This window comes from Platalea leucorodia (assembly GCF_965183815.1).
Source record: "Platalea leucorodia genome assembly, chromosome: 3".
NCBI lineage: Eukaryota > Metazoa > Chordata > Aves > Pelecaniformes > Threskiornithidae > Platalea > Platalea leucorodia.
In genome coordinates, this window is record NC_138825.1 from 10,599,296 (window position 1) to 10,671,384 (window position 72,089).

The window sequence follows — 72,089 nt, forward strand, 5'->3', positions numbered from 1 at the left end:
CTCTGGAAAGGCCAGTCAGTGCAACGAACTGCAGCGCCAATGCTGATTTGGAGAGTCCATTCAAGCAGCCTAGCTTCTTGCTACTCTCATGGACCACTGGGTTTTACCGGTCATGGTATTTATCACCAAGGCACTCACTGCCATGAGTGCAGGGCACCAAAGGCATAGGACAGGACAAAATATCTATGTAGGACAAAATACCAAGGATGACTTCTTGAGTTAAGAACTTCTCTGGTACAAGCAAGACTTTCTACAATAAATACAAGGCTCTCGTTCCCTGGTGCTTCCCAGGGAATAAGCACCCTCAAAAAGCAAGAGCAAATTTCACTGCTTTCCACAAACAAACAAACAAAAAAACCCAAACCAGCAGTGAAGCACACCCCTATGATATTTTTTATACCATCTACTCTCTCCCTGAGCGAGAAATGCTGAACATGTTGCTTAATACACTGCTGGGAGGTGCTCAGTTGTGCTGGTGATGAGCATCAAATGCGAATTCATGTGAAACCCAACCCAGAAATTCAGCATTCGGCTTAAGCAGCAGGCTGAGGTAGGGCTCATGTGAAGCAACCATTTGTTTCCTACCTACCAGATTCAGTGCTCGTATGAAGACAATTATTAAATACCCAGTTTCCCTGGGAAAAACAGGAGGAAGGTGATAGCACTTCTCCAAGTGAATAGCCACCCATCTCTCCCCAGGGAGAACAGAAACACATTTTCTTCTTCACTTCCCAGGGAAGGCAGAAATCCCGGCTGCTGTTGCAAGGTTCAAAAATACCCTCGTGTGCTCCACTTCTACAATATGATGGAGCATATGCTCATTATAAAGGCCTAGAACATAAACAGTTCATCCTTTCTATTCCTGCAGTATTTTAATCAAATGTCATCTAATTCTAAACAAATACTCCTTGATATATTTAAAAATCAAGTTCAACAGTTCTTGCACAGTTGATGCAATCACATTAGCCATTCAGAAACGTACTGACAAAAGGGAACGTTATTACTGGAAAGACACTGTGCCTTCCAGCACCATACAATGGCAAGGATTTCATATCTAAAATGACCTAGTCCTGCAAACACTGGGTTTGGCAGTGATGTATTTAGACAAAAATCAAAACTTACAAGGGGAAGAAAAAAAAAAAAAAAAAAAGGATTAATCAAACCATGCATTGCTTCATTAGTAAGATGTGATCTTTCTTCTATCGCACCAGATCTATCAAATCACAGATTTTGCAGTTAATCATTTGGATTGCACATCTCCAGGAAGCCAAGGAATCAATTTACGGTCGCCTTTGTCCATTTCTTCTTCTGCCCCACTCCCCACACTTTTCTGATGTGGTTTTATTACCTGTCCCCTCAGACAAATCTCTTCCCCGCTGCTGTGAGTCTTCCATTCTGCAGCCTCCATTCCCCAGAATGGCTTTCATTTCTCTCCCTGAATGCTCAACTTTCCCTTCTATTCTTTTCATCTTTGCCTATGTCTCTTAACTCAAAGCAATAAAGAAGAACAGATTTGAGATTTAACAACTGTCAGGATGCCTTTGATAGGAGAGCGTGTACACAAAATGAGCCTGCATTGTGCTAAGGAAGGAAGATCCACAAAACAGCGTTAATATTTGTACTGGTATCAACAGGTGAATTAAAGCTTTGCAACATACAGGGCAATATCATTCCATCATTGCCATGGTTAGTAAATGAAACTGAACTTGGATGCTTTAGGAATGAGCATTGTTGCTGGCCTGGATATAATTTCAAATCAGGTCCAGTCTATTTTCATTCTCAAAGATTTCCTAAATGCTCATTTAAAATATGCGTTTCCAATTCGTGTGTTCATTTATAATATACATACTTTTCTTCAAGTAGATCTAAGTAGTTTGTAAAATGGCCCTTCCATCACAGTGGCAAAGAGTGGCACACCAAATATTATGCAGAGAACTAAGTTGCTTCAGGGAAAAATTCCATACAAAAAAATATATATATTCTTCACCATGAGAACTATTACACATTGAAATCGGTTGCCCAGAGAGGTGGTGGAACATCCCTCGCTGGAAACAGTCGAGACTCAGTTTGACAGGGCCCTGGAAAAGCTAATCCAAGGAGTTCTGACCTTTCAACAGGAGGTTGGACCAGATGATCGACAGAACTCCCTTCCAACATCTTTGTCACGCAGTATTCCACTTCTGCTGTGGAGCTGCAGCACACTTCCTGAGGCACACACAAAATGGCATTAAGGTATTAGAGCCAAGTATCATAGAAGAGCCAGGGTTTAAACTGACAATGAGAAAGACCTTCTACTAACGGCAGTATCTAACTGCCATCATTCACACCTCCCGTACAGCCCAGCTGCCTGCTACTTCATAACACTCTACACTGGTCTTCGTATATTTTCATAACAAAATGATTTTCGAAGAGCCATCTGGGAAAGAAAAAAAACCCCACAACAAACATGCACCAGTTGGATGTCTCTCCAACAAGAATATCTCCTCTGTCCCACCTAACACTTAAAAAGACATATTTACAGGAAATCACTGTTTACTAGTTTATATGCATCCCAGAAGGATCCTAGAGAACACCTACAAAGGCTTCAAAGGATCACAGCAAGACACATCAGGTAGTGTACTGTGCCAAAGAGACGCTTCTGAGGAGGCTGGAGATGCCGAGTTTTTCCTTGTGTGTGTCAGACCCCTCAGAACATCTGTTGATCCGGCAGAACACTTATTTTGGTATTTCACATTGGTTATATGGGTTTTATAATAGCTGTTCCTCAAAAGCAGCAGTATATGGTCATGTGAAATTACACTGTGTCTGAAACAACAAATTGCCATGCTTCATTTTCTAATTAGTCATCCCCTTCTTTTCTCTCCTCCCTGCCTCCCCAAAACCCTTACATACGATATATTAAATAATCTGAGATCACCAGTAGTATCAAACATTGCAATTACAAAACTTTGTTTTACCTTGAACCAGTTGGTACCTCTCCCAATATTCAATACTGCATGGAAAAACACTTAACTTTCGTGATGCCCCAATACAATTGCCTCTGCTAGGCAAGAGCGTTCATAGCACACAACCTCTAACACACTCTGTATCTGTGCTTCGATCTGGTTCTTGTTTGTACGTAGGTTACTGGATTTTACTGCAGTTGGGTACTTTCTGAGCACAGAAAGTATTTATATGTGAGGGATGAGTAAAGGAAACTACACAATGTGGTAATTAGTTCTCACGCTTTGAAAACAGAGTTCTAAATAAAGTGAAGGAGAAGGGAAATTTTTTAAATGAAGGGAAGAGAAAAAGAACCATTTGATTTCAGATACGGTACAGCATTCAGTGCTAGCATCTGCATCAAAACCCTGTGAACCATTTTCCCCTCTACCTTCTTCATTGGTATTGGTATTGCTGCTGGTGGTGAATATAGCAAGAACCTTGCCTCATTTGTTGCTTGTGAGAAGAAATGGACAGGACAAATGACCCGATAATGATTGAGAAGGCTTGTCTAATTAGACAAGACAGGAGATGGATGTCCTTGGGTATTTCTTTAGTGAGGAAATCATAGATAAGGCGGAGGAAAGTGAAAATGCAGACCAACACCTTCCAAAGCAATTGCCTAACAGGCTGAAGGAGAGTTTAGGAAGCTAAGTAACTGATGCCATGTTCAAGAGAGTATGGGCACAGCAATCTCCCACTGAAGTGCTTTGACTTTTTCCAAGTGCCCACCCCCACAAGGCAGGGCTGCACACTTTGGAAAACTTACCCACCGCACAAAGTGCTGTGGATTTACTAGGAATGAGCACAAGGATGTTTACAGCACAAGATTACAAGCCAGCATTACATTTGCTAGGAAAAAAAAAAAAAAAAAAAAAATACAACCTCATACAAAACCTGTATTTACAAAATGTGATTTTATGATTTCTCATGTAAACGTGTTTTCAAACACCACAAGCAGAACTCCACTGCAGCACCCTAAACCCAGGCTGCTGGTCCATGGGACCGAGGCCCTGAGCAGTCTGCAGGGCAAGAGGTGACTGAGAAGATCGTTTAAGCATGTCAGCTCTGCCTTGGGAATCTCAGGTCCATTTTCAGGTCCATACCATTCCAAAGGTAGGAAGTACAAAAAAAATCCTTCTATAATAAAGTGGCAGCAGAAAAACGCATTGATAATTAAAAAGGAGATGCAGAACTATAGCCTGATCTTGCAACATGTATCACAGACTATATTGCTGATTTGGACACTAAAACCCAGTACACGTTTCTTTTTTTATACAGTTTTGTTTTATTTATTTATCCTTACTCCTACCGTGCCGTTGGCCCTATTTTCTGCTGGTGTTACTTCCTGGGTGGAGACACCAAGTCTGTATTAAAATAGCAGGGTAACTATTCCACTTAACTATACACGTTCAGGGCCTTTTAGGCACTAGGGACATTTATTCCAAATACAAATCTATCAGTATATATTAACATCCTCTACTTTCAGAAACATCCTATTTAATTCTCAATCTAAGCCTAGCTTAGATTGAAATTTGGTTTTTAAGGAGACCAAACAGAGCAACATCAATTATTACTACCCTCAGTGAAACACGATAGAGGAAACCTACTCCATGTCTATTAGCTTGATCTCTTCTGTTTTAAGATGATGCATAGCTTTACCTATCTGGATGGTTTTTCACATAATGCTAGAAACATGTTGCAGAGAAAGCAACACCTTATGCTTTTTATCTGCGTTCCAGTCCTGTAGCCAGGTCTAATTATAGGGAATATGGACAAGCAATAAGCAATGAACACCTGGTCTCTGGGGAGAGTATTAACAGCAGCAAGATCGTATCGACAGTAACTTGGGAGGCATGAGGAGAGCAAATCGAGGAAGGCTCACGCGTCTGGAAGCCTCTTCTTCAGGCAACCTTCTCCCTTGCCATCAGTCATTACCCAAGCCAAAGGTCAGCAGCTCGCTGCTTGTTTGAGGCAGACTTCAAACACCTCATGAAAAGGCTCAGAGCTGGGAGCAGGATTAGAGCGAGACGGGCATTACGGAGAGGCAGCTCCCGCCACCCCGAGGCTCCTGCTTCTGAACTCCAGGGAGCTGCTGCTTTCCCCAAAAGCAAGACACTGCAGTGGGGCCCAGGGTACCGCTCGCAGCAGCACTCCTCTCGTTGAAGCACTATCTCCTGGCCTGCCCTGAGGTCCCAGCTGCAGGCTTCATCTCAAAACAGAGAAAAACACAGCCTGTTGCAATGCCCTTCCAAAGTCTACACATCTCTGGACTGTGGGACCTCATTACAACACATCTGTACAAGCTATAAAAAAAATGTTTCTGAGCAGTCCCTTTCCCAGACTGAAACAGGACATCAAGGTCTGAAGACTGAACGAATGCAGTGCGTGACCCAGACAGGAGAAGCAGGAAAATTTCATTTACCAAGGCTATTTCCCCCACTTCTGAGAGTCCCACCTCTTCTTCTGGTTAGTATCTGGCATCACAGGTCACGTGCACCCTTCACAGGCCTGGAAAGGGCGCCGACTGTGCTTGCTCAACATAAACAGAACCAATTCAATTTTGCAGCCCACATTTAAAATCCTTAATAAAAAAAAAAAAAAGGAGCCTGTTCCCTCCAAGAAAGGCAGGAGTGCCTCACAGCCTGGTTTGAAGGAACAGAGGGATTTTCTTTTTGATTATGCTAATTTGGCAATCATTTAGTCCTTTGTTTTGACCAAAAAAAAAAAAAAAAAACAACACACCACCAACAAAAAAACCACAAGACATTTTTGGAATTTCAGTCCTGAAGTAGCAGGGCACTGATTTGTGTGGGGCTGGCAGGAGTCAGCCTATGCTAGGTTGGAGAGGACACATTTTACAATGTGCACAGACACAGTGAAATTTCAGCCTTCCAAAAGTCAGCAGCAAAATTCTCATTGACTACACTGAGGCTAGAACATCAGCCAGCTTCTATTCCACAACCAAAGGTTTATTACATCAATTATTTTCTACTGGTTTTTTTTTTTCAGTCTAAATTTATAGATGACGTTCTATACCAAATTATGCAAGCTTCCAGAGCTGAACTACACCTGTTTATCTGATAAGAGCCACCATATTTAAGCAATAAGAAATTTGCTAAGAGAAACAAATGCCTTGGGCTTTACTTTGGTTCAAGAAACTCAACCAAAAATCACATGCCTCTGTTTTCCCCCTTTTTGCCCGAGTCTAAAGCCATTCAACAGGACTGTTAATAACCCTTCCTTCTCTCACCCACACCCCTTGACAGGGTGGCTGCACAATCTTCTTTCATCCTCTTTTTCTCCAGGGTAGCTGCAGGAATCAGACCATATGTAATAGTTGCCAGTGCTCACTTATACACATAGGTATAGATCTGCTAGGTTCCTAGACAAGAAATGAATACAAACTTGTTTTTTTTAAATATTTTGGACAACTGGAAAGAAAGTGTGTTAAAATGCCAAGGAATCCTTGTGATTCTCTAATGCTTATACCACGAATACTGTGCTTTTCCAATAGATGCATCTTGTTTATAAATGCTGTTGTTAAAGATGGGCATGCATCAAATCCTATTAATATTCTTAACGCAATGGTTACTGCAACATTTCTTTAACAAAGATGTTTTTAAAATTATTTGCAGATCCCTCTTCCCTGATCAGAATTTTACACACTGCTTTTACGTCGGCAACTCAGATGAAAACTGAAACCTGAGGAAGATTCACCAAACCTCAAGCAGGCAAAAGAAGGAAAAATATTTCCCAAAACTGTGATTCTGGTGAAGCTGTTCAACCATCTAACCTTTGCTTCTTTCCGCTTATTCGACCTGAACAGGTCAGGTTTTTGGCGCACAGCTCCGCGGCCAAGGTGGCTTCAGTACTCCCTAAAGCCAGAGGGTTGGGACAGCCCTCTACACAAGTTGACCAATTTAGGATCTGCGCTCAGCAGAACCTGCAACACACAAAAGGCAGGAATTCACCCAGGCGCTAGGCACGCACGGACTGTTTTCTCCAACGATATGAATTGTCTGTCCTTCTTATTGCTCTGCATCCAAAATTTCTGCTTGATTTTCTTTTTTTCCAGAGAAAATGATGCCACAACACAGTTCCAATCGATCGTTGACATAGTATCGGATTCCTTGCAGTAAAAAGTACTGGCTTAACGTCTCGTATATGCTTTCTCCAAGAAGCCTATGGTAGCACGCCTTGCCTCAGCAAACCATCAATTTAAATGATTGGGAAAAAAACAACACATAATAAGTGACAGATTTTTCAAATCAGATAAAGATGGGAACCAGATTATCTGTCTGTGGGTGATAGATTGCAGCAATAATAAATTCACTTTAAGACACTGGATCAATTTTTAATCAAGCCAAGAATTATTATTGCAGAAAGATAAAATGACCCATGAGGAGATGCCTTAATTTTCCACCAATCAAATTATAGCCTTTCTAAATAAGATGTAATGAGATCCATGGAATATCCAGGTTACACAGCCTACCTAATTACCCATGTTCCCTGTCATGTTGTGATATAGTAGTGGTAAACTGACCTCTGAATTTGCCAAGATGAAAAGGTAATTAGTTTTTCCACAAGGCTGTAGTGAAAACAACAGCAATGACACATGTCACCTCCTTCCACCAAGTCACAATCTCAGAGGTGTTTGTTCTTAAAATATACAGGATATGACCTACTGGGTAATAAACTACAGTCATTAAGCGAAGCATACATCTGACAGAAAAACAACCACTATCTCCAAGCTGAGAATACAAGGTCTGAAGGTAAAGCAAATCAACCCATATTCCACATGAAACTTTATCAGCATATTACCACAGAGGGGCTCAGGAGATGGCAGAGTGTCTTCTAATTAAAAAAGTCACAGAGCCATATATAAAGGGAGCTTTCCTGAGCCACCGGCACCACAAGTATAATTTTCTTTCCTATTGTCCTTAACTACATAGGTGCTTTTTTCTGCAACTGGCAGCATGGCCTCTTTGGAAAGCATTCCTGAACACATCCCGAGAACCTGAAGGTGCACTGAGGTCAAACTCAAGAAATTGTCATCATCATCATCAAGAGCTGGTAATGATTTCAGACAGAAGGTCCCAGGTTCATGCACACTCAGTAAGACTAATCATCTCTCCACCCCAGTCTTTGGAGCTAGGATTAAGGACCACATTTGCAACAACTTTTGGGGCCTGATACCTTCACCAAAGCTGTTAGTGAGAACTGAGACTGAATTTTCTCTGGCCACCTCAGAAAGCAGGAAGTCCCCAAGATGATTTGTCCCCGTCTGTGTGCCCTTTCCTTTGGGCACCACTGCAGCTTAGAGATACAATGACAGACATAATTGGCTCATGCAAAGAAAGCCATCATAAAATTAATGAACTACAACAATTCATTCCATCTGCTGCCTCTTTCTTGCTAATTTATTAATAACAATTACACAAAAAAATGGTATGGATTATAAATCTCAATTTCTCTTCTTTACCTGAAAACTTAGTCTGAGAGTCTTAAAAAAATGATCTCATATTATACCAAATAGATTTATGGCTTATTACTAGTAATGTGGCAGTACCCAATTGACCGTAAAAGCTAACTATTTAAAAGTAACTCAAATTACCCCTTCTGAGCAAATTGGATATTTGGTTTACATAGTTTGCACTGCTTTTATGACAAGTGCCCCCCTTTGGCCACCAACCCATCATATTGCTCCGCTTGGGTCTTCTTCAGCCCGTCATAGACATCACATGGTGCGACAGCCTTGCAAGCCACAAGCCCAACGATCAGTACACGATTTTTCCTGCAATGGCAAAAATGAAGCGATACATGCAGAATAGGAAATACAGAACAGGTTTTTTCAGAGGTTCAGATTAATTCTACTCCTGCATAAGGCTGTCAGGCACAGACTTTAGAGGAATAAAGTTACACGAAGACCAAGTATTGCAGAACACCTCTTTCCTCCCGTGAGTGAACACGGAGGTAGAAGTCAATGAACAGATGCCATCAGCGTTCACGCTAGGGGATAGCATGAACTTCACGAAAGCCTGTCAAGCTCTCCTGCTGGGCATCCCACAAATGCGAGTGCCCTTGCGCTAAGCAGGAGTCCACCACTGCTGCCTCTCCATTTTGTGCTGAACCATGTGAAAAACCCTGCAAAGCCCCTGGCAGGGCGAGTTAGGACGTGCAGTAAAGCCTGGCTCCATTGTATTGGGGCAGAACTCCCATTTCATTCAGCTGGATTACAGCTTTCCCCAACGTCTGATCCACACAGCGACACTGCAGGAATATAACTGCTTAGCTTACTTTTTTTACTTACTTTTCCAGTATGTCCCCTACTATTAATGCAGTTCTATTGATACAAAAAACATGATACATAGAAACGTCATCCCTTTTACTGCAGAAAAATATCTGTATCAATACAACGTATCTGTGCACCAACGTAAAGATCCTGTGCAGTAGGCAAATTATGTGGCTTTTGCGGTACCAGGCATTAAAGCAGTCAAACGTGAAGGGAGTTACACACCCTAGACTGATTTGCAAACACTACAGAAAGTTTGTTTTAAGCGGGATCACTGTGTATTACCTAATACATGATGAGGTAATGCTAAAATACTAAAAAAACCCTCAACACTTTTTCCAGTAGAGATTACAGATGCTAGGTGGGGGAGCCTATTACCCAGGAGCTAAAGAGTATCAGAGGGCTATCTGTGAAGATAGTTTGACTTTGCATCAATGTTCCTATTTAAATGTTTTGATCAAAACACATCAGTAAATTAAACGCAAAGGCTATATGTTGATTAGAACAAAAGATACATTACATTAAGATTAAAGTCTTAGTATTAAGTAAAATATCTAAGCACTAATTTCTAGTTCTGTAATATTTCCACCAATACTATTATCTCCATTTAATTAGGACATAAAAGTAAGTAAAGTTAATTTAAAAGGAAATTTCAAACAGTGTTCCCATTTGATTTTCTAGTAAATTAACACTTTAAAACCTCTAATGGGCATCTTCAAAAGAAAGTGTTATTAACAAAATATGTGATAATGAACATAATTAAAACTCTCTAAAATATACATTTTTTTAATGGCAATTGTTCTGTTAAAAAACATGCAAGAGGAGTGAATCAAAAATCCCACTCCCCTCATAACGCAGACGTGTGTTAGATAGCATAAACATCGGACAATTCCTCATGGATATCCACTAACCTAGAAATTACGAGCATTAACTCCTAACATGATTACTTTTTGTGGAACTGGATTAACTTTTACACATTCCCTTACCCCCAAAAGGAGCTCAGTAAATGGCTCCGAGTCCTCCAGTATCTCAAATTATGCAGTTATTAATTTAAAGTAGGAGTATTTTCTCTGATCTTATCCCAAACATACCCTAGTCTCCTCTTATTCCCCGTGTTTTCTAACACCTATTCTGGCACACCAAAAATCATCAGACTATCTCACACATAAAATCAAACTGGCAAAATAGGACAATTCTTACCCTGCCTGCAGTGTCTGAATGAAAAGATGTGATTTTTCAACAATTATGACATCAAGCTCCATGACAAGCAAATATTTTGGTCATCCTCAGGCTGTGTGGATGATGCCCCTCCCACCTGGGGAAACCATCGCACCTTTCAGGGGACAAGCCTGATGACCTCAAGTAGATCTTTTATGCCTTCTGTACTCTGAGAGATTGATACCTTCCAGTCAGCTGGGATAAAAGCATGAAAAAGTTTAGCTACTTATCTGAGCTGTTCAAACCTCTCGAGCTTGCCCAGGGAGTTAGATATCTGACGAGAGGGCCTGTGCTTCCTGCTCCCAATCCGCCCAGAATTACCTCATGAACAGGCTCTCACATAATTTCAGACAGGATGCAGCAATGTCCCTTCATATGTTAAGCTCAACACCAGGTGCAACAGCACTGCTGATAACAGGGAATAAAGGCAACTTTCTTCACATCTGGCTTCCTCCCATGTTTTTGGAGGGCGTGGAAGAGGGAGGAAAATATATGAACCTACCCCATTCATATTTGCCTATTTTATATTCACTCCACGGAAGGGCTCAGATATACATGACATTTTTAATGAGCAAGACTAGTTAGACCAACATCAGAGCATCACATGGGTCAGCTTCTCCCTGAGGGACAGGGAGCCAGGATCTGAGGGGGATCCCATGGCTGGGGCCTCACCAGCAAAGGCCCAGCCCCACCATACCTGAGCGAGGTGAGCAGGGCAGTCCCAGGATCGCAGCCAGGGCCATCCAAGAGCTGGTGGTGATTAGGCAGGTCCAAGGTCAGGCTGGGAGCACAAGTCAGAGCGAGGATCAGACCCGCTGAGGGTAACCAGGTCAGACACAGCCCAGTGATCACCAGGGAGGTCCACGGTGCCAAGACAGCTCAAAGTCCAAGCTGGCAAGTCAGCCTGTAGGTCAGGATCTGGGATCAGAGAGGGGCATGGCTGTGACCAAGCTGGAGACCAGCACTTCTCCAACAAAGTTCAGGCAGGGACTGAGCTTAAATAATGCACCTGGGCTACAGGTGTGGTGGAGGCCCCAGGTGAAGCTGATAAGGGCCATTAAGGCCTACTAGTACATTCAGGGCCCTGGCAACCAAAATGCAACTTCTTCTGAGACTATAGTGATGAGTTTCCCACAATAATCATTTACTCAGTCCCAGAGGACAAAGCCACTTCCCTGCCCCTCTATCCCAAATTCATTTATGTAGAGTGCTCATGTGCAAGTTTCTGCATCCCCTGCCTCACACTGCTGTTCAAGAAAGCTCAGCTCTATTGAGCTCCTGAGAAAAAAAAAGGTTTCTGGTGGTGCCCAGCCTCACAAGCATGCTGAGTGCTCCTGGCCTGCACAAACCCGTGCGGGCAGCCGGTCAGGTGCAGAAGGCAGCATTTGATTCAGTGGGGCTCTTGTTAAATGGCAGCCTTAGGTCCTCTGCTGAGGGATGCTGATGAGCACATGGCAGTGGTCCTGCTCGTGCTGAGGCATTACTTCTGGGGAAGCGGGAGTCCTGCAGGGCTAAAGTAGTTTTCACAATCAAGTAAGGAAGGGGGACATGAGAGAGTTAAAAAACCAATCTTGTTTCTCCAAAGAAAAAACAACTCATTTGCTTCAAGAGCAAGAACTGGCTGAGTATTTGGCTTATTTGCTATTTCACTAGAGCTTTGCCAGCCACAGCTAATAGATATTACCACCTGAATCATGCACTGATTTACTAAGTAACAGTCGTGACACTCTAGTAGTGTAACCTTATAATATGGCAAATATTTGCCACCATCTGCAGTAAATTCAAAGCATCTGCTGTAACTTTTTTTGATGAAAGTAAAGTAGCATACCCCACTGTAAATTCTTTTGATATTGTTATTACAATATTCTGCGATAAATAAAACAAATGCACAAATACAGCTCAGGCTAACAAAATAAATCAGCAGAGCTTAGCAACTGCTTTAATTATTATTAGAAGCACTTTGGCATTTTTCTTACCTGTCACCTTACACAAACATTTTACTCACCATGGAGAGCAAAGCTTTTCCTACTCTTTGAATATCTAAGAAAAGTTTTTTGAAAAAAAGCTCAATTTTTCTTTCAACCTGAGCTAGAATTTTTCAAAATAACTCAGAAGTTACTCAGTCTCTTCTTTCACTGAAATCTACACAGCTTCTCCCATTGCCTGGATAGGTAGCAGCCAGAATGACGTGATTTACAAAAATTCCAGCTCTAGGTATCAATGCTGTGTTTATCACCACGTTATCCAGGAAACTATCACTCTTGCACTAAGCGTAAGAGTTTCTCTCTGTCCAGCCACTAACGGCAGTTTGGCTGATTGTGGGAAAGCCAGCAAATCTTGCTTTTTTGCTCTGTGGATGGACAAATTCCCGGGCATTTTTATCTCTTGTGGAAGGGGTTCAGTTACAGCCAACTGGCCTTCATCCAGGTACTGATCTTTCCCAGGCAAGGCAGAAAGCTGGAGATGGAGTCAATTGCCTCTGGTATAAAGACGATGTGCAACAGCATGTTGCTAGAGTCCCAGTTGTCACACAAACTCCACCAGCTGTTTATGAAAGATGCTGAGCACAAAAAAAAAAAAAAAAAAAAAAAGAAGACGAACAAAATTACTCATTACAACTGTTCCAGAGTTGTTTTTTCTGAAAGGAATGAAGAGCACCATCTCAAAACCTTTTTACAACTCTACCGTAAAAAGGCAGGTTCAAAACCAGCAGGGGTAATAATGTCAAAGGAGTTGACCCAGCCACAGGACCATAAATGTTAGCCAATATCCAAGAAAAGACTAGACCACTCATGACCATAAATGTCATTATTTTTGATTACATCATTCCAGAATCAGGATTCAAGACACCTGCAATAACCAGATGATGTAGGAGTTAGCTATTTATTAGCTTTTCAGCTAAAAAAGATAAAAGCACTACACTATTTTCAGAGAGTGGGCTACATGGACATAGGAATTTCACCCTTAAAGATGGTATTGGAGGCCTTGAAGCAGGCGTTGGGCCCAGACAGTACATCCTGCTCTTATTAAAGCTGTTTCAGGGACTAACCTTTTTCATGACTAGTAACCACCTTCTAGCTTCCAGACTAAATGTATTATATGTCTGTTCACCTTCCTTTGGGCATTTAAACCCGTATTTTGAAGTTCTTCCAGGTTTCTTTCATGGTGGTTTTTTAGCTCTCGCTTCATACATAGCATTTTCCTACCTTTTACTCATAATTTTAGGGCAATTTGATTCCCTTTCAGCTTTGCTTTCACTAGGCTAAATAAACCATACTCCCACAGGAGATAAACCCTGGGTATCCTTGGAACCCTTCTCCAAATTCATCTTCTTGAACGTGGTTGGCTAGAATTAGTTCGTGGGGGTAATCTACAGAGGGTCCTTTCTGTCATCCAAGAACACCATTTAGAGAGATACTTCACATTTTTCAATCATCCCATAGCAAATAATACATTCCAGTCTCCCTCCTACTTATCTACTTCTAAATTATGAGTTTACAATGGATATAGGATATTTGAGAGTGTAACTTTACATTTTTCACTAGTACATTTAATTCCTTTTCTTTCACTTACTTTCTCACGGTTATCTTAATTTTCCCATGGGAGATTTAAGGCCTCCTCTGTATTGCCAGTGCATCTCATTTTTCCCTATCAATACAAGCATGCTCCAATTTTCATGCCAGCATCATTAAAGAAAAATCTTCAACCAAATCCAGTGCCAAAACTCATTCATGCGACCTTCCTTTAGTAACTTGCTTTCAGCATGGTAGTATCTCTTTTAGTATAACTGCTTTCTCTTTTACCAGTTCCGACCCACATTACGGTTCTAGTAACTCCCTCCTTAACAATTTAAATTAAGAATTGCCTATGTAACACTGTAGAGACCTCTGAAGATGCAATATAGCAGATCTAATTAATTTCTTTTGTTTGAAAAATTAGTTATCTTATAAAGAGAAGTTGATCCAAAGAGAATGACATTAAATACTTCTGGTAAAGCTATATTTCTCTTTTTCTGACCTTCTTTCTTATCTAAATATCCTTTGTTTGTGTATTACTGAGTTTGGAATTTGGGATACTGAGAACCATCTCTTATCAAACAAAAAAAGCCACTATGTAAATATGTGTATGTCCCCAGCTCCTGCTCACCTCAATGTTTAATCATGAGCTGCTCATCTTCAGCCACTCCTCTTGAGCCAACCAATAGTTTTTTGAGATAGCATGACACTATGAAATTCCTGGAGTCTAGAACATGCTCCTGAAGTACAAGGTGCTCTCAGAAATAATTTGCCATTACTGAGTAATCGGGATTTGCAGGAAGGCATTCTGCGCTGCCAGCAAGATTTACAGCTCAAACTGCTATTGAGGGATGTGATTCAGTGGCTCGTATCAGGTCAATGATGCAAAGTGTTCAGGTCCACTCCACAACTGGGCCTACAGGACTTTTGCACCAAAACCTTTCTACTCATGTTTCTTCATCTCTCATGTTTCAGTTTCCCTTATTTTTTCCTCATCTGTCGCAGTCTGCCCTCAGATCACAAAGACAACTGAAAGCTGGGGACTTTTACAACATAAAGCTTCCGAGCCTGCCGCATGTCTACAGGGACCACAGCAACAACCACCCTGAGCATTTGTTAAATTACCAAGAATTCACTCTCATAAAAGTGATGGGTCCTCAGCTTTTGGAAGCGCTAAACTTTACGGCTATGTAAAAGAAAAGCCAAAGCTTCGGTAAAGCTTCCTAAACAGAAAGACAAACACTGAACTGTACTATTTTCTCTTCCAAATTTCATCTGTCTCTAAAGCCCAAACTTCTTCAAACTATTTTCATTACATTGTTATCTTTAGATATTTAATTAATTTGCACCAAAGTCCCCAGTATTTTCATTCCTTAGCATCCTGCTCAGTGTGGCCCCAGAGTAAAGAATACATATTCACACTCTTAGAAGCTAGAGATCTTACCATATTTAACAAGAAGCATCTCTGACAGTAACTGGAGTTTTGTATCAAGGTAAATAAATGGTAAGATCATAAGAACATACTCTAGTGGCCACATGCATCGTGCAAACACCAACATCAGAGAGCAAATTTAACATACAGTCTCAGTGGATATGAATTTTCTGTAAACAAACAACCTGAAGAAAGCCTCACTTCTGTCATCCGTTATTCCCACTGAAGAAAATTGAATATTCTGTTTCATAGGTTTCCTACCAGGTGGCTTCATTATTTACCACTAGCCTTCTTCTTCTCGTCATGTGTGCAATACTGTAATATCCTCAATGACAATGGATCAACTTTCTTTCCTCAATAGTAGTATTCAATGCAAATTATCCAAATTATTCAATATGCTAGAATGATGGCACTTTACAAGGGTACATTGGAAGACCTGTTCCCCACATTGCTTGAAACAACAGCTCACTTCTATCAAGATACAAAGCGCTCCCCTCACAGTATTTATTCCCACCAGTACAGGGCACAGAGTGGAGCAGCAGACAAGGACGGGGACAGTCACAGTGAGATACCCGAGGCTCCACTTCTCCCAGTCACTGAGCATGTGAGGAACCTTGGGCAAGTCACTGACTCTCTCTGAACACTGGCTGTCCCTCTGTAATACAGAGATAACAGTGCTTCCTCCCGTCAAACAAAGTGCTGGAGGCACAAAAATTCCTAGACTGAGAGGTGTAAAATCTCTTGATGATGAGGTAAGTGCCTTGAGCAAATAGCGGCTGGATAACTCAGACTGAAGTCTGAGCACTGTGTTGAAAGAGTTAAGTTCAGAGCAGAGAAAGCAAAGAAAGGCACGAAGGGCTCCCTTCTACACACCTAGAAATCAGTGGCTTCAGCAGATACAGGACTGGCCTCTAAATGCTGAAGGTGTGCTAAGGTGTCTGCTAAAAAGGAGGAAATACTTATTCTGACCTGGAAAAAAAGAAAGGCAAATGCCATGGCTTTGAAATAAAAGAGCAAAAAGAAAGAATAGGCTCAGAAGGGTTTATAAATCCTCTTAGGCAGCCTCTCAATATTCCCTTTCCTATAACTTTCAAGCAGGGCTTTAGCAAATGATAATTTCAAGGAGGATGGTCAAACACTATGATGACAGCCATTTCTGGCTTCATCCTGATTAGAATGGCAGTCAAGTTTGATGGGGTTAACTCATCAGGTCCAAACAGACCTCAGTATAAATGTAGCCTCATTGTAGTACCTCTACTTAGGAACAACCTTAGTTTGCTTTAAGCTTATTCAGTTGTAGTTTTGCTGGATACCCAGGAAAACAAAGTAAAAATAGATTTATAGTGACACCAAGAAAAGAGCTAGGTTTGGGTCAGGGTGCAAGATTCAGACGACCCTCCTAGTCAAGATGAAACCTCTAAAAACTTTTAAAAAAGACAACTTTGCTATCAAATATTCTAGTGCAAGCCAAGGAAATGAAACATTTTTGAAGGACTGAACCAGCAGGGCAAAAGCTAGTACTGGGGACAGTCCCTTTGTAGAGCTCTGGGATATAAAAGGGTCAAAAGTGCTCCTCAATGGAAAAGGACAATTGTGAAGGCGAAGAACAAGCTGGAATTGTTCGAGCTGTTCCACCTTGTTGTAGGGGGCTGAGACAATCCCCAGGCAGCTGTCAGTAATGAAACAGTGTGAAGACAGATCACAGCTACATTTACCACCTTCCCTCCTCAGACCTTTAACACTGCATGCCTAACCCCAAGCCTCCTCCTCCGCAGCACCGCCACTAACTTGCAGCCATCCACCCCATGCTTGTAAGATTCCAACAGCTTCCCAGCTGGAGAATGCTCTTTCCCTCCAACTACATAGCAGAGTTTGCAGTAGCCGCATTATCATTTGCTTACCATAGTCGCAAAGCCCACTCAACCTTTTCACAGCCCTGTCGCAAAGACGGGAGACACTCTTGTATGACCACATGCGACAATGCCCCAGGCTGTATTTCCCCCTTCAAGCACCCACCACAGAACCACTGCAGACCGATGGCCAGCCCTTGTAGCCTCCAGGTATTCGCAGCAGGGCAAGCATTTCTGTTTATTAACTCAACATTTAAGAGGTGCATGATGGAGAAGGGGGGAGAGTAATCAAATCATTTGAAATGCTAGAGTCCTGCCAAGTTGTCCATGCTGTGCTGTACCCTACTACATTAGTTATAAGTTGCTACCATCTGCAGTTGATTAAGCAAAAAGGGAGGCGAGACTTCCACTTTTCTGCTCAGCTGTATTCATTTTGTTGATTCACATGCTCTCTCACCCCTTCGCCACTGGTTTGCTGCATGGCATTTGACACGGAGGTCCTTCCCCTGCACTGACGCAAGAACCATCTCCCTCAGAATCAGCACGCACAAGAGGCCCTGCTCCTGATCATCAGTAAGGACAGAGCAGGACCACTTGTCCACTTCCACCCTGATCTACCTGCTTGCATCTGCTCAGGGTGGTATAGTCTCTTATGATATGCTTCCTGGAGCTTAAGAAAATGAAGACACTCTCAACGTGTGGAAGGAAGTCAAGTGTGAAAGTCTGTCCCTATCTGCTCCCCTCCATTTTAAGATCCTATCCCCTTACAATCCCAATAGGAAGTTGGAGTCTCTAAACTCCAGTTTACCCAGAATGAAAAATAAGAATCAGGAATCCCTAGTTCCTTTTGCAAATGTCGCAAGATTTCTGCAAAGCTGACTAACACCTCTGTTCAGCTGGCCTGACACTTACCTTTGAGGTTATACTGCCATTGTTACTGGTGATGTCCAAGGGCCTTCCATATAATACCACCAGAAAAGCCACGGGTGAACGTCTCTGCATCTTGGGCCATGACAGGAGTGTACCAGATGTACATTTTAGGAAGCAGAGCATGTATCAGCCTCCTCATAGAGCCTTGTCAGAATATCTGATTAACGGTGACGTGCTGGAAATCCTAAGCAAAAAACACGGCCCCTCATAACTGTTCTACCAGATCAAAGCCATGTGGCCACAGATACTCAGCACCAAATGAGTTTCTGAAGCTCTTTTGCCACCCTGAGTGTTTCAAACCAAAAAGATTTCAGGCTAACAGGAAGTTTGGGAGTCATGTTTTCATAGCCCCTGAAGTTTAAGAGACAAAAGATTCACCTTAGACTGCAATGATTTGAAAAACCCTAAATCTACAATGGACACCATATTTAAATTACTTGGGATAGAAGGAAGAACAGGCTTTCCACTCCTGCTCCATGACCCACAGGTTAATGGACTAATACAGTGAAACAATAGGTTATAATAGGAGTCTCAATACCATTAAAATTATAAAACTAATGATGATCTGTTTCAGATGAAGCCACTGATGAAAATAAAGCATTAAATATTTTTCCCCATTTATTTAAGTACATTGAAGATTTCAGCCATGTAAAAGTATGATTTTACATGTATGCACTTGCATGCATGCAGACAAATCTATGTAAAGAGATCCATTTAAAGTCACTAAAATCTTACACTACCAGATTTCACTTACTCATACCAAGGAATTATACTAATTTCTACACCAAGAGGATTACTTTTGAAGCAGCTTAATATAGGTATCTAACAGAAGAAAACACTTGCTGAAACAAACTGTGGTATGCTACAGAGAGGGAAAAAAAACCACAGATGTGCTTTGGAGTAGAGAAAGCAACAAAAACATCCACCAGCTATCTTCCCTCCCATTCAGAGCTCCTTAAGGAAAAACAGGTTAAACCTATAGTCTGCATTTCAGTTCACTTTTTGGAAAAAACCATGAAAGAGGGATCAGAGATCCTCAGGGTCACAGTGCAAAACTTCCAAGTCACTGTCAACCCTCCAACAAGCCACAGGCTAGCACAAAGCTAAGACCTGATAATTCCGATTCACTCCCCGTAAGGGCGTGCAGGAGCACATCAGTTGTAAGCCCCCTGTCCAAGGACCTGGGTGGGTGGGTGCTCTAAAAGCACCAGTGCTCCACAGGATCAGGTCAGGAGTGGACAGGCAAGGATTTGTTGTGTAATTATCTCCCAGTGGGGAAGAGAGACCAGCATGAGATACAAGAATAAAATTAACTCCGGCCATAGGGGAGTAAGAGGAGGAAAAAGACTGAATAAGTAAATGACACACTACTGAGAAATACTATTTGTCTCCCATCTTAGCAGACTTCAGTAAAGCCAGCAACACAACTGTGTGCAATTGGTCATTTCCAACTAGGCTTCCTACCTTGTTTTGGAAATAAGCTTTAATTAAAGTGTGGGAAGTCGGTGGTGTTACCTCCCACAGATCCTCACGATCCTCTCATGAGTCCTATTTTACCTCTAAAATGAAATGATGTGAAGAATTTTCCCTATGACAAGACATATTGCAGTCTGTCTTGCCGTTGCGCTTTGAATACATTTCTCCAGTATCTTAACACCGCAAAACGTGAAACAGTCTGATCCGAAAGGACAGATTTGAAAAGAGGGAAGGAGACCAGGTTTCAGCTGGAATTTATATTTAGGAAGATACCTACTGTTGAGGTGAAACAAACACAAGAAGCACAGCATTTCAAAGGTTTTCATCACTCTGCCCATTCATTGTCATACCCTCTGCTGTTAAGAGTCTACCCATACGCAAGAAAACCAGGTGACCCACAAACACAATGGCCCCTTCACCTTTACCACTGCATGGAACCAGCATCGAGGGGAGCCACAAACCACTTCAGGATTAGAGAAGTTGCAAGGCAGGTCCAACACAGAAGTACCTGTTCCAAAGGCTTATTTCCTGCAGTTCACATTATAACTGACCTTCAATAATTGACATTAATGATTTGTATGACAGTAAGACTGAGGGATCAGCTGGAGAGCCATGGGGCCTGACATCCGTTGTAAAGGGAAAAAAGAGCTTGCAATCTAAGTAACAGAGCAGGAGAAAAGGATTTACCTCCACGTTGCAGATGGAGAAGCACACCACAGCCAGAATGAAGTGACTTGTTGAAGAGGAACTAAACCAGGAACTGAACACACATTTCTCACATCTTAGTCCATTCCCTAAACCATAGCTGATCGTTTCCCACACAGCCTTGGAAGACTTTCACTACTAAGTTCCTTTGAGGTTGCTGCACTTTGGCCTCATCCCACACGGCCCTGTGTGCTTTCCACTTCCCTTCATCCGAGCTGGCTGTAACCAATGCTCTTTCCGTGGCCTCTCTGAAGCACTCTGTGGACAGGCATCTGTTATCCTGTCAAAGAAACAGGGCCCTAAAGTCCAGCTACTTTCTGCTCCCCACACCGATGCTGACAGCCCTGATGTCCCATTAGTGGAGAAACGCTCTTTCCCAACCTCACGGATGCTCTGGCTGAACAGCTGTCCTCCCCAGGAATGTGCAGTCGAAGCGAGTTAGACACGCTCATTTGTAATGGCTGCAAAAGCCACGTGCCTCTTCACTTTATCTAGAGACTCAGGCAAAACAATTCACACTCATATATATTCCTGTGCCCCTACCACTTTTCAGGCTTAGGTCAAAGTCGTCTTAGTAGTTCAAGAAGCTTCTTCCCTTATATACGTTGTCTTCTCTGACTTGTACAGTCTCTCTCTGTCTCCCTCTCTCCAGCCGGCTCCCTTCTTGCTTAGCCAGTCCTGCAGTTACACCAAACCTGTTACCAAAGCATACCCCTCCATTCCTCCGTCCTGCCCGCAATCTCTTCATCTCTGCAAGTGCCTCCGAGATCCCCTCCACTTCTCCCACAACCTTTGAAGCTTAAAACGCATCATTAGCACTCAATGTCTTTGCTCTGCTTCTGGGGAAGTTTCACAGCTCCAAACACCTTCTCCGCCAGCAGACTCAGCTGGATTGATTTCCCTTGCCTTCAACTCTCCCACTGTCCACAAGGGATCCCACTTGAACGAAAGCCAGAACCCCTGCTCGGGGAGCTGCATTAGCCATATGCTGTTAGGCCTCTGCGTTTTGCTCAAAGCGCGGTATTCAGCCATGCACTGAGACTTCAGAGTCACGGTCAGAATTAATAAGGTACGTAGGGACACCTTCTCCCTTCTCACCTTTGATTATCACACCTACATTATGTGTGTTTATGCAGCTATTTTCTTGATGCCGACTGAGATATACGCAGTCTAATAACACTGCAGTATATTATTTTTCAGTATTTGTTTTCAGGCTGGAAAAATGCCATAAAAACTGTGAAGAAAATTGAGAACAGACCCTTTCAGCTGGTGTAAATCTAGATACCTCCATTGATTTTGGTGGATTTATGCCAATTTCAACAAAATGAAGATGCAACCCTTAAAATATCAAGTCATATGTTTTGCACATCTTCTATATTCCTAATAAATTATTTGACATGATTTTCATTTCATTAAAACTTGAGCAACAAGATATTTTTGTATGGAAGGAAATTAATGGAGATCTTACTAATCCTGGACAAGTTTCTTTGCATTTGACGCTGGTGCAATACTTGGAAATTCGAGTGGAAAAATAGTATGGTCCTGTTCAAGTATCTGCCCCACCAACCTGAGCTTTACCCAAAAAACGGGTAGATGAGGTCACACGCTAAGGATTTCACACTATGTTTATTAAATTACTATGTGCTGATTCCCTGCCTTGCTTTTTAAATGTAAGGTGACAAAGATCACTGTAATCTACATTTAATGAAACATCATATCTCCTGTGTATTCTCATTGATCGTATCTTTTCTTATCATTTTTAAGAGAATATTGTGCTTTTGAAATGACAGAGGCTCCTTTCCTTGAAGAAACTCTTGCTGTCTGCCACTGATCTTCTTGTTATATGCTTTGAGAGTCTGCTCCATTTGTAATTAGAGTCAAACTATCAGGGACTTTTTGAACCACAAAATAGCTGTCCAGCAGCAAAATGTAGTCAACACAATGCACCTTGCACTGCCTTCTTTGTAAGTGTCAGACTGCTGGGATTGGTGTTTTGCTGGAGATTCACTTTGAGAACAGTAAGGAAAAAAATTAATAAAGTGAATTATTTCTTTTAAAAAAGAAGGGGGGTAGGGAGGGGGAATTACTGAAAGAATAAGCTTTGTGAGAACCTGACAAAAACTGGCCAGAATTGCAGGCAAGCTGAACCACCCCAGGCAGCACTCCTGAGTAATGCAAGTATATTTATTGCAAGCAGGTTTTCCAAATACTGACCAGAGGATCCCTATTCAAGCCAGGCTTTTGCCCAAGTCCTTTGCTGAACAGGGGCAGCACTAAGATGTCCTGAAGCCTTCCTCTTTAGTAGGAAGATTCTCTTGAATCAGGAGAATCCTGAATTCTGAATCTTCTGCTTTAGAATCCTGATTCTGAATTCAGAATCTCCCAAATTAGAATTGTTGACATTAAACTCTTTTGTACGCCACCACTGCTCCTTTTGCAAATACATTAATTGTATTTGGTTACTTATTTCAGAAATATATTGATATTTCTTCAAAGTTTTGGAAACAGGAACAGATGCTGCAAATTCCCTAATGTACTTTGTATGTCAGAATTTTATCAGGCCCAGAGAAACTGCTGAATTGGGATCTAGCGCTTTGACAAGTATTATTTAATGCTGTGGTCGGAGGAGATGATGTTTGCAACGTTATCCTGAGAGAGGGTCAGGTTCTAAGAGGACTGACAGACTGCACTTCATTTGTTAGAGCAACCCCACAGTATCCAGTGGACGTTACCATTTTGCATCTGTTGAGTGAAACGGACTGGCGGTATCACTCATTTCATTTCCTAAGGAATCAGTCTGTCTCAGCTCAGAAAAGTACCAGATGTCATCTAGAGCCTTTTTGGAACTTTCTCAACTCTTTCCTCCTTTTTGAGTTTTCAGTGGTCTCCCCTGTACAGGTCTGAGTAACTCCTTCCTTTCTTTACACGGCTCAGCCTCCAGGAGGGAGCTACGCCTTAGTCATGGCTGGGTGGACAGAAAGGCCCCAGATCTGTGGTTCCAGCCTACCTATGTTTGACAGCAGCTTGAAAGCACAAAGGTTTCCGTTAAAGTCAACGTTACAGCAAACATCTATATGTCATTATATTTATATAGGTGAAGATCTTAGACACCTGGCTGGCTGCATCTTTTAGTACACAACTCAGCACTATCATCTGGCCAAAGAAATAAAGGTCCTGATTTGTTTTTCAGGGTACAAAAGAGGGAGAGCCTTCAGCCAGTCCTGCTCACTCCAGCCTTCAATCTCCCTGGAGAAGTGCAAGACTAACTTAAAATCATCACTGTATTTGTTTGGAGCTCTTTATTTGCTTTCCATTTTTTTTTGTGCTTACTAGTAAGCAGTCACTTTCCTTCAGGTTTCCTGCACTTCACCCCTAAATCAATGGGAACCAAAATCCTCCCCGCCCCCCTTTTATTTTTAATAAAGGGGGCATCCAAAACCAAACAACATCACACTTGACTCCAGGAGCTAGGGCTTTATTGAAAACATCAAATAGAAGATTTTGCAGCCCTTTTTATCATTAGCCAAATACAATCAGCCTAAAAAGTGACCTTAGCAGTCATCAAAACAGTAGGAGGTCTTCCTTTCTACACATAAACAAAGAGGCACTAAGGACCATTGAAATAAAATCTCTCATCTCGATGAAGAATCATTGACCTTGTTCACTGTTTTTAGGAGGGAAATACAGCAAGAACAAGGTGTCCAGCTATGTCACTTCTGGTATTTGCCAAGCACTCGGGATCAGGCGGTCCAGATGAAGCACAGATTAGAGTAGCTAAACATGAATTTCACTCTACACCGTTGTTTCAGGCTTTGAGGAACAGCAAGTAGCAAGACAAAAGGTTTTGAGTCTAAACCCAAAAATGTACTCTGGAATTTCAGTCCAGGTGGAAGTAACATTTATGATGCCTACACTAGTCTCTCCATAATGTCCCCTAGGGCTCTCAACTAGCAAATGCCTGCACCTCCTCAGACCTGCCATTTGGTCCTGAGTTCTCCCAGTGAAAGCCTTCATGACCAGTGCTTTACTCTACCTTCCCCCAACCAGGGGGAAAACAGCAGCAACCACCCCAAGTCTATTTTCTACACTTTATTTTTGGCTTGTAAGCCAGTTTCTTCTGGAAGGCTTATGTAGGTGTTGCCAGGAGTTTGAGCATCGGGTCCCTCTAGGCTGATGCCTACAGAGGCAGAAAAGAAAAGGATTAGCCCCAGGGCTGGCTGGACAGGAGAGATCTTTCATTCACTGTAACAAGCCCCAGGCAAACAATCTGTGCTTCTGGATCTAGCAATGGAGCCTTCCCCTGCAGCACACTATGGTGCTCCCATATGAAGGGCCCAAATGCAACAGCAACCTTTTGCTTCTCTTTTCCTGAGAGTACCAGGTACTACAAAGACCTTTGCCTCTGCACTGTACTTATACCTGACCTTTCAGAAAGGATCCAGTCCATACCTTTGACAAGTAAAGTTTTTAATTATAATGCAAAGCCCGCACAGAGATTCTCAATCCGAAATAATTTCAAAATTGTAAGTATACACAATGCCTGTAACATTTAAACGTCCACACCCATATCCTCACCCAGAAGACTCTTGAAGCATTTTTCCCAAGGTAGGTAGGTTTTGGATTTTTTTTTTTCTTTTTCTTGGTACCCACATCTTGTCAGAGATATGAAATGAAATATTGGTGTCTTCCATTTGTGAGCTGATTACAGCTAATGGACTCGTCATAATCGTAGGATTTTTTTCTTCTTTTTTACTTCATATTATCCAATCATGGAATGCAGCAGCACAAAATACAGTCTTTATTCTTTATTTCATTCAATATAGTAAGTATTCTGAGTAGCCCTTACTGACAATCTGATTTCTTACAAAGGAGTATTTGCAAGGTGAAAGATGGATATTCTGTGAAATATTTTACTTGTCATCAGTTTTGTGTTCCTATATCTCAGACTGAGACATCCTCTGACAGATAAGTTCAGTCATCAGAGCAAAGAGTAGCAATGCCTTTCTCAAAGGCTAGACCACACTGCTCCCGTGTGGTTTCTGCGGAAAATAGAATGGGCTGAAACAACACTGTTCTACAGAGAAACTCTTGGGCCCCTGCTTGTATCAATCAGGAACTTCGTATGTTTCTTAGATGGCACTATGCATTCTCTTGACACTTGACAAAATAAAAATGACAGTAGCAAATTTCAAGCAGAGATTTTTTTAATCCACTGTAATATCGGTGCCAGTACAAAGTTCCCCTGACTAGGGAGGCATTCAACTGCCCAACGCTTGGCAATTAGCACGTGGCTTACCGTTTCACACCAGAAGTAAAGAAAGAAAGAAAGAGTTCTGCACCCGCTGAGTAGATCTCCTCAGACACTAAAATCAGAGGGCTGGTCTGCTTCGCACACGCGGGAGAGAGCGCCGCATTACACCTGCTGCGGTGAGGCAGCACCAGTTTCCACGAGAAATGCTGCACATCGGCACCTGGAGACATAGTCTGTGTCAGGAAGCATTTGCCATTTGGCTGTTCTCACACATCACAGACAGCAGGCACAATTCCTGCATGGATTCAATCCCAAATGCTCCAAACATTTTTAGTAAGAGTGCCAATATTTCCCTCCTGAGAGAGAAGTCTGAGAAGTCAAAGGCAAATAGCACCCCAGCAGAAAGCACTTCCAGGATCAGGTCCTTAATTTGCAAAAGTATTTAATCCATAATACACATTTACATCAACTGAGGTGACAGATACAATATAAGGTATTATGGAATCAGAACCATTAATGCCAACTACAACAGAAAAATGACTGGAAAAATAATTGTATGGTGGATAGACTTTTTCTTTGAGCATGTGTTAAGACCAATAGCATTTCCTGTATATACATGACATTTAATTCCTTTGAGTTTTGCACAGCTAATTTTACGTTAATTCAGTGGATTCTTTTCAGAATTATCTAAATTGTTCTCTCTCATTCTCAAACTATATCTGCAAACAGATGGTGAAAATAGCTGTTATTTTTCAGAGTAAGAGTATTTTCTAATCTATTCTATCAGAAGGGCCCGCCTTCCTTAAAGTCAAACTCAAAAGCTATTTGCCCTTACCTGGTGAACATGCAGACAGGAGGGGTGAGACAGGTGGAGAGAGAGAGACCTAAAAGCAAAATAATTCCATATAGAAACAAGCTTTAGAGAAGAAACCTCAAACAAAACCCCAAAAGCTAACTCTGCCCAGCTGCCCCCCTTCCCCTTTCTATGGAAAACTGACAGCTCGTACAAATACGGCAGACAAGTTCAGCATAGAGACGGCGAGAGGGAACAGAAATTCCTATTGGATTGTGGAAGCAATAGCTATCCCAGAGCCTGTTACTGTATCATCTCAGATTGCTTGCAGGCCTCATTTCAATTAAAAAAGATATTTGTGAATCAGACAGAAATGAGGTATCTCAGAACTGAATCAGAGGATCTGTCAACATACCGGAGAGTTTACTTCTAACACGTACCAGGTCTTAACCACACGCACACAGAGGACAGAGCATAATGAACACAGACTTAAGAGTTCAAATGGTTCATAGGCCCTCAAAAGGGATGAATGGCTCTGAAGGAGACGTTATGGTGCATCAAGCAAATCCTCCTTAGTTCACACAATTATTGACCCGAGACATCACAATTATTCCTTCAGAGCCATTAAGGGTCAAATGTGTTAATCCCATTGCCACCACAGATTATTTGTTATACAGTTTAGCGAGTAGGATAAGGAGGATGTTACATGGGAACTGCACACACTCATCATATGGAGACTACCTCCTTTCCCTGTGCCAAATTATTTTCTTGGTACCCAGGGGCTTACACTAGTGATAAGACGGTGAGGGGCAGAGCAGGGAGTCAGAGCAGCAGGGAGAGGTATGCAGCCACCAGTAGGCAACGTGTCCCCTTGGGAGAACACAGCTGCTCTCCTCCCCTGGTTCAGCTGCGCGCTAACTGGCATGGAGCTGGAAGAGTCGTTTTCCTTCTGAGCACACTATGCTCATGAAGCACATAGGAACAGCTGCACCCCCTCATTCCCTCTGGTACCGGGAACTGCTGTCACCAAACTTCCCACCTGAATTCAGGGAAGTGTTTTTGTATCCTCCTACATCTGCAAAAGCCAGTGGCAAGCAGAGGTTTAAGTGGAGGTAAGCCAACTACCTGCCAGCTGTACCAGCTAAGGGAAGGCAACTCCCCTGGCATACTCTGCAACCCTTATTACAGCACTGCCGAGGAGCCAAGTCCACAAGAGCTAGCACATAACTGCAAGACATTTCCATGTGTCTGTCAGACCTCCTGGATGAACGCACAAATCTCAGCTGCCTACTCTAAACAGCTTTGCCTACATTTTTCCTCAAGAAAGGGACACTTGCACCCTCTTTTGTGGGCAGCACCTTAAGGAAGTGGCTTGTACCAACTCAAAGAGCAAAACTGATGGTGAAGAAACCAAGACTTCATCAGCCTTTTGCTGATGAAAAGCTGCTGATGTGTAACAGCTGTGACAGATCAACAGAAGTCAGCATTTCTGAAGTTACTCCTTTCTACCCTACACTAAAATTGACATAACTTGTCAAGTCAAACTTATTTAATCTCAACACTGGAATTCTTTGCCTTCCCTAAAAAAAGAGAGGAGAGCAAGGATGGCCATGGTAGGAATTGTTTGGAATGCCTAAAAATAATTTAAAACTATTCTTTAGGTCTGTCAAGTTCACCCATGATAAATGATCTGCTGAAAAGGTAAGCTGAAACTAAACAACTTTAGGCTACGCTGGGCTGGTGATTTTTGACTGAATTTGCCATGACGTTCCTCCTGAAAATAACAGCACCAAGTGAACTCCAAAGTAGGTCTTCTCCTCAGTGGAGATAAACGGGAACTGTGCCTAACCCCACAATCCACTGGCTGTGGAACAGCTCTGCTGTTAGATACAATATGCAAAATATTTGAGACAGTAAAAGAAAGGATCCTTTAACACAGTAACTGTTTGCCCAAGAGCACTCCAAAACACCACATAACTCACTCTATCGTGACTGCAGTCTTCTGCATTATTCCTGTGGAACACAGATAACACTTTTAATCATGGAATAAGCAGAGAGGAGAGATATAGATAGATATATATATATATAAAAATAAAAATAGCACACAACACAAGGATTCATTGCATCATCTCTCACTACAGAAGACTACCCTGCGGTTCCCGCTTTGCTCTGCTACTTGTAAGCTATATAATTGCTCGTCCCATGACAATACTATTTCTTTTGCCTCCACTCACACTGTACATTACTCTGTTCTGCAGGATATACACATATATACTAATATATTATTAATATGATAACACAGGGCCTCATTTTCTTGCAATTTTTTTTAATACTGAGTCGGTAACAGCTGCACTGCAGCTTCTGTTAAACTGTTTTCAGTAGCAGAAAACTTCCAGAGGGGCAGGAGAAGACAAAAAAAAAAAGTATATTTATTTGGGGCTTAAATTGGCCTCCAAAATGTCATCAAAATATTGCTTAAAAGATGCATTTTTGCAAAGCGTGGGAAAACTCTTCAGTGATGTTTGGGTTATTCACTTGGGGGGAAGAAAGCATATTTTGGCTATATACACACCTCAAACTGCACGCAAACTGAACATTTATAACTTCCCTTATAGATATCTGAATGTTACAGAGACTGGGAGGCAAATGAAGAGAGAAATACAGGAAGACAATAATTCTGGCACACACCAGACAAAATTTTACATTTGCTCTTCCCTTAGAGATGTGCAGAACTTCAGCAAGTGAGCACTGCAAGCTCGTAAGTAGGATATCTGGCCTGCAAAGTCAAATTTTATAGTGGCACTGAAGCATTTCACAGCTCCTAAATAGTGTAAATCCAGAGAAACTGGATTCTTTGTTTTCAGGTCTTTTTGAAAGGCAATGAAGTCCAGATTCAGCAAAGTACTTGAACAGGTTCTTAAATGTTAAGCCAGAGTGTTATCTCAACTAACATGTATGCAAGAAGTTAGAAGATTCAAGCTAGACATGTCTTGAAAGTATTTTTTGAATCGATATCACTCATCTGACTGAAAGCAGATGTGAAAAATTAGTAAATACTAATGTGGGGGCTATCATCCATTTTCCTCCTCTTTCCTCAAACCCACAAATCCACAACCGTACTCGACCATGTTGCGCAAACAAGGATTTTTCTACTCACTTGTTTTTATGAACAAGAAATTCAAAGTAATCTTTTTCTTATAACTGCTCTCCTGTGATGGGAAGAAAACTCTTGTTATGCTTTTATCTTGAATTCAGTAAGTCCAGTGAGAGGTGGTTGTTTACACTTGGCCAAGTGTTTTCACATTTGTGCCAATTTTAAAACCACAGATTTCTTCTTCGCAGTGATTATTGCTGCTGAGATGATGACCACGTTCTGTGTTCTTCTCATCTACTTAGAAGTATAGCTAAGCTTTCTACCAAAAAATTTCCTTTTAAACCTACAAGTAAGACAACATCTTTCACATACAACCCAAACTGAACATAAACAAAGGTGCTTCCTAAAGGTCTTACTTTGTGGCTACCATTATTCACAATAAATGTTTTCAGTTTACCCGAGATACCAAAAATAAAAAAAAAAAAATCACATCTGTATATTCAAAAGCTAGTCAGAATCTCATGTTACTACTCATAATTTATTCTGAATCAGTCCCAGGTACGTGCTGTTGGAAATGCTCAATAAAGATCGAGACTATGGACATGATTTGTTGCCACTTACACCACTACAAGAGAGGCATATTTTATAAAAATGGAAGAAGGGAAAGATTTGGCCCAGAACTTCAGATGCATTTTTAGTTGGAGGAATTACAGCGGGGACAGGGCAAGCAGAAAGGGCTGCTGTATGCCTCCCATACCATACTTCCTCTTGGGTAACCTTGAGCTGTCACCCCATTTTTCCCTTCCCTCCACCTTCCAACTATTTCAGGTTCTGGCACACGGGCTGATTCACACTGATGCCTGGATCTCACCTTAGCATCACTGTTAATACCAACCACAACAGCTGAAGTACCCAGCAGGTATGTAGGCACCAGGGCAGCAGGTATGCCAGCAAATGCAGAACTTAAAGCATGTGAGCAGCCCCCTTTACTTCAAAGGGGAGTGGTCTGATGGAACAGGGCTATGAGGGCCATAGCTGTCTTCAGGATACAGGTAAAACTACGACACACATATATAAAAATTACTTTACTAGTGTAAAGGATCCCTCAGGCATCTTTCAGTCACTTTTCATTACTAGAAAGTTTCTCACTGCTCTCATCTATGTAACTGTTTCTTTGTCATGAACCTTTATTATGATATAGCTAGTTCAATGCTGTTGGTCACTGAAATCAGCTGTTGGGTGTTTATTGATTAAAAAATGCTGGAGAGTAAGTTCCCTTTTCAGACGCTAACATCTAACCTCGTCACTAGCATTATACATCCTCATTCCTGCCCATCTCATTCATATTCATTACAGGACACTAAACTGCCGCCACAATGATACAGAAGTTGCAAGACTCCCCTCTTCAGAGCTTCGATAGCACAAGAAGTCTTCCCTTTAGTTTTGTCAGATATTACGGGCAGGCTGGTGAAACTGTTCCCCCAGGGCACTCGCTTCTCTGGGGTGAGCATCAAATAGCTCGATTTGAGAGCCTTTGCTGCTTTCTCAGCTGATCAGGAATTTGAAACAACACGTGCAGCTCTAATAACCTACTTCATCTTCCCTTTTAGTCTTCGAGGAGTCTCGGCAAAAAAGAACAATTTGCCAGGAAAGCAGAAATTGAACTGTGTCTCTAGAAAGTAATTCCACAGAAGGACTTCTGCTGCATGCAAAAGTCTGCACAGAAAATCACTGCGTACAAAGCATCATGAGAGGAAGGCCTTAGAATAAATGTTTCTTTATAAAGGGTCCACAAAGAAGAAAGCGGGCTACTCAAGTAATCTCTGCATCAAGAGATTTTTTTGCATGAAGGTCATTGGGCACCACAGCTTCTTCTCACCCCTTTTGCAGACCAGCCTAAGTGGTTTTAATCGCTCTTTTCTCCCTACCACAGGCCATAAAGGTTTCCACTGCAAGTTCTGAGACTTGAGTCTCACTCTGAGCTGCACAAAACAGATGCTGAACTGACAAGTTCACTGAAAATTCTAACAAATATCTGTGAAACGCACCCATAAATAAAGTCCGTCAACACTTGCTGTTCTACACTGATTGCCAACATCTCTCTATTCTCAAAAAAAATACCTCCTACAGCTACTTTCAGTTGCCTGGAGTACTAGATGTTTAAATAGAAGTTAAAAAATACAATTTCCAATGTGGATTAATGATCTTTGCTCACCGTTAAAGAGCTGAAGTCCATCAAACAGATCTGAAACATCAAGTCAAAGTCAGTTCCTATCTGTACATAGAACTGCTGGGCTTCAATGGACTTCAAATGGCCACCCATTCTGCCTCAAGTGATTTATGACAGCTGCTTCATCATGCAGTTTTGTACACAGTAGTCAGTAGTGCATTTCCAGGTTTTCTTAAATCCTGGGCAGAGGATAACTCTTGCATTATTTCTTGTTTCTAAATGTCTGAAAATGAGCAGCATTCAAAAACTAACTCAGGTAATCATACATCAAAGGAAGAACACATTCAGCTGTAATAATCACTGCTTGAGCAAAAATCAAGCATCTAGAACAGAATATATATCCCATTTCAGAGCATTCTTTCTTTACTTTTTTTTATTTTTTTAAAAGAAAATAAGCAAGAGTTTTAAGGAACAGCAGTATTCACTTAGTTATGCACAGCTAGCAGGTTGTAAAACACTAGGGGAAAGCAAACATACACCCTCAAATGTCAGTTCATGTCTCAAAACAGGTATCAAGTGTTCTGGCACCAAGTTACAGACAGATACACCAATACTGAGTTATCACCCCAAAGAGTAATATTTCACTAGAGGTGAGTAACTCAGCAGTGCAAGACTACTTTTACCCAACTATCACACATTTAATGGTACTTGTGTTACTAATCACCTGAAGAACTTACCCCAAGGTTTTTAATGAAGTGCAGTAAGCACCCAAGATGAGATTAACACAACAGTAGTAGCAAAGAGAAAAGGGTAAAGATATCTTTGAAGAGGATTAATACACATGGGTCCAGCTGGCAAACTCCATCCCAAAGACCCAGCCAAGTATTAGGCCACCAAGTCGTAAGAAAATGCTGCTGTTTGATCATATCCTCCTTCCCTCGGCAAATAAACACCAGAATAATCTAGAATTTACATTTTCTCTGTCTGTGGGCTCATCACAAATAGTACAGTCCATCCCCCTCCTGTTACCAAAGCTGTAAAGAGCTAAACACTTGCAAAATCACTTATGACAGCAGGTCCGTATGGAAAGAGATCATTTCTGCCAACCAGCTCTTTAAAAACATGAAGAACTTTAAATTGGGCTAAGGCCATGCCTCCGTTGGCTGGACTTCGACTATCAGCCTGAGCAGCCACGCTGTTTCAGATACTCATCAGTATAAGGAGAAATATGTTTTATAGTATAATCCCACTTTCTAAACTCAACCACAAAACGGCTAAAGTTAAAAAACACAGTCCCAGTTCAGCTGCTGATAGATAAATAGGTCCTTTCAGGTTAATAAGTCTCACTCGATTGCCCCAATATTACTTATAAAGCCAAACTGAGCACTAGCACAAGCGAATGAAACTGCTACGGATCACACTGTTCCCAGCCCTTAACCAGAAGCTCAGAGGCCAAAATCCCCATCTCCAGCAAGAGAGGCATGTAGCCACTTCCGATTCAAATTCTTGTCCTCCCATTTGATAAAGCACAGCACATCATTACAGCCATCTTTTCAATGAAAGAGAACATTTATTTTAGACATGCAAAACTAGGCAACTTAATTATGACCCTTCTGATGAGACAGTTCCTAGGTTTTCTATCAACATGTTCCCAGGCCCATTCCCAGGGGAATTCAGTGGTAACATGAAGAGCATGACCGTTTATTTGGCTTAAGGAACACATTAATTTATCTGGCTTATAGAATTTAAACATCTGACGAATGACAGTGTGGTTGATTTTATTCATCAGCTAATTGCTTTGCCACCTGGAGCTGCAGCTTTATATATTCAGCTTATAAAAGATCTGAAAAGGATCTCAATTATTCTTTAATTTGTTCCTTGAATATAAAGTAGGAAAATCTGGCTTAATCAAACATTGTCTCAATTCTATTGGGATATGTCTAGTTACCTTATAACAAGGTAAGCTTTCATTTAATCATATGATATGATAATTCCCCACTTTCAAGCCAAGTATCCTCTTAGTTACAATCAATTTTCCACTGAAAAAATAAACATTGTCTCTTTACTGAAATCCCTGTAGAGGAAAATAGTCCTTTTAATGCAAGTTGCTGTTAGTACAACCACCCTAGGAATTTTTGTGTTGGAATTCATTAAACCCCCTCATTTGGCACTGATGGGTAAATTGTGATATCCTGAGTTTTTAGAAATGACTCTTCATACACAGGGTGATTATTGGCGTAGTTGGAAAAGTCTGATAATGAGCATTTGGGCAGAACGGTGGGATCAGTAAAATCTGGGGGTTATCTTTTATTTTACTATATAATACAATTTTATTTTATATGGCATCCTCTGTGAAAATTGACTGCCCAATAGTCTTTATACTTATTTTGACAGCAAATAACAAAGGGGAAAGAAGATGTATCAAGCACAAAGTAGATTTCCTCCAAAGATTCTGTGTTTAAAAATTCTGTGTTTCCATAGGAAGACAGTACTAAAAAAAAGATATAACTGGGTCATGGAGTCCTGCATAGTCACATAACAGATATTTACCCACAACTGCACACCCCAACACTAGAGCACTTTCACCCTTTATCAGAGAAAGCCTAGATCTACAATGAGCTATAGAAAGAGTGCAGGAGAGATCAAGAGTATCCCGAGTCCCTAGGCGAGTGTTGTAGTACACAGTTTGCTGCCTGGAAATAGCAGGTTAAATTAAGAAGTTTAAGATACCACCACATTGAATGTGAAGCAAATGTAAGCGTGTGTTGGCATAGTAATAATTGAGAGGAAAAAGCAAAAAGGGAAAAAAAACATGCAGAGAAATCCCAATGAATTTGAACCGACGGAAAACCCTTTCTTTAACCCAAACCTGCTGCATGGTACAGTCATGAGCCCTGAGCCAGACGTATCACTTAAAACTGAGGAGTCCAATGAATGTTTCTTTCCTGGCTGAAAGACATCCTTCTGATGAAAATGGCATGACGGGCACTGGAGAAATAATTAAATAAGGAGGCAACGTGAAGAGAAGCAGCAAAACAAGTTAGAAGCAGAACTATTTGTACTAAGTCCTGAAACACTGTGCAGCCAGAGGTAGGAAGGGATAACTGAACCTGCTAGTGCTTCTACAGACAGAACAACTCATCTTGTAGCCAGAGCACTGAGGACCTGTAACCCCTGGCCACAGAAAAGGCAGTGGCAATAGCAGTACAGAAGGAGGAGAGTTTGAATGAGAGAGTGAAGCAGCTGACACAGCCCCATCTGGGTCACTGTGGAATGGTTTGGCGAGATAAACGTGCTTATATGAGGAACATGCTTATATGAGTTCTCAGATGAGGAAAAAAAATCACCCAATAAAGGAAGCAAGTGAGGAACTACCTAATGATATCTATTTTGCATCTCTGGCTTTGGTAACATATGGTCCAGCTCCAATTGCCTTTCTTCATTTGCATGGGAAGCTCCTCATTTTGCATATCTGGAATTTCATAGCACCCTAATGTGCACTAATGGCATTAACAATAATGATTTGGGGTATTAACATTATGCTTCGTATTAATTGTTTTCAACGAATTCTTCAAATTGTACTTCAATTTGAGCAATTTGAGCAACTGAGTTGCATTAAGGGGCAGCAGACACTGGTAAGGGATTTGGAGGAGAGGACTAACTTCCCCTGAAATTAATTTCTCCAGAAATTCCGATTCTTACTCTCTGTGGAAGACTTTACATGCAGCTGGAAAGCCACAGTATACAGCATGAATACAAACACACAACAGCACTTTGAATTCAAAGGCCATTGACTTGAGTAAATACTCTATGAGATACTTGGGATTCTTGTCATAAAATGAGACAAGTGTTTCTCTATCCAAATTTTATACTCTGGATTCATGAGGCAGAGCGGAAGCTTTCAGCAAAGGAGCCTGGCATTTGGCAATCCTTCCTTGAGATCTCCCTGGAGCTCTCTTCTATGGGAATGTCAACTTTGTTCCCCTCTAGCATCTGATACACATATGAGGTTGAAGCAACAGCTGACTGCTCAATTAGCTTTGTTCATTGAATTCAGGCAACAATGCCTAATTTTTTAGCACTGAAAAATCTTTTAATCAGTCTCACTATTGCTTCAAAGAAAGCTGGATCTTGGATGCGTTCAAGCCATTGTGAATTTCCAGTCTGTTTACTTGGAGAGGATTCTGTAAAGTGTGCATATTTCTAAGAAAACAAAAAAAATATTTCCAAAGCTAACACCCAGACACATTTTCTGCCTTACAAATATCAAAGACCCAAATATGTTTCCTCAATGCAACCTGTGGTTTATGTGTTATGCAAGCCATAAACCAACCCAGAATATGGTAAAGTCTGAATTCAAACAGGTTGAATAGCCACAAGCAGAATTTAGACCTAGACAGTCTGCGAAGACTGTATTTCAGGGCAATATTTGAATAATAACAAAATTCTAGTGTGGGCATACCACCAGCTAAATATTCATTCTTGCTTCCTAATGAACTTGCATTTTCTGCCAAGTGAAATAATGCAATGCGATCTACAAAGCATCACAGAGCATAGAAAATGATAAGGTCTATCCTGACTTTTATACAGTGCAAGCATAAGAACAGAGAGCGCTTTCAGTTTTGCAAGAGTATAAAAGCACTACGTCCAAGAGAATGACTCCTGGCAGAAATCAGAAATACCTACCATATACTTACAACTGGAGTCACTATAAAGAATAGAAACAGAGCATCCTCTGCGACAGCTTTTAGATCATCTACTAGCACTCGCCCCACACTTCAAAAAAACTGCCAGAAGCCGATCCTGATAGCCATAGCTATGTCATTAGGTTCATATGTATGTATATATTTAGTAAACACAGTTATTTGGAACCCGTGTGCCCTTTTGGTCTATTCCCATTCTCTGGTTATGAAAATAGCAAGAGACAACAGTAGCCCCATTAGATTTTGGCTAGCATTAGAGAGGCTGTCCTGGCCAACAACGAGAGTGTACTTCGTTCTCCCAAACATATGGCAGCGATCAAGTGGAGCAGTCAATTAGAGCTGTTCAGTACTCTCCCAACTTAATCTTTTTTCAATGAATAATCTTTTGTTTTCCTAAAGAAATACCTATCCATGAAAAACACATGTTTCATGGGGACTTGGGACAGCATTTCCCTTATTAAAAAAGCTATTATTTTCATCTTCTAGCCTGTGTTCCTCTTTTTTTTCCTCCTCCTTCATCTCTTTTGCCTCCAACAACTAATAGGGAAAGTAAAGGAGTCCCATCCTCCTCAATTTTTAGAAACTGAAAAGCCTTGGAAGAGTTTCATTAAAGAAAAAAAAAAAAAAAAGAAAGGGGGGGGGTGAGACAGATTTAAAAGAAAAATAACTTGCAGAACAGATCAGATCTTTTTCCCAACTTTCCAAGCTCCAAGCATTGCCAGAACAAGCAATATTTCCCAGGCTCAAATTAAACACCATTGCCAATGGTCACCTCCTCTCACATTGATCTCCTTGCCAGCTTGCAGCCAGATGAGCCTTAGAGATCCTGACAGCACTGGCAAGCAATACAGTGATCTGAAAGCCCATGTAGTTTGAGCATTTCTTTAAAAACGATCACTCCACATAAAAGTAGAAACTTAGTAGAGGAATGTAACTGCTGCTCCCCTTGCTTTGGCTCTTCTGAGTGAATAAATTGTACTCTTAAGCACATCACTTAATTTTAGTACAGCCAAATAATATTATTAGTCTAATAGTCAGGGGTAATAATAAACTAAATGTATGAGAAAGACCTCATCAGTTTTCATTTAAGCTCAGTCGAGTTCCTGTCTTTTCACCTTCTCATCACACAGAAGACAGGAGAAAAAATAAGGAGGGAGGAAGAAAAAAAAAAAAACTGGGAAAGCAACATCCACATTTTCCCTGCCAACTTCCTACCACAGCATGCAGGGACAGCTTTCCTACCAGCATTGGCACGTAACTTTAATTCATTACAGGGCAGCCTCATTAAAATGGATATGCCCTGAATGGACACCACAGCTAGAAATTACTCACGAATTCAGGTATACAGAGCTCAGCACCAGATTCAGCTGGGCCGATTAGATGAATGTATAATTCTGTCAGCTGCCCCTCATTTGATGGATGCTATTATTTCAAGCCCTAACAAAGCTGTCTTCCACAAGAACTTAGTACCTTCCCACTTTTACTGAGGAACAGATTTATCCCTGAAATAAAGAAACAAAAAGATGTTATATAAATAGTTATTTCCAGTACAGGAACACAGTCCAGTGCATTCAAAATCTCTTGAAAAAGCAAATGTTTATTTTATGTCTTCCTCACTGTGGATCTTTGTCAGAAATCTTGTCGCCCCTTGACAACATAAGGCTGAAGACTTCTGAGGGAACATAATCTAAAAATTACCTGCACTGTGGAGAGAAGAAACTCAAGAAATACTAATATTAAGACAGCCATCTGAGGAAAAGCAATAGATGGCACAGAGTTGGAAAGGAAATATTATCGCATGCATATAAGCCAAGCCAATATTTTTGTAGCAGACAATATCCCAGCAGAAAGCACAAAGCTGTTAGTCCTCACGCTACATATCTCAGATCCAGGATCATTACATTAATTTGTGGGTATGATATTATGAGGATAGCTATTAATTAAAAGGAGGAACAGAGAAGTGGTCAGGGAACTAAGGAGGCTGTCTTCAAGAAAGCTGGAAAATGGCATGCCTTCAGCTTGGATAGACAACCACTGGGAAACTCCTAACATGCCACTTATCTTTAAAGGCTAGAAATCCCAGAGACAGAGAACTTGTTATTACAGTCACTGAGCAAGAGGAGGTACACAACCATGGACAGCTGAGAGGAAGAGCGTTAACGAGCTTCAAGCAGACTGGAGCTTTCACCGCTCTCCTGTGAACTGGTCGAAGAGGATTGTGTCAATGGAGCACATGGAGAAGAGACTCGGTGTGCTGCAATATAGCATTTAGGATGCCCTCAGGGAGAATTAACAAAAATGAAAGCCACATCCACGCTGAAGTTAAAATAAGACTACAACCTGCACAGGCTACAAATGGATAAAATGGATAAAAATAAATCCATGTCTGATTTATTCTTAACAACAAACCACATTTTTAAGACAGCTGAAATAGGGTAGAATTCTACCCCAAGCTTAAAAATGCAAGAAGAGCTTTTGTTTTTGTTGGGCACTTGCAATATAAGCCAAGGAAAGAGTCGTGACCAATTCTTAAACAATAACCTCAAAGATGGGATACTGCCACATGCTGGAAGTGTTCAAATAGCTTCCTTTACATGAGGTGATCTGCAGTTCAGCCTCCCACCTCCCAAAACAAAGCCATCAGTCTTCTGGGGTACCTCCACCTCTCCTGTTGACCATGTTCCATTTTGCAGGCCCTGCTTGAATACTCAAAGATCAAAAAAAAAAAAAAACTTTAAACTCCAGCATTTACAGAAGACTACTGAAAGGCTGGATACTTGGTTTCACCTCTTTTTCAGTCCTCTCAGAGAGGACATCTCTATGAAAGAATGCCAACTCCTTTCCACCATGGCCCAAGCTCACTTGGATTTCATCCCATGAACATGAGTAACAAAAGCTATCATTTCAGCAGTCCACGCAGGCCTACCGTTGGCAGATAGAGCTCCCCAAGATCTGTATCTTGCCCTAACTACACTTGGACTTGTACCCACACTATCTTTAACCGTGCTTTGTTTACTAGTACTGTATCCCCTTTCCAAATACTCAGATTAAAATACTTTCGGGCATGAGATTAGTCAGCTGTGTAGCTCCCTACCACAGTTAGCAGCAACAGTCATAGTGCTTGAAGCTTTTAATATAAGACTGGACAATGCTGAAAAGCTCCTGTAGGGAAAAATTGTGCCTCTAGGAAAGACAAGTATGTTGAACATCCCTCAAATGCATTTGCTGAAGGTGGTTGTTGTGAGACCTTAACATTCTTTCATTTCAAGAATGAATTTTACACAGATCCTCTGGTTTCCTCAGTTGTGGATCTACTCTTCAAATTATCTGTTGATTAAACCAGGATGAGAACTATTATTTCTTCTTAATCTCTTTACATACACACACACAGCATTATGAGAAATGTCATGTTTCAGCCCTTTCCTTAATTTCTACAGATTTTAACCAAAGCAAGAAGGCGTAATTTTCCTCCAGCACATGGGGATAAAATAATCTAAAGTGGTCACACTTAAGTTAATGGAATTGTACCCATATGAAACTGGTAAAGGTAAACTGTGCCCTGAATCAGATCTTCAAGCTTAAATGAGCTAGCAAAAATCTTGTGCGAATCTGAGTATATGGAATGTATGAAATAGCTGCCTCATCAAATCAGGACACTATGTAGAGATAACATGATACTACAACCATGTACTTGGCTACAACAATATAGGCAGCACTGTAATTACAATAATGACCTCCCAGAGCTATTGTGTCTTTAATTAAGTCTTTAAAAGTAGGCATTTGCCACTTAATCCTAACACACTGTAGCTATTGCAACGTATCATCTACATTTTCACAAAGAATTACTGTGTCATATTTCTGTCAGGAAGATGAAAGGGAATATTTTAGTTCAAGTGGCATTTACAGAATGAAACTGTATGAAGTAAGAGGCCCATAGATGTCCTTTTAACAGCACTTCAGACCAAGTAAATGCTTCTGTTCCCTTTCTTTCTCCTACTACTCTGCTTCCTCCCAGCATAAACTGGGAGAAAGCAGGCAGGAGGGGCTACACAGAGCCAATATCACACCTGATTACACGGATGATAAAGCTGTGACAACAGATTTTAACCAGAATACAGTGCACAGCAGCAGCGCCACAAACTTACAGTCTTCAAGTTTCACTTAACTCTTTACCACTCATCACAAACAAACCAACAAATTGTCCTTATTGGTGCCCAGCAACCCTCACCACGCTGCCTTTGGATGGGAGAGCTTTCCTGAGATCCCTTTCCATTCTGAAGTGTTTTGAGCTAAATCAATATTCAGTGCAAATGGGTATAGTCATGATATTTTCAACATCATTAACAAACTGTTATTTAGGGGTATTTTTCTAATAGTTGTTCTTCAAAAGCAAGGAATTCTTTCCAAAAATATGTGTATGTGTATGCAGAAGAGTTCCTGTCTGTTGTCTGAATGGCACCACTGTTAACTCAAACATAGAGACTCTGAGTAGCTCTGTCAGTTCTACTTTACTTTAACAGACTCGCAGGCACCAGAGATGAGAACAATTTTCTGCTTGTTTATTTGAGGGATTCTTATTCTAACTATGGAAACCTGACTCGGCCCAATTTCCACATCTTTTCAGTGTCTTCTTTGATATAAGTATTTTCACTCTGCTTTACTACTCGCCTCCATCAACTCAAATACCACATCCAAACAGTCTGATGAATGAGAAGAATTAAATCAAAACTAAAAACTATGGAAGTAGTAGGGGAATTCAAAAGTGATCAGTCTCTTGTGTGTTTCTATATCATCACAAAAAACTCTTGACACTTTCTTGACATTGCAGACCAGGGAAGAAACAAACACAAGACAATCTTAACTTTTCCCTATAAACAAGGCAGGGGCTTTTAGTCAGTCAGCACTGGTTTAACTCAAGTGCTCTTATTGCTGTAGTCTTTCCCAAAGCACCCGCATCCCAGTATCCTACCAGACTGATGTCTTCTCTGAGCCTTCTATTATTTCTCCAAGTGAGTGTATTCAGATACTTCCCTGTCGGGTCTGTAAAATACTGAAAATAACACGTTGCTTGCATTAATATGCTACTTGAATGGCTCCAGAAAAAAAAACAGCACTAAAAATCTTCTCCCTTGTCATCAGAAACACCAACATATCTTCTGTAAAGTCCTATTTTATTATTGTCTTTCTGACCTTTGTCATGCTTGTTCTTTCCTTTTACAAGACTTTTCACGAGCCTGGAAAATACACACCGTTCACATCACAAGATAGATGTCAACAGTCGCCTGAAGCCTCTTCCTTTCTCTTTTCCTTTTCTTTCCTACCATTTGCTGGAGTGTTAAGATAGTATTACCTTCCCAAACTGAGATCAGTAGTAATCCCCAGTTTCTAGAGCATGAGAGAAACTGATGTTGAGTGGTTCATTTTCTGCCACTTCAGGTGTAAGTAATACTACTATATCAGGTACACAGATGCAACCTCTTAGCAAACTCTAATCACCTGCCCACACACCATGCAAGTCTAGTGAGGTCATCAAGGCTGACACTGACTGGGAAAAAAAATTTCAACAAAGTTATTTTGTATTATAACAGCCACTGCTTTATTCATACTACAAACCAAATTTAGCACACTCAAGTGGAAAGACTTATTGATAAATACCTGCCACATTATGGACAAACTACCTGGAGAAACATAGTTAAAGGAAAGATATTTGAAGTGATTGAAAAGAAGCACTCTCTTTGCAAGCAAGTAATTCGAGCTCTTCTAACACATCAGGAACAGTCTACAGGATTGGCCTATAACCAGCACTGCCTGGTGGGTACCACACAAAAAAAAAAAGTTGTTTATAAAAAAACTGCATTCCTATGAGTAATAATGTAAAAAAGGTCTTTTCTCTTGTGACCAAATTGAGGATGAGAAGGAAAATGACAATACTTTTTTTTTCTTAATTCTTTAGATTTCAGCTAAGCAAAGGAAAACAAAGATTAAAATATAGCTTCCGGTATTTCTGCTCAGTACAAGATTTTATGGCTCATTGAAACTTATTCCATTTCATTTTTTGATTAACCCCTTCTTATGGGCAGCTAATTGTGAAATTAAAATACTTTTTCAAAAGATTCAAAAGCTCAAAGGAAAAATACTCTAACTCTCCCTAAATGGAAGGTTTCAACATTTCAGAATGCTTTTCCTTGTGTTTCTGCTTTTAAAGAATAATCCACCATCCCTGTGAGGATACAGCAATGTGACAGACACAAATTACTTCCCTAAGGTGAGAGAAAGGAGCTCAGCCTTAATGAACCAGCCCTCTTGCCAACACTTTTGCATACCACCCTTAACCAGACCCTTCTCTCCTGGCTTGATGTGAAAAGGTCACTGGCCTTTTATCTGGAGAAGATAGCCCCTGTAAAGTCCAACCATCTTTTCGTTTCATTTGACACCAGTACAACAGCCTCTGCTCTGCTGTTACAAGACAAGCACCTCTGAATGCCTGATCACATCTCTCTACTACAACTTGACAGGCTCATAGTGTGAAGGATGTGTTAGAGTTCATTCCATTTGGAAAAGAACATCTTTAACTGCTGAAATCATATCTCTCTCTCTCTAGAAGATGTGCTAAGTAATTTTAAGTTCTTCTTGACAATTAGAATCACATCCCAAGACTGATTTCAGCAAGCTTTAGATCAAGCACACATTTACCAAATGAGACTGACTGGGTTTGATTTCTTCAAGGAATTTAGGTTGAGTTCGTAAATGCTACAATAGTCTCAGGTAGCAGCACAGCGTGACCTACAAACTCTCATGCTTTCACACCTTAAGCAGGATGGGTTTCCTCACTCTCATATAATTGCCTCCTTTTTAAAACTGATTGCATCACACATATTTCATTAATAAAATTCTTATTTCTACACAAGATTTTTTTTTTTTTTTTTTAATTCCACTAGGCTGAATCATTCTCTCAGGTACTACTTCTGGTTGAGCTCTGAAACACTTTATTTTAAAGTCATCCCAGAAATGTGAAACAGGTATCTTTACAGAGTTTTCTGAAATTCTCTTCTCTCACAGTGTATGCATCCCAACAAATAACCTTATATTCCCTAGAAAAAGGAGGAGTCAATGAACTATTATTTTTAAAGACCTTTTTCTCTTATTTTGCACAGAAATCCCTTTCATGCACTGAAAATTAGGCCAGCTTTAGGCACTTTAGGCATGCCAAATATCAACAGGGATTCAGTAGGTCAAACCTTTCTAACCACAGAAGCATCTGTCTCTTAAAGACAAAAGTAAAGCAATAGTCCGAATTAAGTGTATGACTAGTAACAAGAAATGAACACAGACATTCAGGTTCAAGCTCAGCATCTACAAAAAAGAAGCTTTAAGAAAAGGCAGAAAAACCTGTGGACAGGCAGGTCTGAGGAGCAGACCGAAGGGGATGGAATAATAGTCTGCCAAAGCAAACAAGGCTGTTGCCAACAGGAAGGGGCTAATCTGTCCTCCTACTCCGTGGCAAATAGGTCAAGAAGTTATATGCTTAGCTCGCCGCAGAGAAGATTCAAGGATAGACAGTAAATGTAGAGAGTCTGAAGCCTTCTAACGGTTAGGCAACTGAAGCCTGGGAACAGATTGCCGCAGCCTGGAACAGCAGAGGCTCTGCCAGCGGTGGCCTTCGAGGACGCTGCTTTCTTTAGAGCAGCACCAGCAGAGCTGATCCTGCCTCAGGGGAGAACAGCATATACAGCATCTGGATTCTTCCCAACTACTTAAGGTGGGAGCAGGATCCCACCTGCCAGAGATTTTTGCTACTGATTTTTAAATGCATAAGGATTTCTTTCTTTTTGTAAACCTTCTATTGATGAGTAAATATGGCCTAAGGTGCATTTCTGCTGAAGAGAATGCAAAACCTGTGGTTACAATGCCTTGTGAAAGCTATGCAGCTCACCAGTGACAGCAGAAAAGGTGGGGAATGGTTCCCCACCCCCAGCAATCCTATGTTGTACATTGTTATACACAGAACGGCTCTTGTTGAGTCTGAAGTGAGCCAACTGGAAAGCAGACAGAAGCAGGTACTGATATTACACCAGAACATATTGTCACTGCTAGAGCCAACTTACCGTCACCAAAGCTGCCAATTATTCCCAAGTCACTGATATATTATTTTTTTTAATCCCAGAGAATTATCTTCTCCTGGAGGCTTTTTCACACCCATGACTCTGAAGTATCCCTGGTGGCATGTTGGCTAATTAAGAGCAAAATCCATCTCTTGATGAAATAACACTGCCACTGAAAAAGATTTCTACAGTTAGAAAAAAATGCTTAATCAGGCTAGAAGGAGCAGCATCCTAACACTTGCACTAAGCACAGGAAAGAGATCTATAGCTAGCAATTAACAATGATGAAAAGGACAGTGATTTAAAGCATATTGCCATGACATTTTTATCAAACTAAACGAGTTTGCTAGGCCCAGCGGCTGCATATGCTTATTGTCATTTAATGTTTGGATAGCAACACATCAGGCACTGAGTATCAGGAGGTGCCGAATTTAATAAGTCATTTTGACACTGGTGTGAAACGAGCAAATCAGCATTCTGAGGAATGTGTTCACACTCTGAGCAGACAGGCAGACATCCTAAGCATGTGAGGTGACACCAATCAACAAAAAAAAGGGGAGGCGGGAAAGAGAGGGAGAGAGATGAAAGCCAGGAGAAGAAACAGGCAGCAATACTCCGATGAAAAACTAGTTCTGTCCTGTCTGCTGGTTTGGCTGGTTGGTGTCAACAAGGCAGATTTCTTCTCACTAAGGCTGAGATACATTGCATATCTTCGATGGCATAAATCTCATGTATTATTTAAGCCCTACATGGATTATCTTAAATGAACTAAAATTAATGTCATGGAAACCTTTCAGGACTTTTTATTGCTTTAGCAGAAATGCAAAATTCCTGCCACGTGCACAGTTAATCAGAACTTGGTTTTTAGCACAACAAGTCTGGCTCTGCACACGTACTTTGAGAGCCTCTCAGACCCATTTCTCCCCGAAGCCCAGAGGAGTTGTACCTGTGTGAGCAAACTAAGGCTCTGGCTTTTCATGACTTTCAAAGAACTGGCAGCAGTTTTGATCCGAGCTCCTCTGCCCTCTGCAGATTGGCTGCTCGCTCCATCCCTCGCCTTCCAAACCTCTTTATATTCTCTTTACCTCAGGGTATGTCTATAGTGCAGAGGTACCCGAGTTCGCTATACAACTCACCAGCTCAGGTGCTGCTGTAGATGAGACTGTGTGGAGCTCAGTGCAGACTGATTTACCCCTGCTGTCACTAATTCATTTAAAACTTGTTTAAGTATGTCTACCTGACAGACTCACTCCCCACATTCATCCTTACCACCACGTCCCTGTCCTCACCCCTTCACTTCCAAATATTCCATGTTTCATCACCAATCTTCTCAGTGGGCTGATCCCCTTCTAAATTAGGTCCCTTTTCCTCCCCTGCCAAAACATTGGTACGAATTCAAAAATCCTCTTGCATTTTGAGATTTATCTCAAACTGTGCCTTAAGTACAGGGCTCACAAATTCTATTTCCCCCAGTGCTGAATGCCTAAAAATGCAAAGTCTCAGAAGAAAAATGTCATCTGCTTGTCTTGCAGAGCGTCAGTAGGTACATTAGGATATGATAAAACAACTGTTACGATGAAGAAAAATGAGGCACTTAGGAACATAACATAGAGTAGGAGCAGCATTAGGGACATGAGGTGGAAAGGGAGGAAGAAGAGAGATGAAAGCATCCTCTTCGTATGCGCTGTAGATGTCCCATCAACAAAAGTGAGAATAAGTCTACTTTCCTCACATACATTGTTTGGACTTACTCCCCTCTCAATTTGGACTTGCACTCTTCCCCACAAAAGATCAAAAGTTTGAGCTATCTGTCAGGTAAATACATCAACAAAGCAAGAAAGGAGAAATGAGATACCATTGATATAGAACGAAGTAATTCTACCAACATGCATAACCCTCATTTGATGGGATATCCACTAAAAAATAAGGACAGTTACTATTTTGCTGGGCTGATGGGAGGTCTCAAGAGAATAGTGTCAGGTTTGCAACACCAAATAGAAAACAGGCTGAGATGATCTCCTTACTTGTCACAGGAACTCCCCATCCCCAGACACTGCTGCACCTGGTCCAGTCACAGATTACATCAAAAAGCTGGTAGCTATCTGTGTCTCCCTGATACCCCCCAAAACCAGTGACCAAAACAAACACTGTCTTCAGTACAGCTTCAGCAATGAAGCAGAACACAAAACATTTTGGCCACAAGGCTCCTGCAAGAGACGATAGTACTTCATGCTTTGGGGAGATTCAGGAGATAGCACCTTCCACCTTAGCAGGGAAAAATGCTTGCCAAATTTCCCCAGCCCTCACACACAAGTGGGGCACAGGCTGGGGGGCATTTTACAGGCTCCAGGGGTTGGAATTCAGTGGGATCTCTCTGGCAGCACATGACGACTCTGGGTTATTAAAGTGTGTTATATTGTTAAACTTTTCAATAAGGACTGAAACAAGAGCAAGAGGGGCTCTGAGACCACAAAAATCCTAGTAAGAGAAAGAGCTGTATACAGTGCTGGACATGGAGCAAGGGACATGCAGCTGTGAAAGGCCGAGGGAGCAGGAGGAGGACTAGTGAGCATGCAGACTTGCAAGTGGATCAGAGCCATCCAGCCAGAACGTGCTGGGAGAAGACAGGGGGAGCACTGGTGCTCTGCCAGGTATGATACTCTTCTCAAGGCCCAGAGTACATCCCCCTTCTAGGATTTAGTTAGCTAAGCTAAAGAGTTTAGCTGGCTGAGTCCAAGGTCAGCTCCTTCACTGATAAGAGCCATTGTGAAGAAAACCAGAGGCAAGGACCTGCCGCTCATTTCCCTTGGGAACTGCTTTTGAGCTGAGGCTTTACCACTGGCCCCCACCTTCAGTAACTGTCAGGGAGCCGTGAGGGCTGGCTGCTCTGCAAGGGAAGGGAAGCGAAGCCAGGATCAGAGCAGAAAAATAAAGCAGGCACAAGCACTGACCTCACCAACATGGAGATGGGATGGAAATCGGCAGGTCCAGGTCAAGATCAGGGTCAGACACAGTCCAGTGATCACCCAGCGAGTCTGCAGTGATGGGGCAGGTCTGATGTCAAGCCAGAAAGCCCAGTCAGCAGGTCCAGGTCAGGGTCAGAGTTGTGGCAGTATGAGACCATCGCAGATACAGCTGCTGCAAGGCTGCGATGGAGCACGGGTGGGGGCCAGCAGTAAAGCCCCAGCTTAAAAGCAGTTCCCAAAGGAAAGGAGGGGCAGGCCATCACTTCTAGCTTACTTCACAACACCTCTTATCAGTGAAGGAATAGACCTTGGATTCTGCCAGCTAAACTCTCTAACCTAGCCAGCTAAACGCCTGGAAGGGGTCTGTGCCCTGGGCCTGACAGCTCCGGTTCCTCAGGCCCCACATCAGTCATCTCTCACTGCTACTCACAGGAAAGAGAATGATATAGAAAAGAGGGTTTGATGGACCAAGTTGTCCACTCCATTACTACTCATTGTAAACTCTAGCAAGACTGAGGTAGAAAAAATTGCTGAAGGCAAAACCAGTGCCTGTTACAGCAAGGTTCAAAGGCCACCTATCAGCTGAGGAAAGTAAGTTCTCAGCCCTCTGAAATTCAGTCTCTTCTCTGTGACCATGGGTTGCAAATATATTTTTACTTTCTTTAGTGTTCAGAAGCCAGCTTATCTACATCCTAAGTACGTGCAAAGAGAGGAGCTAGAGCAAAAGGCAGAGAGGGAGGACTTCTAAGACCTACAGATCCTCCATCCTTGTTTAACTTGGGGGGCAGGGAGGAGGGGAGAGAACTAACTATGGACTCAAATCGAACATCGCTTTGTTCTTTCAGCCTTCATGGAAAAGGTATATCCAAACATCACACAAAAGCTGCTCTCTCTGTCTTCAGGCTGCAGCAGTTTATACAGCCCAATTTAAAATGCCTTGCTTCCCCTGGCATGTGTAAAAGGTGCAATAAAATTTTTACTAGCTGAAATTATAATAGACTTTTCCCTCTTTGGTCTTTCTTCCCACACTCTCTCCTAAGACCTCACAGTTCAGTGTGTGGGCAGCACAGCCTTTTCCCATTCAGTTGCTACATTGCAACATTAATACTAGGCAGCAAAGGCATATCAGCCTAAGATGAAAAGGCGGCTTTCCGAGTCCTTCATCCTTAGTTAGTATCTTTTCCTTCCATGTAGTTACACTGGCACTAACTCAATGCCTAAGGGGGCAGTGCAAGTCTGGCTGTCTGATGCAAAGATGGTGCTAATGCAGCTTCTTGGTTAGCTGCCAGATGCACCATGAACAGTGTAGAGTCCTCATGTCCCTGAAGAAGAGTAAGAGCTTTTCCTCCCTGTTCTCTGACCAAGCAGCTCATGAGCATGCACAATGCTGCACAGCATGAAATCCTACACTGTCCCTAAGCCTGCATCACCAGAGGTACGATTAGGTCATGTTGTGAGTAAATGTTTGAAAAGAGACCTAAGACAACTTAAGTGAGGACCTTCCACTTGGGAATGAACATGAATGCACAAATATATCCCTTTGTTTCCAGCTTAAAGTGAAATAGCAGTGATACGAGAAACACTTTCCAAAAGAGTTGCGGAGTCTGCAAATGCCTCTACTTTGTTCTGTGTGCAGTAACCCATTTTGCGCCTGCTTTTTAAAAGACCAACTGCTCTCTACTCATACATAGCTTGTTGTTATGTTGCCTCATTCCAGTTGGGTTGCACCTGCTAAGTATGCTCTAAATCAGGGACACTACCCAGAGAGTAACGTACTGTTCAAGCTAAATAGGAACAGCACATCTTAGGCCCCAAGGGAGATTTACTCTCTGCATCTTCAAGCTCAAACAGCTCTAACTTGTCATTCTTTCATTTTGAGGTGGAGAAACCAGAATATTAAATCCCAGCAGGAGATGCCCAAGCGTGTCTGATATTTTTGCCTTTTTTTTCTTCCCCTTAGCCTACCATAAAAATCACAGTTTCTCAGGGCGGGGGGGGGACGGACGGGGGCGGGGACGGACGACACAACAAAAACCAACCAATCTCACATGACCCATATGTTGAAACCAGTGACAAGTGAGCCACATGCTGGATTTTATTTTACTAAAGCAGGTACCACAGATGGAACAGAAAGTGGTTTCCATTTTAAATAAGAATGGCTCAAAATCAGTAACAAAGCCACTGAATTACGCAGCCCACATATATAACTCTCTGCATGCATCAGGTATTATATAGTTGAGAGCAAGTAAAAAGGTGGCAGATGGACAAGCTTATGGTCTCCTGTTCATTTTCCAGTCAAGCTATAAAGATAGCTGCTTGGTTTCCCTCCCAGATTGGCAGCTTTTGGAGTGACAAGCTACAGTGTGGCCATATATGACACAACAAGATTTTGCCCATTTCTAAGGAAGGACAAGCTCTAAAGGTGATGTGAGCTGTGAAACACTCACTATTTCATGTTCCTGCTGCAAGAAGCCTGCAGACGTTACTTAAAGCTTCCAGGACACTACAGAGACAAGAAAGGTCAATTTAGAAGCATCAACAGGTTAAGTCTAAAAACAGAAAAAACACCCTCTTGAGTGCCTCCTGACTCCAAGTAAACATCTGGCCCAGGGGACAGCACTGTTATCAGCTGCTGCTTTGAACTCCACAGGCAATTTCACTGCTTGGACATGAGCTGAGGAACTATACTGGCTAGCAGAGCAGAGCCAATACTGGGAGACTGGAGACCTCCTCCAAGAAATGGAAATTAGATGATGGAACTGGCATCATCATGAAAGTCATGAAAGATGAGAAGCAAAAGGAAAACACAACCTAAGTAATAATACAAAAGATTTTTGTATTCTCTTCCTCCAGGTCTTACTAACAAAAATAATTTTGTTTTCTGAAGCCCATGTCTGTACGTTAGTAATGCACAATCTTTTACAGCATCCATTGGAGGTAAGAACATAGCACTGCTGCTTCCTACTGAAACAGGCTGGGAACTGCCCTGTATTCTTGAATTTTTCTGCTGGTCTTTGCTCTTTCTTTTAAAATATCTTTCTTTCCATGGGCATTAGGTATAGACATTTCATGCTGGCTGAGGAAGCTATATGATGGGAAATTACATTTTAATGATTAGCGCACAAAACAAAAACCCCAAATGGCAACAGAAAGGCTGGATTAGCTAGAACTCTGAGGGAGAAACTCAATGTCCCACACAGCTGCTTTCTGGGTCCTAAAAAAGGATCCAAGATAAAGTTGTACTAATTATACCCGGGTGTAGAACGAGAGCTGGTTTTCATTCCTTTTCAATCTAAACCAAAGGACTGGTTTCCAGCCTAGATTAATTTGTGCAGAGGGCCTTTAAGGGGTGTGGCTTTAATTTGCATCTGGCTTCAGTTTCGGGGTTCCTAGCAGTGGCACTTCTCTGAACTCTTATCAAATTAATTGATCACTCATGGGTAATGCAATTGGGCACTCATGCGCAAATTAATTGGGCATGCAAGCGTGAAGCAATTGGGTGCTCATGCATGAATCGATTGGGCACCCATGCATGAATTAACTGGGCATGCAAGCGTGAGCTAATTGGGTGCTCACGTGTGAGCTGATTGGGCACTCATGCATGAGCAAGTTGGGCACTTCTGTGTGAACGCAGTAAACCCTGCAATTTATGCCCAATACATTCTACCCTCTGCCTCTGTGAAAAACACACAGGAACTGTTTCAACATCAATCCATTATAAACTCTACTTTCAACATCATCACTATCTTAATATACACCAATTATAAGCTCCCCTCTTACTCCTGTGGACCAGGCAGTAGGGATGAACACTGCACCATGCACACTTTGACCAGCGCAGCGCTGCAAGCTGCTCCTTCTGACCAAGGGCCTCCCTTTTGCACTGAGCACTTGTTAACACCCCTTTTCACAGGCCCTTACTCTAAAATGCACACTCACAGCTCAACTCCCCAGCTCTGCCAAGGGCTCCCGGGCTCTCTGGAGACCTGCTTGGAGCGCACAATTAGCCTCTCTGCACCCCACAGCACAGAAGCACGCAGCTCTCCTGGACTTTCCCAGCCTCACAGACTACAGGGAAGGTGCTCTGGGATCCCTCATGTGGAGACAGCCCTGGCTGCTGGCCACTGGGGCAAGGGCTTGAAGCAGAACCCATGCCATCTCTTCCCAGTCACCCTCCCATCCCTCAGGACCTTGCTCCGGTAGCCTTGAACTCTCCATTTCCCACCTGCTTAAACACTGTCTGCACCTACCCCCTCCAAACATGATGGACCCACCACAACACCCCAAATTCCCAATATCGGAATCAATACTCCTTCCTGAGCCTCAAAGTCACTCCCATTATTGCAGTCCCAGGCCATGCCAGACCTTTCCACTGTGGAAGACAGCCTCCACTAGGGGAACTTTTACTTGAGTTATTGCCAGTTAACACAACCTTCTAATCACTGGCTCAGGTATTGAGAAAGAAGAAAATGTAAGCAATTAAGCACTTAAAGCACCTTTTCTCCCCCTTTCCTAGGCTCCACTTAAGCCACATAGACCTTCCTAATCTCAGCTTCTCTTGTTTGCACCACAGGTTACGCTAGGTCCATCCTAATCATTTCAGTGAAACGACAGGCGATGCAGGAGGTTGGGGTTGTGTACGCAACAGTTTCTTCTGTCTGCTGCTGCTTCATGTGTCTCACTAGGTCTCTTCTACTCCTCCTGGCTTCCCAGTGTCCCTGCACCGGCACAGGTCACCCATGGCCACAGTCAAAGTGTCCCTGCCCTGGTGTGGGTTGTCCATAGGCTGCAGTGATTCAGGCATGCGTCCCTTGGGCACGGAGCATCCTCTTCCATACATCCTCTTCCATACTTCCATACAGGGCCTGGCATTTTGGGACACCATATCAACTTCAGAGCCAGCTGCAACCTGCGCAGGGCAGTTCATAGCCACCTCCCGCACTGGCAACGATGCCAAACCCTACCACGTGTGTCCAGTGTGGCACTCGTGTGAACTCATGGCACACTTGGGGGATGAACTCATCGGGTGCTCATGCATGTACTAATTGAGCATTCATGCATGAGTAAACTGGGTGCTCATCCAGAACTAATTGGCCTCTCAAGTGTGAATTGATTGGCCTCTCAAGCATGAGCTAATTGGGCGCTCATGCATGAACTATTTGAGCAATAAAGCGTGCACTAATTGGGCACCCATGCGTGAAGTAATTGGCTGATCAGGCATGAACTAATAAGGGCGATCATGCATGACCTAATGGGGCACCCATCCCATGCATGGACTAAATCGGCATTCATGCATGAGCTTATTAGGTGCCCATGCACAAATGCAGTAAACCCTGCAATTTAATCCTAATACCTTCCACCCCTTACCTCCACAAAACACATATTTAAGAACTGTTTCAACATAAATGCATTACAAACTCTACTTTCAACATCATAGAATCATAGAATCATTTAGGTTGGAAAAGACCCTTAAGATCATCAAGTCCAACTGTTAACTTAGTCTTAACCAAGTCCACCACTAAACCACGTCCCTAAGCGCCACATCTACACAATCAGAACATTTCACCCATCACAAACACTACCCTTTGTCTGGTAGACCAGACTGTATGGGGTTAATACCATAACCACATGCACTTACTAAAATTCTGCCCCTGCCTCCTGGGAACCAGATTACAGGGGTTACATTCATCATCACAGACTGAACTTTTCTCTCTTACAAGCTCCACCCCTTGCCCTTGTGGGCTACATTATTGGGGTCAACCTTATCACAGTCTGACTACATGGACTCTTCACAAACTTCAACCCTCATCCCCTTGGAGCAGACTGTAGGGGTTAATATTACAACAACCTGAATGCATACGTCTTATTATGCCCCTTCATGGCATAAATTGCAGGGTTTACTGCATTCATGCAAGAGTGTCCAATAAAGTCACACAGGGATGTCCAACTAGTTCACACTCGAATGTTCAGTAAGTTTGTGCATGAGCACCCAATAACTATGTGCATGAGTGCCCAGTTAGTTTATGCATGGACATACAAATAATTCACACCTGAGCGGCCTATCAGTTCATGCATGAGGGTCCAATCAGTTCACCCTTGAGTGCCCAATGAATTCAAACATGGGCGCACAATTAATTCACATCCAAGTGCGAAATTAATTTATGCCAGACCGCCTAAGTAGTTCATGCATGAGTGCCCAGTTAGTTCATGCATGAGCATCCTGCAAACTCACACTTGATTATTCAATTAATCCCTGCATGGAGGCACAATTATTTCATGCTTGAGCACCCAATTAGCTCACACATGGGCATCCAATTGGTTCACAATGCCCCATTAGCTCATGCATGACTGCACAATCAGGTCATGCATGATCACTGAATTCGTGCATGAGAACCTGACCATTTCATGCATGATCACACAGTTCACTTGAGAGGAGCACCCAACTTACTCATGCATGAACACTTGATTAGTACATGCATGAGCACCTGATGATGTCACGAGTGCCTCACAGGACACACATGGCAGGCTTCAGCATCCAGGGGCTGCAGCAGGGCCAGTGTGGGAGGTGGCCATGAACTGCCCTGTGCAGGTGGCAGCTGGCTCTGAAGCTGGTGTAACTGCCCATGGCATCCCAAAATGCCAGGCTCTCAAAGGAGCCCACGGTGCCCCCTCACAGAGGTAAGAGCAGCACGCACAAGGGGAGGAGACGCATGGGGAGACGGTAGAGGAGACGCATGGAGGGAGAGATGGCAGCGATGATGTACAGGGAAGACCTACTCATGGAAGGAGGCACTCCATGCCTGAGGGCTGTCCCTGAGGGACTGTGGCCCAGGGGTGACCCACACCAGAGCAGGGACACCCTTGAAGGACTGTGGCCTGCATGCAGCCTGCTGCCTGAAAGCTCCCACAGCTATTCATAGTTACTAATTCCCTTCTGCTATTGAGATGGTGAGGCAATGGGCAGTGCAGGAGGTTGGGGCTCTGCACATAACAGTTTGCTGCCTCTATCTGCTTTTCATTGGGTTTCTTGCACTCCTTTTGAACCCCAGCCTTCCTGCCCTGACAAGGACCGGATAAAAGGAAACATATCATTCCTGTTCTCAAGACACAACAAAGTGATTTTTTTTCAGTTGGTGAAAACTGCACTTAACATACTTCACCATCGCTTTTCTTAGCAATTATTCAGAAAGCCTTGCAAATGTTCACAGTATTCTCAGCACTATAAAAGGTCAAGCCATAAGGCCTCAAGGACATGCGCAATGCTGAAGAATGTTTTATCCCTAAGCAACGGCGCAAAAAGACAGTGGTTTGGTGCAATATTCACCACACTGCATAAAAAACCCCAAAGGATTTACATTGTCAAGTATATCTCGGTACCTCCTGGTCTACTCTTACACCATTCTAGCCATTCAGCAGTGCAACACAACTGCCTATACCAAAACAACTCCTTTGCAACAGGCAGCCTGGGCTGTATTTGGGAGCCTGGCCCATTTACTGCATGTTTCTGCCAAGATACATCTTAACTTGCAGCTGACTTTGAAATGCAAACCACTTAGCAACCCATAATATGATGCTTTCTAACCTCTAAAATCCCACACTACCAAAGGCAGGAGGCTTAGGCCTTGAAATGCCAAAGTGTTAACAGAGTTGCATTGACAGAAACAGCATTTGTTTTGAAAACTCTTCAAGTGTATTGATACCAGATCAGGGCCGATCAGAGTCTGTCAGCTGAAAGTCACTTCTCATGTTCCTCTCTGTGTTGACTGGTGTACTTGCTAAGATGTCTCTCAAACTATGCAAGTCAGGAGGGAAAAAAGCTGTAAACTCAGAGTGAAAAATAAGCCTGCTCCGTGGCTGTGTCTTGCCAGTACAGAACAGCTGGAATTTGTGGCAATACTGGTTGTTAAAGTGCTGTTTCAGTGTAAAATTAGAACTGTCACACTTCCAGATTCCTCTGTATGAGGAAAGTGCCAACTATTTCCCGACAGACAGGAGAATATCTACCCCATACAACAGCACCAGCCAAAGGTTTGCCCAAAAGTATATTCTGATTCAGAGAGGAATGATGCCTCATGTTGCCGAGATTCAAACCCTGTGAGCACTGTTTCCTCTCCAAGTATGTACATATCAGTTTAACATGGCTGTCTACAATGGCAGATAATCATAAGTTATCTCAGCTGGCATTGCCCTGTTTAAGAGAGCCTCCAGCAGACATTTACACAGGCAAGTAAAAGAACCAAAAATGAAGGGCTGAAGAATGGGAACCCTTCTTTGTGTACTACTGTGTTAAAATGTAACCAGGACTGACAGAGAAGATGGCTGGACAGTCTGAGCATATACTTAGAGGCATGCTGCATCAGCGGCCCCACGGAAAAGAGACTGCCTCTTCCTCCACCAGGCAAAAATGTGCTCCCACCATGGCTCCCATGGCTGTCAAACTACCTGAAAATGTTTGCAGTAGCAACTGCATTCCTGGGCACCAGAGAAATATAGTGCAGGAAGCCTGTCCCCGCTCCTGCAGCATTCCTAGGTACCTGGAGGTTTTACTTGACCAATTAGTCTCCTGTGTCCTGGACAGCCACTCTGCACCATTTAGCTTAAGCACACGTCTACCTCATTACCCAGCCCCAAAATTAGCATGGAAAATAAATAAATGCCATATCACAAGACCCCAATGTTTAAATGCACTCTCATTCCCTACCTCAATCCGAATTTTGCATTCTGCTACAAGCTGACAAGATAATTGTTAGGTAATTACACTGTCTTCATTTCCAAGTGCAGCAAAGATGCAGCAGCAAGAGAATGTACTAGCATGATAAAAATTACATGTTAGTCTGCTTTTCAAAAATTATCCAGCTGGCCTCTATATTACCAAATAAGTAGCAGGCTGGAAGGAAATGATGGCTGGAGAATGCTTCAGAGCTCTGTTTGCTGCTCTTGTTGATGTTATTGGCACTTGCAGCTAGAACAATAGAGGGTAACAATAAACAGTAGCGCTCTCTGCACCACTGCTTCCATCACATACCAATGTTGGGGCACCCCAGGTGACACCTGCTGCCACCATTGGCACATGGGGGGCACAGCAGGCGCAGAAGAGGGGTGGGAAAACTCGGGAGGTATCACCAGACCTTCATCACCCAAACCTCTGGTAGCAATGAGGTAACTTCAGCTGTTTCTGGTGTATTTCTACACTATAGTTATTGCAGACCCAGTAGGTCTACCTGACTCAACTTTATAGAATCATAGAATCGTTAAAGTTGGAAAAGATCCTTAAGATCATCAAGTCCAACCATTAACCTAACACTGCCAAGTCCACCACTAAACCATGTCTAAGCATTCCCTAAGCATTATGTCTACCCGTCTTTTAAATACCTCCAGGGACGGGGACTCAACCACTTCCCTGGGCAGCCTGTTCCAGTGCCTGACTACTCTTTCAGTGAAGTTGTTTTTCCTAATATCCAACCTAAACTTCCCCTGGCACAGCTTGAGGCCATTTCCTCTTGTCCTAAAGAAGTCCTCCTGTCCTTTAAAAGCAGCTCAACCCAGAAGTCCAAACTATGCCCAGGAGGAATGACATGGCCTGCAAAAATCCTGCTGAGAAAGGCTGGCCAAGCTGTTGTGGCTCTCCTCCGCCAGCATTCAAGTGAGCCAGTTTGACACTAGTTGTGGTGCATCCACACGAGCAAAGATGCTCTAGGAGAACAGCTGTTCTTGTACTGAGGTGTTTTCAGTATCACCAACACCATGACAGTACCACAGAGTGGGTATTTCATCCCTGTAGCTGCTCTGAGGCCAAACTGCAAGATGGATCAGTAAGTTCCATTCCTGGTCAAGATTTCAGCAATCTGTTATGAAGGACTGCCTTCCCTGCTTTTTACCATAAGCCACAGTTTTATTGTTCCCATGAGGCACTACGCCAATTCAGCAGGAGACACCAACTCATCACGAAGCCTAGCCCATGAAAGAACACAGTTTTTAGCTGCATCCAGGCAGTACAGCTGCTCAGGCAGACATGGCATAAAAATCAGACTGACTAGAAACAGAATTTTGATTTGGTTCAAAGACATCAAAAATGTTTCCATTTGGATCAAAAATTTCATTTTTGAACTTCATATAAAAGCCTGAAAAAAAACCTATGTGGAAATTTCATTTTCCCTCCCAAAGACCTAGTAAGAGAACAACGTATCGATGGACAAACCCCCAGCACTTCAACCACCTTCTCTAATTAATTTCCTGTTCTGTGACTGTTCGGTGAAAAAAATGAACAGTCACAGAGGAAGGCAGAGAAAGGCCTGAGTCTCCCGGGTCTATCTGTATTCCCTATGAAATCCCACGCCATCATATAACCACCAAGTGATTTTGCTTCTTATGTATTTTAATTGCTGTGTATCTTATTTGGTCATGAGCGTTTCCTCTCGTGCTGCAAAGCACCCCAAAGCCCAGAACTGTAACACCTGAGCCACCAGCATCTGATTTAATGGTATGACCAAGTGCTAAGCAGTTCTATCTCGTTGTTCAGTTTCAGAGCTTGATGTCACAAGGCATCCGCAGCTGCTGATGCCACGGGGACCTGGTAGCGCACAGCAGTGCAGCAGGTCCTGAATTGTCTGCAACAGATGATTTGGGGGCTTCTTTTGCTTACTGACATCAAAATTTTTCAAAGTGTGCCACTTTCAACAAAGTCTTAGCCAGGAACATTTTTACTCTCCGAGGCGAATTTTGAATTCAAGGTGGAGAGAGGTGTTCAGAGCAGGGAGCCTGAGTTTTCCGTATTCGAGAGAAGTGCTGCCATACAAGGCTCTTTGGTCTTAGAAAGCCTGAATCTGTTTGTTAACCTGTGTGCCTCTCTCCTCCTCTTCATGAGGGACTTGCCTAAATCTGAAACAGGAAACAGTTTTACATTTCCTATCCACCTGTACCCAGAACATTGAAGGAGCAAATCCTTAATCAATATGGACCATATCCTAAAACACTCTAAAAGCAACCCAATGCAAACTTTTTTTCCTGGGTTATTCCGGGTAATATTTCAGTTACTAGAATTTTCAGCTAGGGCTAGTAGCTGATGATTGCTTTTGTTAATCATTGGTTTGATCATGTCTTTCTCCCTCCTTGAGGGACTCAAAAGTTACCCCTGGGGACACAGGGGGGGTTGAGGAAGCACTCAGGCAGTGGAGAGTTTGATCTCTTGTGCTCCTCATTTCACATCACAACTCTCACATTTGTCTGTGAGTACCAGGGATCGATTTGGATATTACAGACAGGGAGACCTGAGGAGTGATGTGTTACTGGGAAGGGGGGAAGAATGGAAGAGTACAGAGGGGAATGGGCTCATAGAGAGAATTTCAAGCCACTGGCTGCAATTGCAGGCAGTGTATTCCTTTCACTGTACTCCTTTCAGTGTACTCCTTCTCACTGAAAGTCTGTTTCCACCTGAGCTAGGCCTGATAGGAAATCTGCTCAGCAGAGTCATTGGAATAATGACCTGGATTCAGTTCAAGTAGACATTCAAAATAAGTCATTTAAATCACTCTCCAATGGCATCTATTTCCTCTCAGTGAATATACAGGGCCACAGGTGACAAGCGCAGCTGTAGACACTCGAAATGTCCACACTAAGCAAGATGAATCTCAGCCTAAATGTCTCAAAATCATCAGTGTATTTATCATCTCAGCATTCCCAAGAAATATGGCAGTACTACTCTTGACAAAGCGAGGCAAGAGAAATCACAATACACAACTTCAGGCTTAAAACTCAGGCTTAAAAATGGGAGCCTTGGTTTCCTATGCCATCACTGAAGCTTAACAGAATGCGATACAGAGACATTTCCTAAGCAAAATGACTTGAGTCAACTTGCTTAGGAAGTGGACTGCACGAAATGGTAAATAAATGTCTCGAGTAGATCTACCTACCCAAAAAAAACTACATGTGCAATCTACAACTTTTTTTTTTCCCCTGTCAGGACCTAAATAAGGTCAGAAGCATACAAGAAAACAATAAAAACCCTGAAAATAGTTAGAGAAATGGATTCTGTAGTCTTTCCAAAAAGAGATATGCTTTTCAGTAGGTGCTTCTTGATTTGGATGGAATCATTGTACTGGTTCCCCAGCAAGGAGAGCCTAGAAGCCCTAAGCTAGTCTGAGCAGATGGAACACCTCTCAGCTGTTCCCCTAGTTTCCTGCACTTCCCCATATGGGAAATCAAGCACCTTCCCCATGAATCCTGGCTGTATTCCTTCAGGAGCATTCCCACCAAGACATGGTGGCTTGTACAGCTAGCAGTTAGTGGGAAACCATTAATGACTATACTCCTAAGGTCACAGCTAGGACCTGAACTGTACCACTGTACCACCATTCAAAAAGTCTAGGGAACTATAGGAGTTATTTACCAAGACTAATCTCAGCATTAAAATAGTATGTATCAGAAGCTATGAAAAGCTATCAGTTACAGGAAGGTCTATACTCTATTGACTGGGGGAGGAAAAAAGGGAGATGCTTCTTGCAAGGGAACCAGCCTGAAAACCAGATCATCCCAGAAAGTTTGTGCAGCTTGAGACAAATCAGTCAGCCCATGCACCAAATTCTCTAGTGTTTTTCTGCTGTTAAAAAAAGTCCTTTCTTCTGTAGGAGGCTGGGCTGACTCATGCTGTGAACAACCCAGTCTGACCCAGTGAAAGTCAAAATTCCTAGTGATAAGACTGTACAGGCTATAGTAAAAGGGAGGATCTCCATCATGCCTAACCTTCAGCACCTAATTTTTTTTACTCAAGTTCGGAGCCTTAGGTTCTCCACCAGCACCACAAAAAGGCATTCTGACACTTACGGCAGGATATTCATCTGGCAGACTAGTAAGCAGGGATGTTGTTTGGTTGTTTTGTTTTGTTTTGTTTTTTAATTCGAAGAAATGTATTTACCTCAGCTTTGGTAGCCACCACAGAGGTACACATAGAGTAGGCCTAGGTCGTCCTTCAGCTTTCCTGCAAGCCAACTCTCTCTAGAGATGAAGGCACCACATCAGTACACCCAATTGAAGAGCTTTCATTTGATTTTTTTTAGAGAGCCTCTGAATCTGGATGCCATGAGGACCTACCAATGTATATGCAATGCTACAACTTACAGGCTTAAACATATGAGAAATAACAGGGGCATATATGTCACGTTCTTTGGGGCAAGCTTTAAATAGTCTCAGTGTATGAACCTTACCGCACCATCTCAGGGACACGTTCCAGAGCCATCATTTGAGATGTTTTGAAGCTGCTTTTATTTTGCACCAGGACATCTGCTGCTTTTCACCCATCTTCAGGTACTTCCTGCATCAGACATACAGTGCCAGAAGAGAAATATCTGGAGAATCTTCTCAGCTGAAGGGATAAGAAGAGCATTGTGAGTAGACAAGACAATTTCAGAACACCTTTATTTTAAACAAAGGACTGTTGATAGAGGACTCTAACCACCCCATCACCAGAGAGAATTTATCCCAGTTAAACTCAAGAGCCTGGATGTGTATTGCAGTGCCATAATTTGCAGTTCAATAGCTTTGAAAAATAAACTAAGATTCTTGGAGGAAATAGATGAAAAGGTGCAGAGGTGGAGGATTTTAACAGTTCCAGGATCTTTTTACTGACAGAGGAAGCACTCTCGGGACATCCCCCCACAACCAGGAAGAATAAAGCAAGGCACCATAGCATGCTTAAACCAAAGAACCTTGTCTCATCTGCATACGAGTGGTGTCATTTTCTCAGCCTCCTTGGTGCCACAGTCCAAGAGCACCTTTGAATATTGGTGACGCAGGCAAACTGCTGTTTTGCTCAGATAACCAAGGGAAAGGAAAGGCGAAGTGAGGTCCAAAACCATGGCTGACACAAATCAGCCAGCTCCCTCAGAGTTAGAGTTCATCCAGCTGAAGACTGAGCCCTGTTTAGATATTGTTTTTCTCCTCAGATGAGTAAGTAAAGTTGCCATCATAGAAATGCTTTCGGGGTTGCCTTGTTAAAGCAACCTTAATGAACCTTGCTATTCATCACAGCAGCATGTTTGAGCGCTGCAGTCCCCAATAAATCAAAACATGCCAGGATGTCTGTAATGCTTGATCAACATTTTTGAGTTTCCTCTTCCCAAACACCACCCTTCAAAAAAAAACAGAGTGAATGCCAATTTCCCTGCTGGTACAAATCAGTATACTTCCACTGAAATTGAGAAGCTTCAGCCAATTTAAACAAGCTAAAAAATTTGGATCTGGTGCTGTTCCTGCTCCTGCTTAGAGTGGTTTTTAGATCCCGCAGAGCTCTCGCAGGATGAGTAACAATGAAACAGTTATCTCCTAAAGCAGCTTTCACGTCAAAAGTTTGCAGTCCTTGACAGAGGAGATCTCGTTACCCGCAAGTTTTAGTTCAGCCAAAGGAAGAAGTGACTTGTCCAAGCCTCTTAGCTAAACAACAGCCAAACAAGGACATGCCCAAGCCCTGGAGACCAGGTTTCAGAGTGCCTGGTTCACAATTATGTTTAACCAAATATCTTTTCAACGACGGACTTTAAAATGAGGAACCTTTTCATTTTTTTTTTATTGCTCAAAACCACAGCTACCACATTGAGACACATTTCTGAGCTTTAAAAAAGGCTGCTTTCAACATTCCTAATTTTCACTGTTTATAAGCCATGACTTTACTGAATGATTTTTTTTTTCCTGTGTAGTTGAATATGCCCTGTATCTAGAGGGTAATTTTGGCTTTAATCTGCTCTAAACGCTAGAATGTCGGACAAGTGAAGCATTTGATGGTGATGATAATGAGTAGCCCATTAAAGGTAATTTTTAAAAAGTTAATGAGCTCTCACTAAGGGGCTGACACGTACTGTAATGAAAAATGTTTGCATAAAGAATATAACTTTCTTGCTATTTATTTTACTTTATAGAGAATCTATAAAACTTTTTAATATGCCTTCAATTAATTCAGCAGTTTAGACAACGTTTGAGTTTTATTTTCGTTCTTGCTTTGCCATAGTAGGTTACAGAAATCTAGTTTTCTAAGGGAAGCAACTGATATCTCAATTAATCACTCTCTTTTACCACCCTATTCTCTATTGAATGTCCAGGGATTCAATTCCCCCCACCCCCGCTTAATTAAGGGAACTCAGCAACAAAGTGATTTAGTGATAATGACTCTTGCCATTTCTTTAGCTGTGTGGTCACTGTTAGCCACTATTTGAATTTACCAGCATAAATAAAGCCCTTCAGTGACTAAACAAAGTTAAAGTAGCAATAAATTAAGCCTGCCATGTACACTCGGTTAAACCTTTAGCCAACATAAATACAAGCGGCCTTTTGCTGTGATTTGCTTGGTACAATGACATCATACATTTCCAAATAGAACATCAAGACCACAGCCAAAAAACTAACACAATTCCCTTACGTGAATCAAATTGCAACAATCTCGAGTTTGTTGCACTGACTGTTCAGTTTCTGGCTTCTATGCCCTCTGCTCTCATGTGACCACATTATAAAATAATCTATATGGTGATCTCAATTTTGCATTTTCTGCATGATTACATTTTGGCAAAGGGACTCTCTCTGTCGTCTCTCTCTGCAAGAATGCTTTGAAAGTTACTGAAAAGTCAGAATTTGCCAGCTCAGAGTCAAGTCCAACCTTCTCCTCCTGAACCAGATCCTAGGAGGAATAAAGGCTACAAAGGGCTGTGTCCAGAAACAGACAGAAAGGCAAAAAGAGACACCAAGACTGCCAAGCGGAGGCTGTGCTAACCACAGCTAAACCTGGCTAGGGCTGGTGAAAGGGGCCTGTGCTTGTTTGGATGACAGGATTTCTAGGTGGTGGGGAGGAAAACAAGGGGGTGCAGGAGGACAAGAAAACTACCCCACTATCTTAGATTTTCTCAGAGCAGGCCTAGACCATAATTCTGCTCACCTGATCCATTAGAGCCTCTCCCAGGGAACGCGTCTACACTGCAGGACAACGCACGGCCCAGAGACACCTGAGCTACCTTTACAGAAAGCAGCTTCATTATTGAGAACAGTCACACCACAGAGCACCAACCTCTAAGCGTTCGCTTAGCCTACCAACACCAAAGTGAGCCTGGGTAGGAGGCGCACACTTCCACAACAAGGCAGTACCTGAACCCTTCTTTCAGAAACAGGGCTGCTGCTCCTCCTGACGGTTTTTATCTCCTTCGAGGTGGACCCTGGCCAGCTGGGACTGGCCAGGAGCAGCTGATTAACAGCAGAGCATTGGGCTCCTTTTTGCACGATAAAGGAGGGTACTCAGCTGGCTCCTATCGGGCAGTGCTAGTCATACTGCTCACCTTAGAGGAAGCAGCACTTCTTGTGCACCTGCGAATAGCACTTCCAAAAGCACAGCAGGCAGCTTTGCTAGACTATGACACAGCTAAGCCTGTGCTACTGCTGCTTAAAAAAAAAAAAAAAAAAAAAAAACAGAAAAAAAAGCCAGAGGTGTTGGTGGATGCTGACCCTGCCTCTGAGTTAAAAAACCCCATCCTCAGCTATCTGTGAGCTAGTAACTGTGAGCTTCTCTATCAGAGTGAATTAGCAGAGAAATTCGGAGTCCTTGTGAGCTACTGGAATGGAAGGGAAAATATTCCATGCTTTCTTCTCTTTTTCCCTTGTATTCCCACCTCAGCAGCAGACAAGTTTAATCCAGAACTACCATTTACTTCTAAAGAATCATGCTCTTGTATTTGTTCTCCAGTACCAATTTCTTCACTAGGTAAAGCAAAACAATTAAACTTCTTAATGCACGAAGGAATCAAATGAAAAAATGCATCACAGACATATTATTGATCCAGAGATGAGCAAAGGATGAAAGAGAGGGAATACCTCTCTGAGCCCGTGTGCATGACACAGAATTAAAAAAGGAGAAAACTTAATAACTAATTGGTTATAAATTTATGGTGGAGCCATAAAAATGGCAATAAGAACATTTTGCCTGAAACAGTTTTGCGCTGAGCTGTATAACTTTGTCACTTTTTATTTATATTTTCATCATGAAAGTTTTGTTGAAAGAAAAGCACTAGAAAAATACGGTGAGGTTAGATTTCACAACAGATTATAGTCTTACGGTATTTTAAAAACAAAGAGATAGAGCAAAGTCACTCATATATCAGCTTTTCTCTACTCTCTCTTTATTCTCCTAAGCCTGTGTTGAGTAATAATTCTCCCCTTCTAAATCATGACATATTAAGGATGAAAAAGACTTCACATTCTTTTTGCTCTCCCTTTCTTTTTATTATTCCTTTTGAAAGATCTGAAAAAGGCTGAAATATCATCCAGGCCTCTATGAAGCCAATCAGCACAATGCTTATTAAGCACAACACAGAAGACGTGATCTATTTTTAATTAAGCCATCTTTGCACAATGCAACGTAAGGAACCTGGCTTTTGAACTGCAAGGCAATCAGTGAATGGATGGTAAGTGAATTAAAAGTAAACAGGAGGAAGAATTCCAAATACAGGGAGGGCTCAGAGGGGATTTCCAAAAAAAAAAAAAAAAAGTAGTTTTCGCAAGGAAAGAAAAAATGAAGATTTTTCTTATCATAATTTTGAGGGTGCATTTCATCCCCTATTTTGACTCACTTTTCAAAGCCACATGAGGTTGTTTGTAGAAACAATTTGTTAGCAAATACATGGTTCTCCTCTGCCCAGAACATTAGAAACTGCAACATATATACAACACTTACTGATGTTTAAGTATCAATCAGATTGTGTATTATTTGAGCAGAGTACACATTCAAGTCCACTTTACACCGTTATGGAACAGACTAAACAAACCTGACCTCAGGGGTGACCCTCATAGGATCCCTAAAGATTGCAAATGTATAGTAGGCAGTCACCATGAGACTTTTACAGCCTGGTAATGGCATGCAAATGACACTCTGTCTCTGTAACGCAGCCAAATTCTGGGGTTGTATATGAGAGTAATTTCCTGAAGAATTCGGGGAAAATGTGATACTTTTCCTTTTATGTATGAAATTCACAACATCTCGTCCTTTTACTAGAGGACTACAGGGAAAGCACTGACAAACTTATCGCCAAGCCATATTGTTCCCTGTAGCAGCACCTCTCCGAAACTCTCCTTCTGTAGGTGGAATGGGCATGTTTCCTCGGTACGCAGAGAGAGCCCAGTACGCTGAGCCCAGTTTCCCCCCCCCCAGGAAACATGCTCAGCGCCTCACTGAACTACCTGTGTGAAGCAGTCTCCTCCAGAGCCCAGCTTCAGGCTGGGGATGAGGGGAGATGCTCTGAATTGGCCTGTGGAGGATCCATTCTCCCCCTCCGACATACATACAGGGTGCAAGGGAACTGGCTATGGTTGGCTCCTTAAAATGAGTCAATGGGAATCCTACTTGTTTCCCTCAGGGTTGCATTTTTTTGAACAGAATATATGCAGTGATGGTTCAGCATGCGTGAAGCTGTCTAGTGGGTCCCATGCCAATGCAATGGGTGAAGGCTCGGCTTTGGTTGCTCCATCACTGAGGATTAGGCCAATTTTCACAGCGGCAGCCGCACCTACATGTCACAGATGTAACTTCTTGTCCACACAGCTCATATCTTTCTTGGCACTTTCAGTGCTGTAGCTGTGTTATTCCAGTTTTGCTTCAAGGCTTCCACTGCAGCTGTGTATACATTTGCCATAAATCAGCTTATCTGTTCCCACTGGAGCTCTTAGCAGAGGAAAAGAGACAGGGAGGGAAAGGTAAATGCATCTTCCACAAGCCTTTGTAGTTCTATGTACACTGGCTAGTAAAGGACCAGGATCATCCTGGCGTAACACAGAGAAACCCACTTGTGGTTCCACCCTGCGCTTTGAGGAAACAACCCACTCTAGTCATGCTGAGTAGCAGCTCCCAAAGGACAGCATGTCATGACCACGCTCCCTCACTCAGTTTTTACGAGAGCTCACAGATGGACATCTGTTTTAAGACGTTCTTATGACTGCAGGGACTCAGGAGGGCTTTTTTCCTCCCAACCTGGCCATCAGATTTCCTCTGTCCATTGGGGACCTCCCTAACATTACCTGCGCTTTTATCAGATCGCTGATGTGTTGCCGCAGCGTACTCTGTGCACAGACACATCATGGATTACTAAAACCAAAATCCAAAGAAGCGTACAGCAGCCCCACGTTTTTGCACCACTTCTCAAGGGGTGTATTTTTGGTACTCATATCATGCAATTTCTTTCGCGTGACCTCCTCTGCTATGAGACACTGGTTACTACCTGGAGACAGGACCGTACAACAAGGATTTATGCCAATGAATTATTTTGCCCAGTAGGTTAGGATTCTTCTGTTTGCAGTGACTGCATTAAAGGGAGACACTGCGAAACACTGCCAAACATAATATAGCAGTGTTAATTTAGCGTATCTGCTGTGTGGAGCACTTAGGCAGACATGGGGCTTAATTTGGAACGTGCATCTATCATCTTCCTCAAAGTACTGCTGTTTAAGCTTAAACGTACACAAGGACTACACAAGGACTGCAGGGAGAAAAACTGTTGGGCTCCTGTGCTTTTTGACAAAATAAGATTCAGTGAGATTTTGTTGCTTTCAAGACCCACTCTGGCCACTCTTCCTTTTCTGGGTGCCCCCCTTTCCTTCCTCTTCCCAGCATCACGCTGTTGGTAAACTGTTTTCTTCCAATATATAACATTACAAACCTATGGGTGTTTTCCTTTCCTCTGCAGTTCCAACCTCTTCTGGGGAATTAAGTTATGCATACTGCATGAAAATAGGACCGCAGGCTGGGCCTCTACAAGCTGCTAATTGAAAACCTTGTCAGAAGTAGGAGGAGGTGGCAAGAAACTTGGCAGGCCCTCATGCTTTTCATGCTGTACTTAGCTCTTGGTACTTATGAATGGCAGCTCTGCAGTGCTTTGCAGAGGTTTACAAGTTGTGCCAGTGCTGTCTCCGCAATTATAGAACAACATGTTCTTCTCTATAAGCTGAAAAAAGAAAAGAAAAGAACATTTATATCCAGAAAGCCACATCCTGTGTTTTTCATCCAGGTAATACTGCCACTGAAATTAAAGTGAAGAAGACAGAAGACAAGACCTCACATCAAACCTATTAGACATGCATGGCTATCAGCTACAGAAAAAGCTGATGAGGCAATGTTATTCTTTGAAAAAACATCCGTGTGCTGGATTCCCAGCAAAGATGATCTTAGGCTGTAGTAGGTAAGAAAGCGAAAGAGGGCACAGGGGAGATGTCTGGGCCCAATCCTGCGGTTCTCAGTTGAATCCTGCTTCAAAACACCACCTCACACAGGAGCTGAAGAATCCAGCTCCATTAAAAATTACTACAAATTACCTGATATGAAATGCTTACATTATGAAAACAGCGATGATTTTGCATCTGTTAATGAGGATAATGACTAATATATTCAGGCAGTAGACGTGACAGCTGTCTGTATGTTTTTAGGGGCATGTATTTTTAGACGCCATTTACCTCCAAACATATTAACTACTACATTCTTCCAAACCTCCGAAGCTTAAGAATGCAGGTTGAATTTCTTTCTGCTTCTGCATCACTCAGTTACATCACTCTGTCTCATTATTTGAAAGCTCTCATAAATCTGCCACTCAGATCCTCAGCTAAGTGCTATGGTAAAGGGAAATGGCTAATGCCGATGTGAAACAAAACAAATTTGAAATCACAGTCCACAGAAACACTGCTTAAATACAACTGCACTGCCTGCTGCTCCATTTTAACTAGTTTAATCACTTGCTGACCAAGCAGGGCTTATAACTGTTAAGGAATATATGTTTGTACTTTTCTCCCATTTTTCAAAACCAAAGATTTGCAAGATGAACTCCAATTTTAAGACAAAAGTCACCCCATTAAATCTTAACAGATGTTTCTCAAGTTTAGAAGATTAAGAAAGATTTCAGCATCAAAAATCAAAGAAAATATTCTATGACCTTAAAAAAGGATAAATCGCAAAGCTCTAAACAAACCAAAAGTCCACTTTGACAGCTGCATCCGACTGAATTGATGAGGTGCTATTGATGTTTGGATTAAACTATGCCTCTGTGATCAAGTACTCAAACATGGGATAAAAGAGGAATATATTCTTTAATCCCGCCAACTAATTTTGTGTAGGCAGCAGTTGCAGAAAGCAGTGGTTACAGAACAGACGTTGGAAGTGGCTTCACTTTTGCTTATTGACAAAGCTATTTTTATTTCATTAATTCACCAAGTATGCTATCAGCGTTTAAACTAACATGGGGAAATCTATATCAGGCACAGTATTCTCCACAAACAAATCACTGAAAATTTCAAAGTCATTAAAGGTAGAATCAATAGGATATGATTCTGAAGGGCTAGGAAGATGCAGTGCTAAAGTGTAATAGAAAAATTAGATATTGATTTTTTTATATAATCTTGATAAACAAAGTAAACAACACAGGAGATTCCAGTTCTGGTTTTATAGTTCTCTTCTCCAAAAAGGGAAACGGTTAAGAGACAGTCAAGTCACTTCTTAATTACTGTCTTCATCTATCACTCTGTAACCCTAGACACTTGCCACCTCTAGGAGAAGACTACATGACTTGTGCTTTCCAAAACTCCTAGCAAAGTAGGAACTGAAGCAAAGCTAGGCTCCAGATGCTACATTACTAGGAATCCAGGAGAAACTCTCGAACAAAATTAGCCACCTGGATACCTGGATCCTCATCTGACTACAGCTGGGAAAGGGCTTTGGGGTAAATGAGAATCAGACCTGTAATGTTTAAACGGTGGCACTGTGTCCACTGCTGTGTGCTGGGATACCTCCTGGAGTTCAGACCCACCGTGAGAAGGATACTGTAGGAAGGAATGGGAAAGATTCTGGCTACTTGCAGAAAGTCCATTCCTAGGCTTACACCGGGTTGCACCGTGGACTGTCAACATACGAAGCCCTGCAACCTGAGCAAACAGCCGGGCACATCGTTTTCTGGAGTAGAAAGTCCAGTGTTGCAAAAAAATAGGCTCTCGGGCCATAGGGATTCCAGATCTGCAGAAGGCAGGAACAGAGAGAGGGAAAACTCACATGTAGTAAATTTGTATTCCAAATAAAGCTTCCCCGCTCATGCACACAAAACAACATCCGAACATTTTTTTCACTTGAGGCACTCAAGAATGTGATTCTGAAGTAATTTACTGGAGAATGATGTCATTTTAGGGGAATAACTCCCATCAGTAAATATTTACTGTGAGCATCCTTCCACTAAAATAAAGAGGAAAAACGTATCCTGAAGAGATGGAAGGACACAGTGAAGGTAGAGAGGTAGTCTGCCATTAGTGAAGGTAGTCTGCCATTCACAGAGCAGACTCTGTGGTGGCGGGGTGAATCCACTGAAGCTAGTGGCAACCTTCTCATTGGTTTGAAAAAGGCTAGGACTTCACCTCTAATTCTTTACTCTTCTGCCTCTTTTTGTTACTTCTGTTTCTCTTAACAGCTGCTCTTTCCATACAGGTAAGGAACACCTACTTTCAGACCCAGATTTGCACACACTGTTATTTTATTGTGCATGCATAAGAAGAAGACACCTTTATAATTCTGAGAACGGCTTCCGAGAAGAGCCAAGCGCTCCCAAGTTGAACTGAACTAACCCATACATTTTGCGGGATTAGGCCCAAATTAACCAAAAGCAGCTGCTGTGCATTCAAGAGAGGCAGCAAAAGTGACAAATGATATCATGAACCATAAAAAAGAAGAATGAAAATAACGGATGGTCTCTTCACCTGACTTAGTAACCTACGAGAGATATATTCTCAGCTTTGGGATAGTCTAGACTCTTTATCATTTCTTCAAGCACAGTTATATGCACATTTTCAGGCAGAGGTTGGATGTAAAAAGAACTTTACATTGCTATCAGTTTAGTCTCTCTTTACAGTCACTCGTTCTTGAAGGATGCAAAAACACATAATAATATGACTGGAAAACACCAGACGAGAAAATGTATGTGGTAATATGTCCGTGTACTAATGGTTATTTATATAAAAGTATTGTGTTTCTATGTTGCAGAAAAATACATAGAATATTGACAAAAAGTTTGAGCCTATTGCTGTTTTTTTTATTTTCAGCTGGGTAAAATAAATCTTTGCGATTTTTTTTCAAACTCCTTTTAACTCACAAATATATCTGCTTATGCTTCCAGAATCATAAATATGAAACCAAGAAACACCACTGGTTATGATTTATATAGCTGGTCTGTGACTATTATGCAAAGACAGGTTTTACCATTACAATTATACTTATGTAATTCTGACAGTTTTCTTTGTGTTGCTAGGGAATTCTGTAAACAAACCAAATAAAACCACAGAGTACTTCAATAGCAGTGACAAAATTTCGTAGCCACAATACTGAGAATATGGTCTAATTATTCTATAAACACACTTTGATTTGTTTACTTCAGTGTCAAATTAACTTCAAATATGTAACAACAGTCACTGATTTGATACGGTATACAATACTGCCAGTGACTGCTTTCATTGTAGTATGTGTAAATCTATCTCTTTTTAAAATGAGTTCATTTCTGAAAGCGTCTCTGCCGTACATTGTGAATACTAAACAGGGAAACACATATGCAACTTATTTAAAGGAAAATTATTTCCAATGAATTTTGCTGTGATCCAGCATATTTCGGCTCCATTTTATTTTTCCTTTTGCACAGTAGAAGGACTAATTTTTAGGAAGATTAATAACTCATGACTTAGAGAAACAAATTATAATCTCACCGGTGAAAAATGAGCCAAACTAACCTCATCTCCATCCATGCAGTTGCCCTGAATCAGTAGACTGCTACTTTAAAAGAAAGACAGAACTTTGACCATTATAACCAATATTATATAAAACTAGGACAAAATCAAATTTTTTGAGCAGTTGCAAAGAACACAGATCCTGGAGAGATGCACTAAAGAAACAAATGATTACACTGTGGTTTTCATTTCGTACTATATTTAACTGAACCGTAATCTAGGGAAAACATCAATGGCTTACAAAAAGATTCGGATGTGGGATTTTTGTTCTTTTTCGGGAGCTCTTTTCTAGGGAGCAGTACAGGGGTTGCTGTACCATCATGACCATCAGTGGTGGCAAGTAACAAATTCGGTAATGGCAGCCGCTGCTCTGCACAAATGACTTTGAAGTGGCTTGTGATATGCACACCACAGCTTGGAAACCCCTGGCTTGTATCATGAAGTGCCTTTCACAGAAAAGGATCTCCGAAGGGTTTACAAGCTGCACACGCTATAGACAGGTCAGAAGCCCACCCACTGAAACAAGGCCAGCTAAGGACAGAATGAGGCTGCCAAATGGCATCTGTAAAACTAAATCAGATAATTTAGCAGCAAAAAAAAAAAAAAAAAAAAAAGAACGTTAGTCCCATATTCTGCCAGTGCCAGCTGTTTCTGCCCATTTGCCCACATAGTCTTGGGAGGTGTGACAATATCCAGTGACCAATTTCCCTTTCAGCAGGCAAGGAGTTAATGTCTTGCCCACGAGGGTCATGTGTATAAAGCTGAGAAAAGAAGGCAGGAGCGAGCACCTGGGGCCTGACCAGAACTCACAAGAAACCCCCTGGGAATGCCAAACTGCAACCAAAATAGGTCC